Source organism: Gossypium hirsutum, chromosome D08, assembly GCF_007990345.1.
Source record: "Gossypium hirsutum isolate 1008001.06 chromosome D08, Gossypium_hirsutum_v2.1, whole genome shotgun sequence".
NCBI lineage: Eukaryota > Viridiplantae > Streptophyta > Magnoliopsida > Malvales > Malvaceae > Gossypium > Gossypium hirsutum.
The window spans coordinates 33,579,239-33,651,327 of record NC_053444.1 but is presented as its reverse complement, the minus strand read 5'-3'; the positions used below and the strand labels follow the sequence as shown (position 1 = coordinate 33,651,327).

At 33.5% G+C, this 72,089-nt stretch overlaps 2 protein-coding genes and 2 non-coding genes across 10 annotated transcripts; 2 read left to right on the top strand and 2 right to left on the bottom strand.

The window, feature by feature from the left end:
* Positions 1-17,270: 17,270 nt before the first annotated feature.
* Positions 17,271-17,376, top strand: LOC121220618 (small nucleolar RNA R71). Its single transcript, XR_005917838.1, has one exon. It is a non-coding gene; the product is annotated as a small nucleolar RNA R71 (small nucleolar RNA).
* An 18,357-nt stretch (positions 17,377-35,733) lies between these two features.
* Positions 35,734-39,175, top strand: LOC107913039 (outer envelope pore protein 37, chloroplastic). 2 transcript variants are annotated; one of them, XM_016841494.2, is made up of 7 exons: positions 35,734-36,385; positions 36,851-36,940; positions 37,264-37,431; positions 37,692-37,786; positions 37,977-38,097; positions 38,220-38,285; positions 38,604-39,175. In XM_016841494.2, exons 1-7 carry the CDS (start codon positions 35,981-35,983, stop codon positions 38,634-38,636), a joined length of 978 nt encoding a protein of 325 aa, XP_016696983.2. In that variant the 5' UTR covers positions 35,734-35,980; the 3' UTR covers positions 38,637-39,175. The 2 variants fall into 2 exon arrangements, with proteins under 2 accessions (XP_016696983.2, XP_016696967.2); XM_016841478.2 differs by having other exon boundaries at positions 35,735-36,385; positions 38,220-38,338.
* A 243-nt stretch (positions 39,176-39,418) lies between these two features.
* LOC107913018 (general transcription factor 3C polypeptide 5) lies at positions 39,419-46,504 on the bottom strand. 6 transcript variants are annotated; one of them, XR_005916678.1, is made up of 17 exons: positions 46,214-46,502; positions 45,762-46,086; positions 45,557-45,649; positions 45,373-45,463; positions 44,770-44,836; positions 44,092-44,134; positions 43,528-43,699; positions 43,345-43,443; positions 43,174-43,242; positions 42,767-42,905; positions 42,315-42,516; positions 41,574-41,677; positions 41,375-41,414; positions 40,439-40,656; positions 40,163-40,228; positions 39,893-40,043; positions 39,481-39,722 (listed from the first exon to the last, which is right to left on the bottom strand). XR_005916678.1 is itself a non-coding variant. In XM_041098119.1 (15 exons), the coding sequence occupies exons 1-14, from the start codon at positions 46,346-46,348 to the stop codon at positions 40,463-40,465; spliced, it is 1,773 nt and encodes a 590-aa protein (XP_040954053.1). In that variant the 5' UTR covers positions 46,349-46,502; the 3' UTR covers positions 39,481-40,043; positions 40,439-40,462. The 6 variants fall into 6 exon arrangements, 2 of the variants coding, with proteins under 2 accessions (XP_040954053.1, XP_040954054.1); XR_005916680.1 differs by having other exon boundaries at positions 39,419-39,722; positions 39,893-40,228; positions 45,762-46,071; positions 46,214-46,504; XR_005916677.1 differs by lacking the exon at positions 40,163-40,228 and having other exon boundaries at positions 39,893-39,932.
* Positions 46,505-60,329: 13,825 nt separating this feature from the next.
* LOC121220705 (small nucleolar RNA R71) lies at positions 60,330-60,436 on the bottom strand. The gene has a single exon (XR_005917922.1). It is a non-coding gene; the product is annotated as a small nucleolar RNA R71 (small nucleolar RNA).
* Between the last annotated feature and the right edge of the window lie 11,653 nt (positions 60,437-72,089).

Genomic DNA, 72,089 nt, shown 5'->3' with positions numbered 1-72,089 from the left:
AACTGGATTCCGAGTTTCTGAACTCAAGATATGATTTTTAAAGCGACTAGTATGCAGATTGGAAGTGTCTGGGAAATTTTTTTATAAGTGGTTTAAAGTCTGTTAACACCTCGTGTTCGACTCCGGTGACGGTCTCGGGTTCGGGGTGTTACAGAAGTAAGGAGGTTTAGAAATAGATTGAGACTCACCAAGAAAAATAGAGCCGGAAGTAGACGCCATCTTGTGTGGTTTGAATTGACGAATGTTGAGCTACCTCGAGAATCTTCTCTTGGTTGTTATACCATCTTTTAGAGACTAAATCTGATACCAATTGTTAGCTCAATAGATCAAACCGAAATTACCAAGAGGGGGTGAATTGGGTTTTACAAATTTTGTGAAAGCTAAATAGAAAGGATAGAAAAGTGAATACAAGAATTTAGAGTGGTTTGGCCCCAATTTCCTACTCCACTACCTCAGCTTTCCACAACTAAAGATTTTCTCAAATTCACTAATTTGATCAACCTTTGAGGATAAGGTTTAACCTTACAACTCCTTTAAGATTTCTACTCAAATTTTAAGACACTAACCCTCTCAAAGATATTACAAAGAACCAAAAAAATAAATAATCCTTACAAGATCTGAGTGTTTGCAAATGAAGCTCAATTACAATAAAAAACACTTGAGCAAAATAATGGAAATAAAGCTTACAACCGTATGAAAGAAAAATATGGAAGTATTTGGCACAAAGGTTGTTTGGTTGATAATTTACTTGAATATACATTATTGTTGTTGTAGGATCTTTGGAAGCTGATATTTATACCCCTAAGTTGAATTCCAACCATTGTGGTTGTTGGAGATATGAATAGTCGTTGGGCATGTGAAAACCAAAGCATTTAATTCACCTGCAACAACGGGTATTGATACCAAATAAAAAAGTATCGCTTTTTTTTTGCAATAAATGCTAAATCCAGTGATCGTTGGAGCTGAAATATCGATACCAGACAAATTTTATTGATACCATATAAAAGGTATCGATACCGGATCGATACTTAGCTGAATTAGTGAAAAATAGAATGTCACATTGGTACTATTTTTCCAAAGGGTATCGATATTTTGAAGATATTGATACTTGGCCAAAAAAGGTATCGATACTTTTTGGCCTAGAGTTGTTCTAACTTATTTGAAAAATAGTTTGACCTGTTAAAAGAATTTTTACTTGGTTAAAATCATTTTAGCTTGATTTTAAAGTTGATTCAAAATTTTTCTAAGAGTTCAAAATAAAGATTCAAAATTTTATCTCTTAGACTTTAATATGAAAAATCATTTTGTCAATTTTGCTTAATTTTTAAATTTTATTGAAAAACACTTTAATTTGTTATATCAAAATATATTGTCAAATAAAGCTTAGTTTAACAACTTCACACACACATACACTCACCAGTTATCTGAGAAGACATCAACATATGAATAAGCAATATAAATTAACAAACATGAGTCATGATAAAGACTCACCAGAAATGCAACTTTACTTCAGCTCGAAGTCCTGTTCTGATAATTCTACCCAAACCAGCAACAACAACTACTTAAAAGATTATGAAACTCATATTAAAACTCCATGTACAAATAGTTTACTAACATATCAATTTCATACAACCCCTATGCAGGGCCTCTCACTCACACTCTATTGTTCACTCACTCTATTATTCTTACGCCTTATAACATCCCTATTCTTCAGAAATCTCAACATACGAAGTTAAAGAACTTACCAGGAGATTGAAAACATTCACAGATCAAACCAAAAATCTTAGCTTCTAGTCCTAAAGAAAAAAAAATTGTTTTGGTTTAGGAAGAAGAACCAAAACGTAGAGCAGAAGGAAAGAAAGACCATTTGAAATGTTCCCTTTCTACTATACATACTTAGTTCCCTTTCAATAGATAATGACAAGTGTCAAATGCATACTCAATTTGTCCCTTAAATGCCCCACCAAAATCGAGAAAAATATAAAAGGAAATTCGGAGGCAGATACTATTTGACTAATCAAGTCCATTCAGTTGACTCTTAACCAATCACATTGCAGGACCCACTTATACGGTTTTCGATAAAATTGAGTGTACCATACCCCTGGTGGTAACTCATATGTAGTGTGGTATTAAAGACACTTTAGTCCCCTACAGCTTTTTCATATACTTAGTTGGCACTTTTACTCAGCCAAAACTATGAGGCGTACCCTTCATTTGTCGTATTCTTTCTTCAATTGAAGAATACCCCGAGATGAAATCCTTAGATACTTCCATAGGTAGTTATTTTATGGGCCAAATTAGTTAACCAAAGTTTGTAAAATGGCAGACTATGCTACCATAGTGTGCCAGAATGGTAACATGTATGCCTACTTGCCCTTTTCCTCAGATCCTGTAACACCCCTAACACATCTCCGTTGTCAGATTAGGGTTACAGAGCATTACGAAGCATATCAGATACAAATAACATCATTTAAACATACACTTATTAATTTACAAATTAATAATTCAAGTCAAACAATATTCTTATCATACAAACATTTACAAGTCTTATATTGAGTATACAAGACCTAAAAAATTACTTTGGAATTAATTAAGGATCAATCTAAATCAAACTAGAAAATATGAAAAATTTTGAAACAAAGGTCACACGGTCGTGTGGCTCAGGGACATGATCGTGTGGCCAATCGTGTAACAGACCGTGTAACATTCGAAATACCCTCATACGGTCATGTAGCAAGCTGTGTGTTAGACCGCGTAAAGTCACGCAGTCATGTCGTAGACTGTGTGCCAAAACTTGTGACATACTGACATAAAAATCACAGCTGTGTGATAGCCTATGTACCCCTAATTGAACCTTCAAATGCAATTTTACCAAATCGAACTTAGTTGAACTACAAGCAACTCATTTACCAGCAACTAAACCTACTCAAAACACACCTAAACGAGCCTAAAACATGTTAAAAACATTCAAGCTAAGTGTCTAACCAATGTGCCCTCATTGACACCACAATTTTTATACATAACAATCAAGCAATTCACCTATAACATCACATTCGTATTCATGTCCTTAAATTATCAACAAAGCCTCAAAATGCCAATTACCAAATCACATACTAAAGACACCTCAAACATGTCCATTATCACTAATTACCTACCAATTTGACCATATTTCAACATCACAAAGGAAACCAAACCAAAACAATACCAAATAACAAGTGTTCCAAACGACACCACATCCAAAATAACATCAACATAAAACATAAATTATTAATCCAAAACCATATAAGCTTAATTACAATTCAACTAACTTTTTAACCTTGACAACTTCAAACTGTATATACATGCCACAAACCAAAATGATCCAAAATCAAAAGCTACCAAAAAATGGGTTGGATAGTGTGAGCTCTGAAGTTGATCTGTCGGATCAATTCCACAAAATGATAGCTACAGAAAACTTGAAAAGGGATAGAGTAAGTTTTTAAAGCTTAGTAAGTTTATAGGTATTTAAACGAAACTCTTACGTTGATTTACAATTAAGTAAATGAATATAACTAAATTTAATACAATTTCCTGAAAAAACATTTAAAACAATTAGATGAGTGTTTCACATACCAATCGTATAATCTCTTAATCATTTAATATGACATAATTTTGTATCATTCAATAAGAAGATTCAACATGTAAAACATATTATCCATTTGATCATGTCAATTCACATACATGTTCCATTTCTTTTAAACACATAACTCTGACACTAATATCGTATTTGCATAGCCTGTGTTTCATACTTATAACTATAAACCACTTTTAAATAAATAATCATTAAATATTCAATTTCATCACTTAACATCTCCATATGATTCATGAATTCAATACCATCTTACCTGAACATATAAATTAGTATTAAAAGAGCTTTCATAACCACACCTTGACAATTGTTACAAATGTCATTTAATGTTAGTATCGAAGCATTCAATAGAATAATTCATGTGCCACAATAGTTCAAAACTAACAATTCATACTTATATATATACATAAAATTCAATAGTGATTAAATTTTGCCTCTTTTACAAATTAGTTTTTTTAATTAATTAACTATCTAAACATTGAAATTTCAAAACTGAACTCTCACATACCTAACTAGTAACTCCGTAAATATTTAATAAAAAATTTACGAACTCAGTTTACAGAAATGAGGTCCCGATACCTCATTTTTCGAAACCACTTGACTTTCAGGACAACCACTTAAACTTAACTATTTACTCAATTAGCTAAATTTTCTCCAATCAAAGTTCAATTTAAATTTTTAGTGAACTCATATAATTAAATGATAATTAATACGGACTTACTTGTCAGATTTTTGTCCCGAAAATACTATTTCTGACACCACTAGAAATGGGCTGTTACAGATCCGTCGATGTTAGGGTGTGACAATTACTCATTGAACTAGGCTCTACTAATATAGGAAAATCAAACTACGTAATCAAGCCCCTGTGTTCTTTCTATTTTGTTTGCATAATTTTTTTGCGGTGGCAATCCTTAGTGGCCATTGTAATCTGGAACCTCTATTACAATTTTACATTTCAACAAATAAACAACTTAAGATAACAACAGGTATCAACCTAGTGAATGAATCCACCATACAAACTTCTCAATAATAACTTAATCTATCCAAATTCATTAAGGATAATTGCAAACTCCAAGTTCTACAGACACTCTCCACATCACAAACCTTTTTTTTATATAAAAAGCTAGAATCGCACTTACAAAATGGTTGAAATCAAACAGTATAATACATTCTTCGATTTGATATTCTGAACGAAGCAATCCCCCTTATAAGTCGTGCGGAACCAACTATCATACCTCAATGAATATTTCAATTAAATGCTAAGATTTAAAGCATATCTGAGTCCGTTAATCAACTCCCTTTATCCATAATTAACAAATCATGATAAACATACTTATAGAATGTGTATATCCCATGGTACTTTGACTCTAGTAGAATATTTAGTGTCTTTGTGCATTGGCTCAATGGTAGAGGATAGACTTTAAGATTTTTGACGTCTCAATGTAAAATATGTAAATTCTTTTAATTTATTTATTAATTAATTATCCGGGATAAAAAAAACCAAACCATTAAACATACAAATCAAAATTATCATCAAAAGTTAATGTTTTAATCTGATACATGCAATGTCATAAGACATATTGCAATACTAGTTCTGACAATAATAACAAAATTACCCATGTTCTCCTAGACACAATATTAAAATTAAAATACTTAAAAGCACAATCCAATTAAAAGAGTTGGAAAGGGATTATATGTCTTTCTAAATACTCTATAAAAAAGAACAAATATTATAAGAACATTAATGTTAAAAATTAATGTTAATAATGGATGCCTAAAATTGTAAATAATAAATAACTTAAACATAGTATAATAGAAAAACACAAATTGCTAAATTTATTCTTCATATTTTAATAAATTAATTCCATCCTCAACTTTATTTGTCCTTTCTGTTAATGGCTTGCAATTAAGGTTCGAATTTTGAAACAAATGGGAAGGCACAAAGTGTTGGGACTTAATGATTAGCTTTATAAATTCTAAATATCCAATCAACTTTCAGAAAATGAGAATCACCATATGTGGCACGTTGATCATGACCTGTGCATTTTTACGACATCAAGGGCCTTACTCCTACTATTCTAGCACGTGCCAAGATGAAAGAAATTTTTTTTAAAAAATCCTCCATTATTAGGAAAGCGATAGCTAGTGGGAATTCCTGAATCTTAATCATGATAAAGGTTCCATATGCTAAATATGGTTTCCTTATCCTTCATCCTTGGTATTTTTGATGGAGCCTTCTACAACAGTGTAGGGAATGAAAACCTCCTTTCATTCTCCTATAAATAGGGTGAAATATAGTTGGTTTCAGGTCGTGAAATCGAGAAATCAATTAAAAAGCTCAATGAAGCAAATCTATATTATAATACTGGAGGAGTAGACATGGCGTGATATTGCTTCGGCTCATCTTCTTTCTCAGTAATCCGTCTGAAAGTTTCAAGGCGAGCCGAATCAATATCACTCTTGTATGCTTCTTTCTCATGCATGCTTGGTGTTTGATGAAGAAAGAGGAAAAGAAAGGTTTTTCTGTTATTTTGGGTACATTTGATTACTGAGGATCGGATAAGATGATGGTGCTTGAACCCAAACTCTGGTCAAGATATTGGGAAAGTAAGTACTGTGCTGCAAATTCACTGTAATTAACTATGTAAATTTTCTTCCATAAATAAATTTTCACCTTCTGTTCACCATTTTCTTAACCTGTTTTATGAACATCATGTTCCAAACTTAGCGAGCAGAAACTCACATAGCCCTTTCAATCTTTGGGATCTGTACTCTATGTGAGTTCATTATATGATTCGGTTCATATATATGATCTAGCATTCTAGATAGTTTTCAACTCTATATCTAATGGGTATTTTCTTTACTAGCCGCCCATATGTATGTTTTATGTCTTTTTTTTAAAAAGGATTTAAAAATTATCCCAAGGACCTCATGCATCTAAATTAAATGGCACACTTGCCACTATATTTATTCATTTCCTACTAGTATAATGTATTTGAAGATGGAACAATCCAAAATATAAATCTAATTAACATCAAGATCCTCTGCATTTTTAAGGTACCTATGTGTGCATATAAAGCTAATTTTCTACATGACAGACATTTACTTCTTTGCTCGGTTTTTTTATTGGCATTTTTATCAGATTAGTCTAGTTTCGTGGGATCTACTAGGGAGGAATAATATGTTTCTCTTGTCATCTAGATTAGGATATATGAGTTGTTTATTTGTTTTCAAAATTTTCATATATTTAAAGCATCTTATACTTATTATTTTATACAAACTTTAGATATATGCATTAAAAAATGAAGCAACAAATATTAAATTAATTGAATTGAGAAACTGTAAAACATTATCATTATAAGGAAAATTAAATTACCACATAAAAGAAGATTTTCTCAAGAGTAGTATTTTAGTAGCAGACAGAAATTAAGGATGCAATTTGCCGCCTTGGGCATCTGCTTTGGCCGTCCAAGCTATGGGTTTTTGGCACTCGGCGGTCCCTGGTATGTTTTAATTAATTAATTGCATTTCACTCTTCTTAATTTTAACCAAAATGACAATGATATTTCCTTATATATTAAAAGATATTCATTGCTTAATTAATAAACTTTTAAAAGCTTTTTCAATGCACTACCATGAATTGTTTTCAGTATCTCTCACCTTTGATGTTTCATATATAAGAACAGCTAGATCGAATAGCAAGTCCCGTCGCAGTTATGGCACTACGTTTCATGGTCTCTTGAGGATTTTTTTTTAAAATAAGGGATAGAAGAAAAGGTTATCCAAGTATAAACACCAGCCTGATGTGAAGAATAATATTAACGGTTTATCATTATACCAGTAATTAATTGAAATCTCTTCATGAATATTAACGAAAAAGTACTTTTATTTTCAGATTCAATGGAATTGTTTATGTTTTATTTCATAACTCATTCAAATAATCCAATTCATTAAAAATTAATATTCTCAGCGGTTTAATTTTTTAAAACTATTCAATAATAAATAAAGAATCCATTTGATTAAGAGTAAGCATTTAATCAAATCTAGTCATTTTTTAGTTGATTTTAAGAAACTATATTTTATCATCCTAATTCGATCTGAGTTTTTTTTTAATCAAGTCAAGTCAAGTCCAATAAATTTCTTCAAGTCAAATTTAAAAATTAAACAATTTATATTGAAATCTTGTTGATAATATAACTAAATTTAGATTTAGAAAACATAAATACCATACACAACTTTTTAAAATTCTTTCAAAACAAAAAAAGAAAAAAAATAATTTGTATGATAAAATTGATTTGATAATTTACTTATGTAATGGCTCAAATTTATCATCTTGAATTTTTTTTTTAAAAACTATAATGTAACATTTTTATGTATTTTTTAGATTTTTTAATAATTTTTAAGTTTTCAATTTATATATAATTTTATAAAATTTTGGAATAAAATTATTTTATAAATATTTAGAATTTTAGAATTTTTTTTTAATTTTGAGAGGGATCAATTTGCATATTTTGAAAATTTTTAGGGGCCAAAGAGGTATTTAGATCAATTTATGCTAAATTGGTGGATAGAAGTGTCATCTTCCTCCTCCATTTGTTCTTCACATCCATTGAAGAAAGAAAACCTAAAATTTTAGCTTGAACATTCTATCATTAATAAGGTGAGAAAACTAAGCCCATTTTTTTGTAATTTTTATAGATTTGTGATCATGAGAGCTTGGTTTAGCTAATTCATGTACTAATTTGATCAGTTATTAAAGTTTTATCAAGTTTTCATTGCTGATAAATTGATTAATTAGGCTTGGAATTGTTACATATTGAGCTTAGATTATGAAAAGGGCTAAATTGTGAAGTTAGTTATGCTTATTTCTTAACTTTGTAATATTAGGGACTAAATTGAGTAAATGTAAAATTTTTCATGGAATTATGTTAGAAATAGAAAGTATAATTTGAAATTGTATTTTAATCCAAAGCTAGGAATCAAAAGATATGTTTATCTCGAGTCCAGGGACTAATTGAATAAAATCCAAAATTTTTGAGAAATAAAAAGGGGTTTTTAGGATCATGCATCTCATGACATTGTATGATAATGTATGGTAATGATTTGATATATAAAATATTTGTATAGACCAAGAATTGGACCAAAGTGGAACTAATAAGGGAAAAGCAAATATTGTGGATTAGTCTTTGAAGAATCTTCCTATTTTGGGTTTTGAAAGAATATAATCTCATTTTTTTCTCTAATAATAAGGGAATAATCCTGTTATTTTTTATATATGATATCAAAAATAAAATAAAAGGAAGATATCCCATAGTGTGTTAGGGTTACCAAGAAAAAAAATAAGGTCTAGCAGCCGTCTTTGAATTCTCTCTGAAATTGTTCAAAGAGTTTTTCTATTCATGGTTGACTGGGTGGACTATGTAGAGGCTGGAACATTTTTCGTTGTGGCTTGGAATCGACATCAAATTAGCAGCATCCATTCATTATTTTTCAGTTAAGAAGGTATATATTCAACCCTATTCCAACCCATTTCGTTCCTCGTACATGGATCTATGGTTATGAATCACTGGAATAATTTTTTGTTGTGCCACGTGGCGTACCGATGGTCCCAACAGTGGTATCAGAGCTACTTGTACAATACAAATTCGAGATTAAATTTATTGGTTGATGTAACAGTATGAGATACATGTTGTATGATTTTTTTAATCAATTTGTTTTATGTATATATGATACATGAAATCTTTTTAATAAACCTGCGTGATTATATGTTCGTCCCAGTCAATGATTAAGTGTTAATCATTGATTTTAATGTCTATTGGATCTTATATTTTTGTTAAGTGTTAACAGATTTGTCCTGGGGCAATAGGGTTTTCGTTATTCAAAGTTAATAGTTAACTTCCTGGTAACATTCAAAAATAATGAACAAAATTTGTTCCATTAAGAAAGCATATGGATCGAAATTTTGAAAAATATTTTATTTTTAATAAAAATGTACATTCGGTGGTGTTTTTCCAAAAGAGATATGAGAAACCACCTTAATTTTATAGGCTATAACTATTGTATTTATTTACTGCTTTATATTATTCATGTTAGTGATGCAATGGATGATATGTTAGCAAGTATGATATAGTATATTGATATGATCAACTTTAATAAATAAATAAAATGGATTAAAGTTAAACATTAATGGTGAGATGAAATTATTAAAAATCCCCTTAATAAAATATTAAGTTAAGGTTGCATTCCAATATTTACCCTCCTTAAAGCCTTGATGGATACAACGTGGGTTCTGCTAAAATGAAGTACTTGTATCTATCTTGGTTAAACGTGAAGAATAAACAAGTAATATTCGTCGATTATCATATTAGTTAATAACTTAACTAGGTTACTCTAATAGGATTAGAAACCTAGAGGCAAGAATTTGGATGATCATGAGATGATTGGAATAAGAATTGTTCGCCTAATAAAGAATTACATAGGATGTAATTAGCAAGTGTTGCTTTCCTAAATAACCATAATCTTGAGAGAATGGATTGAACTTTAGAGAATGGATTTTCTAAAATTAATATATGAGGGTTATTAATTTTAAATAAAATAGTGGGAGCATCTTTTAATAAAGTCCTTTTAAATGTTCATAATAAACTTGGTATATTTACTCATAAGCATGTTTTATTATTGTAAATTTATTATGGAAAACAACACAAACTCTTTATCATTGTGATCTATCCTTGGGAAGGACAAGTTAAATGACTTGAACTTCCTTGACTGGTTTTGTAACTTGAGGATTGTCCTCAAGCAATAACGGAAATTATATGTCATTGAAGAACCCATTCCTTGTGAACCAGTAGCTAATGCCTCTAAAGCTGACAAGGATGCTTATAAGAAGCATCTTGATATACATAGGATATCTAATGCTATCCATCATGACTCCTAAGCTTCAAAAACAACATGAGGATATGGTTGCCTAACATATGATCTAACACCTTGACTGCGTCCGGACGTACTAACGTCCCATGTGTGAATACTACAATACGATATAAAATGACAAGGCGGTATCCACAAGTATACAGTCCAGTTGTAATATAGTTTTACAACGAAGTAGGTGAGTACTCCAAGGATCGTACCCAAGGGAGGCGAGTGCTAGATCAATTCTAACCTAAACACTAAAAGATCTAATTATTGCTTTTAATAAATTATAATACGAGAAAATGAAAGAAAAGTTTTTAAATTTTTTAGATTAATAAAATAAAATAAGATAAAATAATTAAAATTCAAGAGATAGAAGAGTAAAGTAAATCAAATTTCAGTTGTGGATGATTAGCTCACTTCGGTAATCTGCATTAACTGTTGCTTCGGGTTCCTCGTCAATCAACTAGTCGCTACCCTAGTAGGATCTTCTGATCTTCCACTAGCATAACGAGTCAGCAAAAACTACTAATCTTCCGACCTCATAGTCCAAAAAGGCTTGGGGTAAAGGTGTTCACGAATAGGCAATACCAATTTTGAGTTCCTCATGGCTTTCATTAACAACATGGAATAGATAGAAGAATTAATCATAATGAATGAATTAAAATGAAGAGTTGAAGAAAAACCTAATTGATATTGAGAATAAATGTGAATCCATAAAGGTTGATCTCCTTCATAATTTTGATCTCTTGAAATAAAACTAAGACAAATAAACTAAACTCTAGAAAACCTAAAAAAGTAAGAAAACAAAACTAAATCTACAAAAAGCATCTAGGCTAACAAAACTAAATCTACAAAAAGGATTTAGGCTAATGGAATGGTGTCCATAATATGTGCCGAATAAGCCTTTTATAGCCTTCAGGTGATTGTCGTCCTTAAACCTAGGTCAACTGACATTCTTGAGCTTTAAGTTCGATTGTGTGGACCAAAATGCCTTTGCTTTGTGTTTAATTTCCATCCTTGATTCGATGTCAAGACACGCCAGGACCTTTTTCATGACATAGAAGTCAATATGCTCCTCCTTGGGGTGTCTTCAGGGGTATGTCGCGACACCCTCAATTAGTGTCGCGACATTGAAGGCAGTTTTGTACTTTCTCCATTCAGCTCTATATGTTGTGACATCGGATCCCCCATGTTGTGACATAGCATCCAGTATTGGCCTAAAATTCCTTTTAATGGTCTCTTGTACACTCACGAAGTACGTTAGCTCTCCCTTAAGCCTCATTCAGCCTTTAAAGTAAATAAAAAACTCAATTTGAACATTTTATTAAATATAAGTAAAACTAAATAAACTTAACTAAAATATAACAAAAATTCTAGTATTCACGCTTCTTAAGTGCAAAAACTAGTTTCATCTGCTACACAGAATTACGGCAGATCAAACTCCTTCACACTTAATTCATTGCTTGTCCTCAAGCAACATAAATAAAGGCAATAAAATGACGACCCTTAAGCAAATATGATACAAGTATTGCTTTCAGAGCATATGACTTAAGCATTTCATACTTACAAACAATATTAGCATGATGAGTATTTGACTTACCACTTTTGACACAAACATCTATGTTTAGTATGTTACAAACTATACTAGTATTAAGGGTTTTACCTTTAGGAATCCATCACCAGATCATACAAGTACTTTGATTATTCGAGCAAAATACAAATAGTCATTTATGCATATATTTAGTATGATGTTCATTCATGTATAAGGATATTTTAGGTCACACGGGACTTTTCAGTTTGTAACGTTCTGAGGCTTAGGACAGGTATTAAATTCAAAAATAATAAGCATAAAAAATGGTTACAAACACGAAAATAGTTTCGCATATCATATTCGTCCCTATTCTTCCCCCTTTAGTGACCCTTACCCACTCACTACCTTATTTCTCCTTCACTCACCATCTTATTTCTCCTTCCCCCACCTTCCTTGTCTCTCTCTATATATAGGAAATCATAACAAGACATACAAACTACGGGCAGCCTTACGAGTTTTTGTGCACTAATGAACAAGTTTTTCTTTCTTTTGTGACTTTGTAACTTTTATCTTTTTTAATATATCTCACTCATGAATGCTTTTTCGCTAGTTTAAGACTTTTTCTACTCGTACTAATTCCTTTTTTCAGTTTTTCTTTTTGTTTCACACATTAGGCTAGCTTATAGTTCCTATATCACACCTATCTTTCCTATTTCACTTTATTTTTACAAACTTCATCGTGACGTATATACTTAACCCTCAATACGTATGGCCAAATGTCTATAATCGTGTAGTGTAAGACTAAAGAAAAAAGGCAGATACAAATTAACGTTTTTAGGCTCAAGGCTTGTAATAAGGTTCATCAAGAAGTGTTAACAGGTTCAAGAATCAGTACTAAAGGTGAAATATAAATTGGATAGCTCTTTAGCTCTAGATGTGTTCCAAACAATGTCTTAGGTCATCCTTAAATATCTCAACATGCACAAATTTAATCAACCAAACAAATACAGATTCAACCATTTACCATTCGTACTAGCGTGCTCGTTTCCTTGTATTTTCTATATCACTTGGTATAATTGATTGCTTACTACTTATTTACAGTGTAACATATAGAACTTAGAAGTCTAATACTAAAAAATTTAAAATCACCTATCATCATGCCAAATTTATTCGTAAACACAAGCAACACATGTACATGCTCCTAACCAATCACTTGTATTGCACACAAAAGACAAGAAAAATAAAAGAAAATGTAAAAATTTGAAGCAAACTTTCTATGTTACCCCCTACACTTTAGTTAACACATTGCCCTCAATGTGTAGCCCATAAAAAGATAATGAGAGAACTTACCCAATTGATCGTGATTTCTCTAGCTCCTATTGGTGGGTGCTTCCTCCTTTGATCGTGTAAAGCTCAAATTATTTGTGTCTCCTTCATGTTGGGTTCCAACATAGAAAACTTAAAAAAAAATACAACACACTAAAAATCTACTTATTAATCCTACTCCTACAAAGTCTTAATTAAAATTATCCAAAAATTAATACAAGTTTTCAAAAATAAAAAAAAATGTTCAATCATCCTCTTTAAAATCCATTTCATTGCCTCCATCATCTTCCTCATCCTCTTTGTTGTTATGCACTTCTTCTCCATGCTCCATATTTGCTAGCCCAAACATGTCAAGTGTATAGTTGGGGACCCAGATGTTGTTTTGCCTCACAAATTCTTTGAAAATTGGTCCCAAGTCTTACATCCACTGTATCATCCAATTAAGCTTTGGATGATTATTCTCACCGATGTCCTGTTGAGCTTGTGTCAACCTTTGTGACGAAGTCGGTGTAGCAGTCATGTCTTGTTGTCTCTTGTTCCAATCTTTATTTGTTTGGCTCACAACTTTATGTACTGTTGGAACAAGGTATCACCGATAATAATTTGGGAAGGTTTCATCAACTGTTCAATGTATGCCATAGGTACACCCGCCCTTTTGCATAAAACCGTCACTAGATAAGGAAAGAAGATGCCCACCTTCGGCCACTAATGCACCCTTTCATATTCTGGTGGATCCATTTTCCAATACAGACCAGCTTTTTCTACAAAATAGCATAGAGTAAAACTGCTCTAAAAGTATTAATGTTATAAACATTTAAAGTAGGTACTATTCATGTTCCCACAAATTGAATCCACATCTTAGCCTTAGGAAACATAATCGCTTGATGAAAGGATACTAGGATATTGGTACCTGTGCGATATTTCCATTCACCCCTCCCTTCAGTTAAAAAGTTTATAATACTATCCATATCCATGCCTCGAAAATATTCTAGATCAATTTCATCAATGAAATCATTCTCATAGTATGGAGCATTATAAAAGTCACAAATAATTTGAGGGGTAGTCACGCTTTCTTCCCCCGCACAAGTACCATATCCCACATACGACCTTCAATATTTCTATATTCTTAGTCCCGTAAAGACGCATAAAACTCTTGAATAATAGGGACCACAGCATTGTCTTTAGGAATCATCAAAAAACATTCCCACCTATGATATATGACTAAAGGCCATATTTCCTTACGCAAAACCATTAATGGGTTTTTTGTTGAAGTTCAGTAAAATACTTTTCAATATCTGGGTTTGTGAAATTAGGGGGTTTGAACCCATCGATGGTTTCGTTTCCATAGTTTGCCTAACTTTCCTAAGAGACATGATATTTCAATCCTAATGAAGTACTTAAACAAACAATTCTATGGAACAGTACAGAGTTGAGTTTATGAACCCTTAACCTTAAATGTACAACCAGAGTTAGTTTAGATTCATTGTTTTCACACGATGTTCCCATTCCTTATTGCTTTGAGGATGATTGCAGAGTTTGTGAAGAAGAAAAAGAGTGTTTAAGAGATTTAAGAGTTTAGGGTTTAGGGTTTAAGGTTTTAAGAAAGATTTTTCAAGATATGAAAGTAAACGTTGTTAGACCCAGTTTAGTAAGAGAGTTAATATGTTTTTATGTTAGAAAATAGGTGTTTTAAAGGGCTAAAATCGAGTAAATTAAGGGTTAAACCATCGAGTTGTGCGAACGGGTAAGGTTAACCCTGTAGAAAATTGTAGTGATGTCATAACATTAGGGTTCCGTATCGCAACATCCCTGACAGTTTTGCAACACAGGGGTTCTGTGTCACGACACATCTGTCAATTTGGAGATCTTGAGAAACCTGTCTGCTTCGTTGTGACACACTGAGTCCATGTCACAACACTGACTCTGTTTCGCCCCAAAATTCTATCTTAAGGATGTTTCGGTCAAGAGATAAATATGCATCAAATAAAAGTTAGAATCTAAGCTATGTGATCAGTTAAACATATAGTAATTTACAAATATAATGCAGCAATTCAAATATATTTTAAGTTTTACTGCCAGATTCATCTAGCAGTGTTGTCAGTTCATAGATGTGCACTCGTATTGTTCTATTAGTATTAGTCCACCGTTCGTCGTGCTATTCCACCTTTGCCCTCTTATCCTGTTCTTTGAACCTGTTTATCATTTATACATGTATAAAAGGAAGTGTATCCCTTGATCCGGGAACATTAGAAATAGATAAATTTTTACATTGCTCTCCTAGCTCCCTTCTGCCATCCTTTTTACTTAATTGATGACCACATTTAAACGTTTTCGTCTCACCATTAATTTTCATAGTTGACTCATCCTTTTCTAAGTCAATAGTGGACCTAGAAGTAGCCAGAAAAGGTCTTCCTAATAAGATCGGTATCTCACGATATTATTCAAAATAAAGTACCATAAAATTTATGAGGATAATGAAACTTTGCATCTTGATCAACACATCTTCCAATACCCCTTTCAGATGTACTAAAGACCTATCAGCCAACTGTAGTGTTATCTTAGTAGCTTTAAGGTCCCCTAACCTGAGTTTTTCAAAAATTGATAAAGGTATTAAATTAATACTAGCTCCTAAATCACATAGAGCTCTATTAAAGTAAATGTTCCCTATCTCTATGGGAATAGTAAAACTTCCCAAGCCTTTCATTGTTTGAGGCACTTGTCTTGAAATAATTACACTACAAGAAACACTTGAGGTAACTTTTTCTCCTAGCTTAATTTTCTTATGCCTCACCATCATTTCCTTTAAAAACTCGGTGTACTTGAGAACCTTCGCAATTAACTCAAGTAAAGGTATATTAACATTTAATGTTTTAAATAGGTTCAAGAAGCTTACAAATTCATCCTCACCCCTCTTTTTTTTCTTCAAGTCACACAAGGAATGGGATTCTTGGGATTTTGGCATCTTTAGATGTTTTTTTTTCTGATTTAGCCGATGGTGACTTTGCCTCTTCTAGCCTTGGTTCTTCTTTAGGTTATGGGAATTCCTCTCAAGTATCATCAATATTCTCCATAACTCCCTCCGGAGTAGGGTTATCTGGGCTAATCAATATTTTGCCCGATAAAAGTGTTATCACTTCTACATGTTCCTTACCTTCCCTCCATTGATTGTCTTATGTATTGCTAGGAATACCTGTGCCAATTTTTTTTCATGTCACCCATCATGCTCATTAATTGGCTCATTTGATCCTTGAGCTTCGTCGATGTTTTGGTTGATTCGGTGCACTTAGACTGCACCTGATTGAATATGTTCTCATTGACTGCATCTCTCTCTCAATTCTATCCAATTGTTGACCACATGCAGTATGGTCATTTGGGTTGACCCTATCATGGGGTTTCTGCAAATAAGAAGGTTGGTAATTAGTGTTTTTAACTTGATTTAAATTATTATTTGCTCATTGGTTTCCCCCATCTCAAATTTAGGTGATCTCTCTAGTTGGGATTATATGTATTAAAATAGTGATTTCCACCCTTATTCCCGACGTAATTTACATTCTCAGCTGGATTGTTGTTATAGTGGAAGAGCGGTTTGTCTCTCCCATATATAGATGATGTAGAAGCAGATTCAATACGGTTGAGTCTATCCACTAACTGTTGATACTTATCATCCTCTTGGATAGCTTTTACCGTAATGGGTTTCTGACCATACATGAATCGTTCAATTCGCCACTGGCAGGAGTTTAGTGTCATGTTCTCAATGATTTCATATTCATCCTCATACATTCTGTTCATAAGGTCTCCTCCTACTACTTCATCTAATCCAAATGTGCATTTGTATCCAACCCATTATAAAATATTTGTAGTCGCATCCACTTCAAAAATTCGTGGTGTGGGAATTTTTGAATCAACATTTTGAGACATCCCCATGCCTTATAGAAAATTTCTCCCTCTATTTGTCTAAAGGCAATAATCTCTCGTCTCAGCTAAACTATTTTGCTAATCAGAAAGAACTTCTGTAAGAATTTTCTAACAAGTTCATCCCATGTTTTGATATATCCTGGTGTCTGCAAGTCTAACCAAGAAAATGCGTTATCAATCAAGGAGAAGGGGAATAGTCAAAGACGAATAGCGTCATCGATGACCCTATTATATTTAAAAGTATCACAGAGTTAGAGAAACAATTTTACATGTTGATTAAGGTCTTCTGTCATAGTGCCCATAAATTGCAGATTATTCTGAATAATCTAAATCATTACCGATTTTATCTCGAAATTATTAGTTGTAATCGTCGGTCTTGCTATACTTTCCTGAACCATGTCTAGGCTTGGTAAGGCATAATTCCTTAAGGTTCTCTCATTTCGAGCCATATGTACGTTTGAGGGTAATTGTGGTGCTGGTGGGTTTCCTAAGGCGTTATCGTTAGCGTCACTGAACAATGGATTTTCTCGTGGTACGGTCTTGCTATACTACTATTTCTAATGGTGATTTTTTTAGATTATTCCCTCTGGATTTGTGGCTACTACAATAGGCAAGCCCCTACTACGAGTCATACACTAACTTAGAAAGAAGAGATTAGAAATAATAAATAAAATCGTAACTATAATTGAGAAATTTCCTAATTATTCTTTTACGTGCAAAAATTAAAATTAACCTAGTAATGTTGCCTTCCCAGCAACAGTGCCAACAATTTGACCTCCTCTAGACATACTAACGTCTAAAATGTGAATACTGCAATAAGATATAAAATCACAAGGCAGTATCCGCAAGTATATGGGTCGAGTTGTAATATAGTTTTATAAAAAAGTAGGTGAGTACCCGAGGATCGTACCCAAGGGAGGCAAGTGCTAGATCAATTCGAACCTAAACACTAAAATATCTAATTATTACATTTAATAAATTATAGTACAAGAACATAAAAGAAAAGTTTTTAAAGTTTTTAGACAAATAAAATAAAATAACATAAAATAATTAAAATTCAAGAGATAGAAAGTAGAGTAAATCAAATCTCAATTATGGATGATTAGCTTGCTTCGATAATCCCCATCAACTGTTGCTACGGGTTCCTCGTCAATCAACTAGTCTCTACCCTAGCAGGATTTTCTGATCTTCTATTAACATAATGAATCAGCAAGAACTACTTATCTTCCAACCTCATAGTCCTGACTGGCTTGGGGTAAAGGTGTTCACGAATAGGCAATACCAATTTTGGGTTAATTCCCACCTTGATGACATCTCAGGGTTGTCAGGCCCAGGGTTTGTTTCACGTTCTTCCTTTCCCAAATAATTGATCCATTGAATGACCCTACAAAATAGTTAACAGATTATACCTCCACTTGCTAATCCGCCACAGAGGGATTAGTTCCTCATGGTTTTATAAATAGCATTGAATAGATAGAGGAATTAATCATAACAAATGAATTGAAGTAAAGAGTTTAAGAAAAACCTTATTGATATTGATAATAAATATAAGGTTGATCTCCTTCACAATTTTTATCTCTTGAAATAAAACAAAGATAAATAAACTAAACTCTAGAAAACCTATGGAAGCAAGAAAACAAAACTTAATCTAGGCTAATGGAATGGTGTCCATAATATGTGCTGAAGAAGCCTATTTATAGCCTTCAGGTGGTTGTCGTCCTCAACGCTAGGTCAGTTTACGTTCCTAAGCTTTAAGTTTGATTGTATGGACCAAAATGCCCTTACTTCATGTTTAATTTCATTTCCATAGTCGATGTTGCGACACACCAGGACCTTTGTCGAAACATAGAAGTCAATATGCTCCTCCTTGGGATGTCTTCATATGTCGCAACATCGAAGGTGGTTTCATACTTTCTCCATTCTGCTCACTATGTTACGACATCGGACCTCCCGTGTTGTGGCATAGCATCCAGTGTCGGCCTAAAATGCCTTCTAATGGTCTCTTGCACACTTACGAAATATGTTAGCTCTCCCTTAGGCCTCATTCGACCCTTAATGTCAATAAAAAACTCAATTCACACATTTTATTAAATATAATTAAAACTGAAGAAACTTAACTAAAATATAAAGGAAAAGCTTGTATTCAGGCTTCTTAAGTACGAAATTTAATCTCTTACACCGAATTACAACAAATCACACATCAAGCAATTATATGAGGCACAACCACATCAAAAGAGGTATGAGACCTCTAAAGCTCTATTTCAATGTAAAATGGTGGAGGGAATTCCTATGGGAACTCACATTCTTAAAATGATAGGCGATATTGAAAGTTTTGAAAAACTAGGATTCCCTCTATGCGTGGATTTGGTAACCTATGTCATCATGCAATCGTTGCCAGATAAATTTAGCCAATTTTTCCTCAATTTCAACATGAATGACATTAATAAAACTTTTCCACAGTTACTTAGCATGTTGTGAACTACTGAAAGTAACATGAAAAAGGTTGAACCTAAGCCCGTTCTAATTGTTCGTGAGGACAAAGGCAAAAAGAAAGCTTAATGTTAAGGCAAAGCCTAAGGAAAATGGCAAGGCCAAGTCTAGCAAAGGAAAGGCTGCATTGAAACCTAAAGAAGGAATTGCTAAAGAAGGAAAATGTTTCCATTGTGGTAAGACCGGACAGCAAGGACTGCAAAGGAGTGCAAAGGAGTAGGAATTTGGCTAAAGAAGATGTGGACCTATGAGTTGAAAATAGAGCATGAGTTGTTGCATTAGCTGTAGGAACACAAATATTATCATTATCTAGTAGAATTGATTTAATTTTTGGAGGATTGTTATTTTCTACCAAGTTTGACTAGAAACATTATTTCAATTTCTTATTTAGACAAAATTGGTTTTTAGATAATTATTAAGAATAATTATTATTCATTTTATCTCGATAATGTTTTCTATAGTTCGACACAATTAGTAAATGGCCTCTCTATTTTAGATTAAGATATGTCAATTTATAACATAAATACTAAAAGATCAAAAATAAATAACTCTAATCAAACTTATCTTTAGCATTGTCGATTGGGCCATATAAGTGAGAAACGCATATCAAAGCTCCATAAAGATTGAATTTTAGACTATTTTGTTTTCTAATAATTGGATATACGAGAGTTTTGTTTGTTGGGTAAAATGACTAAAACTCCTTTTAATAGTAAAAGTGAGTGAGCTAGTGATTTATTGCTTTTAATACATAGTGATGTATGTGGACCAATGAACACACAAGCCAGAGCAGGTTTTTAATAATTCATTACTTTCACTAATGACTTTAGTAGATATAGGTATATTTATCTTATGCGCCATAAACCTGAAGCCCTTGAAAAGTTCAAGGAATTTAAAAATGAAATACAAAACCAACTAGGCAAAAGTATTAAGGCACTTTGATCAGATCGAGAAGGAGAATACTTAAGCTTAGAGTTTGATGAGTTTCTGAAAGAATGTGAGATTGTCTCACAACTTACACCTCCTGGTACTCCACAATGTAATGGAGTTTCCAAAAGAGAATTTGAACACTATTAGACACAGTTCGATTAATGATGAGTCATGCTGATCTTACTACTTCCTTTTGGGGATATGCGCTTGAAACAAATGCTTTCACACTGAATCATGTTCCATCTAAATCGGTGCAAAAGACATCATATGAGATGTGGACTAGGAAGCGTCCTAGTATGTCTTTCATAAAGATTTGGGGTTGTGAAGCTTATGTTAATCATCATAAATCTACTAAACTCGAACCCAAATCTCAAAAGTACATCTTTGTGGGATATCTAAGGGAAACTAAAGGATATTATTTCTTCAATCCTACTGGGAACAAAGCATTTGTTGTTTAGACAAGAGTCTTCCATGAAAGAGAGTTTATCTCTCGAAAAGAAAGTGGTAGAAGAATATAACTCAGAGAAATTCGAGAACAATAACAGATCACTGAATTAGAGATTGAACATTAACAAGTTCCACATGTTGTTGCGAAACAATCAACTATTTTAGAAATACAACTACCGCAAAGATATTTAAGACAACACCATGTACCTAAGAGATATGGGTTTCTCATTACAACACATGGTGATATTCTACTTATGGATCAGGATGAGCCTAGGACTTATCAAGAAGCGGTGGCGAGCCCAAATTCTGAGAAATGACTTGAGACCATGAGGTCTGAGATGGATTCCATGTCGGAAAACCAAGTATGGATCTTGGTTGATCCACCTGAAGAGGTTAAGCTTATAAGGTGCAAATGGATTTTCAAAAAGAAAATCGACATGGATGGTAATGTACAAACATACAAAAGGGGATTAGTTGCTAAAGGTTTTCTCAAAGTTCATGATATTGACTATGATGAATTCTTTTCTCCTGTTGCTATGTTTAAATCCATCTGGATCTTACTTGCAATTGTTTCATTTCATGATTATGAAATCTGGCAGATGAACATCAAAACAGCTTTCCTTAATGGGAAACTGGAAGAGGATGTGTACATGACACAACCTGAAGGTTTTTCAATCTAAAAGATGTTGGTAAGATATACAAGCTACAAAGGTCCATTTATGGATTAGAACAAGCTTCCCGAAGTTGGAATCTTCATTTTAATGATGCAATCAAAGAGTTTGGTTTTATCAAAAATGAAGATGAGTTTTGTGTTTGCAAGAAAATTAGTGGGAGCACTATCGTATTCTTGGTATTGTATGTAGATGACATACTTATCATAGAAAATGACATACCTACCCTACAGTTTATTAAGACTTGGTTAGGAAGTTGTTTTTCTATAAAAGACCGGGGCGAGGCTATATATGTAACACCCCTTACCCGTATTCAACTCCAGGATAGGGTATGAGGCATTACTAGAACACTTACACATGTGAACGTATTAAACCGAGTTACAAAATTTCATTCAAATTTAAACACTTCAAATTTTTAACATGCTTTTATAATTCTTTACAACATATCCTCAAAATATTATATTCATAACAAATAGGGCCTACGAGACCTGATACTTACTCATGTAATTCAATGCTTCATTTCCATTTCATTCAATTCACAATCTTTCATGTTCACAATTCAAATCAATTTCTCAATCCAATATATATATTTCAATACCACAATAATTCTTTTTGGAATTAACCACATGATAAACCATTTCAAGTAAGTTTACATAATTTAAACATTACCACCCTTTCCATGATCACAAGCATATTCCCATCTAGGCACTTACCATTTCAATGCATAACCTATAAATTTAACCTGGCATAATTCGACCACCACTTGGCCAAAGCCTAAGCGTGTACACCATACATGTTAGCCAAATAAACATATAGCGTAAGCATTTTAAGTATGGCCAAGTTCAACATTTATTCATGTATCAAACTTACCAACATGAGTTAATCCATAAACCATTCATGGCCTTACTTCATACCAAATCATATACCAAATATACTACACTCACATACTATGAAACTTTATTTTCCCATATGAGCTTAAACCATGATCAATAATACGCAAATGTAAGCATCATTTCTATTTTAAGGTTTATCGATTATAATCCAACATAAAACCAATTATACACAAATAATTCATATATATATATATAATTTTTCCTCCTCCTCTCAATTCCACATCCTTAATGTGTACAACACAATTAAATAACATTAACTACAATTTCACTATTCACTAACATGCATTATTCAAAACTGTCTATCCGAGTCATAGTTACTTAATTGTTTTTATCTAGAGTTACAGAGCTCCAAATTAAGCTCCATAATTTTTTCCTGAAACTAGACTCATATACCTTCTAACCATAAAATTTTCAGAATTTTTCGTTCAGCCAATTAGTACATTTTATTCCCTAAATGTTCCCCTATTTCGCTGCTCGACACTTTTGACCTCTCTTCACTAAAATTCAGTTATCTCTTAGTACAGAATTCAAATGATGTTCCCACTTTTTTTTTTCAAAATAGACTTAATAAGAAATTTAAGAATATAAATTGAAAAACATAATTATTCTTGTACAATTTTTAGTGATTTTCCAAATTCAGAATAGAGGATTTCAAAATCATTCAGACCTTGTCCCACTAAAATTCCAATAACTTAGAATATATAATTCCTTAGGCCATTCTTTCTATTTTATGTGAAAGTAGACTCATTAAGCTTTAATTTCATGTCTTATTCAACCACTAAATCAATTTCTATAATTTTTGGTGATTTTTCAAACTAACATCACTGTCACTGTCCAAATCTATTCTATTCCAACATCCCTCATTCACATAGCACTATAACCATTTATTTTATAACACAATACAAGACTTCATCACTTCAGTCACTCTTTCGCAACTTATTACATTCCAATCACATACTCATATCTCGTTGAACATGTCGGTATAACAACAAATATTTGGGGATTTTCACACAGTACTACCCATGTTACTTTTATCATTCGATACACGTAGTAGCCTTCACATAGTATTACACACGTGATCAAGTTTTATGGTTCATGTAATATCCTTCACATAGTACTACACACGTGATCAAAGCTTTTAGGTACATATAGTAGCCTTCACTTAGTACTACACATGTGGTCATCATTTATCGATACACGTTGTAGCCTTCACACAGTACTACACACGTGACTAAAACTTCTCGGTACACATAGTAGCCTTCACTTAGTACTACACATGTGACCATTATTTATCAATACACGTAGTAGCCTTCACACAGTACTACACACGTGACCATTATTTATCGATACACGTAGTAGCCTTCACACAATACTACACACGTGTTCATCGATACCTTATTCAAATCTTTACTATTTCGCCAATTCCACAAAGATTCTTACTTCCCAATAATTTACAATTTCTCCACAGCACATTATAATATCAATCTTTCCACTCAACTCCATAGCCAATTTAATAATTCAATTTGAATCACTTCAACCATTACTTACAGTTGGTATATCCATAAACCAAGCTGATTTTAAACGAATCAACTATCAATTTCAAATTTTCTAACTTTAATATAACTATTTCATATTCAACCCTTTCGCATATATTGTCACGAAATATAAAAAATAATAATTATAATAATGTATTAATTACATACAACTTACCATCATGTTTTCAAGGTCAATTCCTCATCTTTCTTGGTTTATAATAACACATTTAACTTATTTACCACTCACATTATTCAATCTAGTCCTAAAATCACACTTTAGCAAAAATTACATTTTTGCCTCTAAAATTTTACAAAATTATGATTTTACCCCAAAGCTCGTAAATTAAAATTTATCCCTTATTCTTATGTATTATGACATCCTGAACATTTTTCCCTTCTATGGCAACATCAAATTCCCTCTCCAACACTTACATATGAACATTAGGTATTTTTACCGATTATGTCATTTTACTCATTTTCACTTAAAATCGTTTAGAAAAAGTTGTTTAACATAATTTCAAGCTTCATATTCTACCATAAAACATCCAAATAAACACATTTCACCTATGGGTATTTTTCCAAATATAAACCCTAGATTAAATTATTGTTAGAATAAGCTAAATTAAGTTACCGAGACTCTAAAAACGTAAAGAACATTAAAAACGGGGCTTGGAATCACTTACTGTGGAGCTTGGAAGCTTGAAAACCCTAACAATGGCTTCCCCCCTTGTGAAATTCGGCCAAGGCTTGAAGATGATGATTTTTTGCCTATTTTGTCTTTTTAATACATTTTAATTACCGGATTACCAAAATACCCCTAACTTAAAATTTTCCTATTTCACTTATCTCATGTCCATTTTTGTCCACAATGTAACCAATGGTCTAATTACCATTTAAGGACCTCCAATTTAAAATTTCATAACAATTGGACACTTCTAACATGTAGAACTCAACTTTTGCACTTTTTACAATTTAGTTCTTTTGGCTAAATTGAGTGCCCAAACGTCAAAATTTTTGAATGAAATTTTCACGAAATCATTCCGTGAAATTGTAGACCATAAAAATATAATAAAAAATAATTTTTTCCTCGTCGGATTTGTGGTCCCAAAACCACTGTTCCGACTAGGCCCAAAATCGGGCTGTTACAATATATATATTAGGAGTCAAAATCTATAGAGATAGATCAAGATGACTCCTAGATCTAAGCCAAAGTACATACATTGATAAAGTACTAAAAAGGTTCAATATGAAAGAATCTAAGAGAGGATTCCTACCTATGAGACATGGTATTTCACTCTCGAGGGAAATGTGTCATTCAACTTCACAAAAGAGAAAACGTATCAGTAAGATTCCATATGCTTCGGCTATTGGATCTATCATGTATGTCATGCTATGTATTCATCCAAATGCATCGTATGCTTTAAGCATGATGAATTGGTACCAAGTAGATCCCAGTGAAGGTCATTGGGTCGCAGTTAAAAATATCCTTAAGTACTTGAGAATGACTAAGGATACATTCCTTATGTATGGAGGTGATGAAGAGCTGAGTGTAAAAGGTTACAATAATGCTAGCTTCCGAACCGACAAGGATGATTCACAATCGCAATCAGGTTTTGTATTTTGCCTTAATGGTGGCATTGTGAGCTGGAAAAGTTCAAAGTAATATACAATAGTTGATTCTACAACTGATGTTGGGTATGCTACAATCTATGTAGTGGGAGATGATTGATCAAGATAGAACTTACCCCTCCTACATAATGGGAGCAATATGACCCAAGCACTAATTTCTTTAAGTTTTTTTCAGCTTATTGTCAATATAGGTATTTAGCATCCAAAAAGATGCTACCATTGGGCTTAAAACTCAATACTAGGGAAATATCCAACCCTTTACCACACATTCACATCTAAAAGAACCTTGTTGTCGCATACGTCTATAGCCACACATACTATCACCAACCTGTAGCCCTTACCTTGCTCCACCGCTACTCCCAAGTAGCCACATAGTGTATCTCCCTTAACCCCTTAATTTCACAGCCCTTAATTCCCTAATCACCACTCTGAACACCTTCATTTGAAGCCACTGCACCTAAACCATCTTTAAAACCGCCACACTTTCTATCTCTAAACCCTACCGTCGACTCCTCACCCACTTGCCCAAAACTGAAACCACCTTTACCATATTTTCTAACTTTGACTCCAAGAGTCCCTTTGTCGAGCACCATTTTATGAAGTGAATAGTTTTTCAACATATGCATTGGCAGCAACAAGCTTATTGGAGATACTAAAAAATACGGGATGACTCAATAAAAGATGCATTCAAGAAAATATTTCATAACCCGTTTGTCTTTTTGCCTGAATTTTGAAACTTTATATTCGAACCATGGACTCCAATGACGAGGAAGGAAGGAGGCGATTCAAACAAAAACAAGGACGATGAAGTAAAAGATAGGTTGGATTTTGAAGGGTCTGCAAATAAATAAATAATGGGGAGTCTTGTCTTACTTTATTTTTCTTTTTAGGGTATTTTAAATTTTTTAGTTTTAAGTTCCTTTAGGATATTTCTATTTCTCGCATAATGAAAGTTTAAGTCTCTAGAATTAACTTAGTAATTTCCTGAGGTGAAATCCTAGGAGGCATGGAATATTGAAAATGATTTAGGCAAACTTTGTTTGGACCGTTTGAGTCTTTCAAGCGAATCTTAATGAATATTTATCCCTTAAAACTTAACTTTGAGACTATATGGCCTAATTTTCTTTGAACCCTAAAGTAATAAGTCATCTTCTCTCATAAATATCTTTAAGTTTTCCCAAACACTAAGCTCGATCTATTCAAGATATGCTTTGAAAATAAGTTTGGGGGAGCTAAGAAGAAGTATCAAATGCTAAAAAAAATATTGTAGTACATGTAGTAAGCTCGATCGTGTTAAAGAGAGAGAGAGAGAGAGCATAAGTACTCAAAAATAAATATACAAGGAGCATGTGTACTCAAGTTTAAAAATGGTTGGTGAATTTGAGGGTATTTATTCTTAAGGTCTGATGCAAGCCGAGTCTAGGGTTTTAGCTTAAAAATTATCTAACTTTACTACCCCTAGCTATGGCATGTTACAACATATCTGAAAGACCTATTGATTTAGATTTTTGTGCCAACTACATTAGTGGAGAGAAATTGCTAAGATTCAACATATGGAGGCATAAACTAAACTTAGGGATTGCAACTTAGTCTTAAATGAGGAAATAAAAGTTCATTGGTATGAATTTAGCATATATTTATTAAAAAATCATTTATTTTATACTTTTTCTGTCATGATAATGATTTAGAATAATTTGAGCAATATGTGTACTTAAGTTGCATAATTTCGAATTTTTTGTTCTTGAGCAAGACTACACTAAACTCATAATTGTGGGAAGAAGTGATTTTTGAAGAAATTTTTAGAAAGGCGATTTCTTAAAATTATTTTTCAATTTGTGCATTACTCAAGACAAGTAATGAATTAAGTTTGGGGTGTGGAAAAACAAAAATATGAACTTTTTCAGCACCTTTCAGCACTAATTCATGCAGTTTCTAAGTAATTTGTTTTGAATTTTATATTTTTATTATAAAATAATTAATTTTCACTCAATTTATGAAACATTTTGAATTATAGTTATTTTATAAAAATTTTTCATAATATGATCTATTTTCGACAGTTTTGCACAAAGTATGAAAAACTGGCTCGGTAATCATTTTGAAAAGATTAGACTGTTGAAGCACCTTTCAAATTAATTAAACCATGAGGAGGAATTATTATTCTCCAGCCATGGACACCCCATTTAGACTTCTTAAACCCATTGAAAAATTATTTTTGATCCAATAAAAATTGGGTTAAATCTAATGCTAGCCTAATGCAGAGAAAGGGGCCTAAATGTGCTAAGTGAAGAGGACTGATCCACTAAGTAAATGGCAGCCCAAACTGTCCCATGTTGTTGACTCAACCAACTTATTTTAGATTATTTTAACACTTTCAAATCAGCCCTTGAACTTTTTCCTAAATGTCGTTCAAACCCCTCCATTTTTCATGGATTTTATTTTTAACCACAAGCTAAAAATAGTAAATTCAATCCAACCACTCCTTCCACTTAGCATGGCTAGCCATAGAAAGAGGGATTGGTTGCTATTTTTAGTCAACTTGAGCTTCCAATCTCAAGTATAAATAGCCCCTTTCACTTCCTCATTTTTCATCCCTCACTTCACACATCTCTCTCACTCATATTTTCTCTCATCTTTCTTTTCCCTTCTAGTTGCTTTACATTTTTCTTCCTTCCTTTGTCGATTTCCCCTCTTGAAAAAAGCTAGCACACCCCTTGGTTCAGAAACAATCAAGTGTTCGTAAAGGCCTTGGATCAACAAAACGAGCAGAAAAGAGAGGAGCGCATTAATTTGGCTTCGGAAGATCATCGAGATTTATTTTTTCTAGTTCCCTTCTCTTAATCTTTACAGTTTATGTTGTTATCATGAATATGAATATTTGTTGTGCCGATGTTCTTGCTTTAATTAAAATAACTTGAATTTCGTTCGTGTTAGATTAATTACATTCTGTCCACTTGAATTATAAAAAATGTGTTTGTGTTGTTATTAGGCCTTGGTAAATTGTTTAATTAAATAAAATCATGTCTATGTTATGCTTATATTTTAATTGTAAGGTAAAAATTGAATTAATTATTAAATGGATTGAAATTATAATTAATTGACACAATATTTAATTGGTGCATGTTTAATCTTCTAAGGTAGTTGAGGGTTAAATTAGCGATGGTATTAAACAATACTTTAGCTTTGCATAACTTGTAATATTATTGTGATTAAATTGTTTCAATATAGGAATATATTGTTGCCTCACTTTATATTATATTTGCTTATAAAAAGTTGATTTATTGTTTGAATTGATATAGAAATGTGTTTAAGAGATTAATGGATTTAGTAAGTATGTGCATTAGTTAACAGGATACCAAGTTGCTGTGAAATTATTCGTAACAACATGAACATAGTTTTAATTACTCTAAGTTAAAGAATGAAATTGATCTAACACATTTACATCATATTGATTAAAACCTTTTTTTAGAAATCATGCATTAGAATTTTTATTTTAATTAAATACTTAGTTAATTTTTAGTTTTTAGATCACATTAGTTAATTTTTAGTTTTTAGATCACATTTTCAAAACAACATATTTTTCATCACAAAATTGTTTAAATTTACATTTCGTAAATATTCGCTTGTACAATCCTTGTGGGTATGATAACTCAACATACTTGTCACTTTATTACTTGATATGATTCTGTACACTTGCAGATTTTCGTCGTTCCAGGTACGATCCTCTGAATACTTTCCTGTGTTCCATTGTAACACAATACCATATTACAATTTAACATGTATACTTCTAAACACCATTGCTTTATTTTTTTTTTGTGCAGCATTTTTCAGTCAAACGTTCGCACGTTTGGCGGCAGTCATCCTCTATCTCGATAATCAATCTCAATCATATCAATTCAATTCAAACAACCATTTTCAACTCACCTCAGTATCGTACTATGAAAAAATTTATGAATATGCAATAATTAAATTCATCCAAATCATAGAAATAGAAATTGATAGCTTGCATCACTCGTCGTCGGCTCTCGCCTTTTCTTTCCATCTTAATGGCCCTACATCGTCTTTAGTTTCATTAGTGTCTGAAAGTTAGAAGAATTTTTAAGCTTTCCTTCTTTTCTTTAGCTATGATGAATGGTGGGTGAATGGAGAAGATGACAATTCTCCACTCACCTAAGCCATTTATCCTATGATTAACATTTAATTAGTTGAATTAATCTAACTTAATTTAGTTAATTATTTCATTATTAAACTGAAGTAAATATTAATTAAATATTTAGTGGAATCATCATCACTATCCACTATTCTAATTCGATTTATTTACCATTTTTTTCTTTTAGATAATTACTATTTAGGTCCTCAAGCCTTTTCTTAATTAAAAATCTATAGTGATTAAAGTTTTACAATTTAGTCTCTAGGCCTTAGTTAACCACAATTTCAGCTAAATTACTGAATTTTAATTCATCTATATACTAATTCTGTAAATACCTCTATCTAATATTTACGGACTTAGTTTACAGAAATGAGGTTCTAAAATCACATTTTCTGTTACCATTGGAAATTGGGTCATTACATGAGGATATTATTGTCTCATTACATCTTCACTTTCCCAAGTAGCATCTACAACTTTATGGTTATGCCAAAGCACTTTAACCAAAGGTATTCTCTTGTACCTAAGTACTTTGACTTCTCAAGCCAAAATCTTATTAGGCTTCTCCTAATAGGTCAAATTATAACATCCCGAAATAGGGCCTAGTCGGTACAATGGTTTCGGGACCACAAATTCGAAGAGAAAAATTTTATTTTTATTATATTTTTATGGTCTACAATTTTGCGGAATGATTTCGTGAAAATTTCGTTCAAAAATTTTGACGTTTGGGCACTCAATTTAGTCAAAAGGACTAAATTGTAAAAAGTGTAAAACTTGAGTTCTAGGAGCTAGAGGTGTCCAATTGTCATGAAATTTTAAATTGGAATCCTTAAGTGGTAATTAGACCATTGGTTAAATTGTGGACAAAAATGGACATGAGAGAAGTGAAATAGGATATTTTTAATTTAGGGTATTTTGGTAAATTGGTAATTAAATAGACTAAAAGACAAAATAAACGCCAAATTTATTGTCCATCTTCTCCATATGGCCGAATATGTCATGTAAGCCATGTCTAAGGTTTTTTTCAAGCTTCCAAGCTTCATAGTAAGTCCATCTTTGCCCCGTTTTTAATGTACTTTACATTTTTGGAGTCATTGTAACTCGATTTAGCTTATTCTACCATTAATTCATGTTAGGGTTCATATTTGGAAAAATACCCATAGGTGAAATGTGTTTATTTTGATGTTTTATGGTAGAATATGAAGCTTGACATTATGTTAAACAACTTTTGCTAGGCAATTTTAAGTGAAAACGAGTAAAACGACATAATCAGTAAAAATACCTAATGTTCATAAGTAAATGTTAGAGTGGGAATTTGATGTTTCGATAGAAGGGAAAGAGGTTCAGCATGTCATAAAACATAAGAATAAGGGATGGAGTTTAATTTCTGAGCTTTGGGACAAAAGTGTAAATATGCAAAAGTTTAGGGGTAAAATTGTAATTTTTCCAAAGTTCAAGTCAAGGACTGTTTTGATGAATTTGAGTATTAAATAAGCTAAATTTTCTATTATAGATCAAGAGGAATGAAATTCGGAGTTAAACCGGGGAAAGAAAAAAGTTGAGGAATAAGTTACTAGATTTGATCGTATTTTGTACCTAGGTAAGTTTATGGTAAATAAATGTAATATTTCAATAATTATTATTAGTGTTTTTATTTTCCAACAATTATGTACTTATTTCATGAAATTATTTAATGTTGACTCAAGTATGAGATGATAGAGAATCAGTATTTAAAAGTCTCGTTGAAACATTAGGAATGTATCGGATACAAATGTCATGACATTAAGAGGATGAGATCCCATGTAAGACCATGTCTGGGACATGGCATTGGCATTATTGAGGTTATGAGAGGTCTCACGTAAGACCATGTGTGGGACATGGCGTTGGCACTAAGATGAGAGGTTCCCCGTAAGACCATGTCTAGGACATGGCATGGGCACCGATATGAGAACTCTCATGTAAGACCATATCTGGGATATGGCATTGGCAGTACAGGAAACATCCCATGTAAGACCATGTCTGGGTCATGGCTTTGGCATGTTATTATCAGACAGGAGACCCGAGTATCCTTAGTATTCCAAGTGGTTCAACAAGCTAGCAAATAGACTATGTTACATGAAAGTTCAGGTAAAAGCATAATAAATAGATTCATGTGAGTTATAAAGGTTAAGAATATTTTAGTTATCAGTTGAGAAAGAAATTTCAGCGAGGGAGGAGAAGTTATAATCATGAGTTATTTAAATAAGCAAATAAGTAAACAAGTAAGACAGCAAGTAAAGAAGAAGTAAAGACTATGATACTTGATGATGATTTATGAGTATAATTATTTATGATAAATGTTGTTATTTATTTGCTTGTAAACTTACTAAGCTTTAATGCTTACCCCATTTATTTTCCTTCTTTATTATAGTATCGCCAAGCCAATTCAGGGATCGTAAAAACGTTGGAGATCATTTCACACTATCAACGGACCATCTCGGTATTTTGTGATCGAAACGTTTTAAGTTATGGCATGTCTAGGGACTTAGTCATTTTGTGTGTGTCCTTATGATATGGCTAATGAATAGCTATTCAAATTACTATTTAAGAAAATTTTTTGGTGTTATGTATGCCTAAATGATAGTTAATACAAAGAAATTATAAAAGAGAAAAAATTTTGAAAAATCACCAAGGATAGTAGAAATTGAATTAGAGAGTGAATGAGGTATATAATTAAATCTTATCGAGTCTATTTTTACATGAAAGAAATGCTGTAGGCAAAGAAATTATATATTATGAGATATTTGAATTTTAGTGAGACAAGGTCAGAATGGTTTTTGAAGTCCCCTATTCTGACTTTAGAAAATCATTAAAAATTATACAGAAAGAATTATGAGTCATAATTTATATTTCTAGATTCCTTAGTGAGTCTATTTTCAATAGAAACAAGCAGAAGCACCATATGAAGCCCGTACAATGAGATAATTTATTTTTAGTGAAGAGGGAGCAGAACTGTCGAGCAGTGAAACAGGGGAGACATTAAAGAATAAACTGTACTTTTGGCTAAACCAAAAATTCTGAAAATTTTATGGTAAGAAGATATATGAGTCTAGTTTTAGGAAAAATTTACAGATCTAAATTTCAAGTTTCGTAACTCGAGTTATAATTAAATTAGTGACTGTTATGCAGGTGGACAGTTTTATTGTGAGCAATGAAATAAATTATTTTGATTTGTTTAAGTATTCAGAAAATTTTTAATGTTCCCGGTTTGGACCTGAACCATTTTCGTTGCATGTTTTAGGGTCTCGAGGGTTCACTTTAGGGATATATTGAATGAATGTGAGCGAATTAATTTTAAAAGCAAATTTTTATGCTCCGAACTAGTAAGTTAAGTCAGATAACGCCTCGTGCTCGACTCCGGCAACGGTCTCGGGTAAGGGGTGTTACACAAATCAGGCTATAACTCAATCCCTTTGAGTTCTATAATGTGTAAGTGTCAACATAGCTATATGCAAGATGCAAGCAAAGAAGACTTGGCCTTCGTATAACAATTAGACCCCAAATAGGGATGTCGATTAGCCAGGATGTTGCATGGGTACGTTATTCTACCTTCGATAGAAAGAACAATTACTCTTGAACAAGATCATGCTGATACATTTTATAAAACTAAAAGTAAAATATAAAAACAAGAGACAAAATGAATATATAAGACACAATATAAGAGAAAACTTCTTCCTTTTCTTGGTTCATCTATAGTCTCTTACATGCCTTTATTTATACGCATTATAACATAGCATCCCATAAGTTATAAAAGTAATAAGACAGTAATTGCCTTTATGTATAGAATACCTTTCACTATGTTTGGATTAAAAGTAGTAAAGGAAAAGAAAGGAAAAGAGTGGAAAGCTTAACAAATGGATAATTAAAATTAATGAAAGAAAATAAATTAATTCTAACAATTTTTGTTTGGATAAACAATGAAAGGGAAGCAAAGTATTAATTATAATAAATCTTTACAATTATAACCTTTTCATAAATTTATTTATAAAAAAAGTAGACAAAAAAAAAAAATTCTACATCTTAATATTTTGTTTTACTTTTCTTTCTCTACCTTTCCCTCCAAATTAGAGTAAATAAAAAATTTAATTTTTAAATGAAAGAAAGGGATACTCAATTTTCTTTACTTTCCTTAGCTTAAATTATTAAGTCTATCTAAACAAATATATATATATATATAACGCTTTCCCTAAATAAGTTTTACTTTTATTTTAGTCAAATAAATTGTAAGAAGTTATTTGCTTATTTGAGATAACTTTAAAATAAACCTTATATTTGGATGGAAGTAACAAATGAAAGGAAAGCAAGAGAAAGTTGTTCCACTTGTTTGGATAAAAAAAATTTTAAGGTAAGGAAAGGTTAAGACTTTTGAGTATATCCCTTACTTTTTCTCAAAGTGTCAAATTTTTAATTCCCTCAAATTGGTGGGAAAGTTAGAGAAACAAAATCTATATATTTTTAAGATATTAAATATCTTTTTTACCCTCCATTTTTACATAATATATCATAAAAATGTTATAATTATAAAACTAATATTATATTCAACTATTTCTTTTCCTTTATGTGGTTTAACCAAACACTAATTTTTTCCCTTTCTTTTATTTTTATCTTTTTTTAATCTAAACATACTCTAAAGGTGTGTTTGGTTCACCAAATCTTAGATTACGGGTATGTAAGATTATCGATGGAGTATAGTATTAACTTGTTTGGTCTATTTGGTAGAATGTAATATTCATATGTTTGGTTGACGAAATATAAGATTAATGATTTTTTTATGGGTAAATTATAAAAATGGTCACCCAACTATGCATTTCGTTCTGAGTTAGGACTAAATTGGCAAATTCTATAAATTTTAAGGGCCATATTGATTTTTTAGAATTATAACTAAAATGACAAATTTTATAAACATTGAGGGCTAAATTTGTTTAATTTTTTATATTTAAGATTAAATTGATAGAATGTGCAAACATTAAAGGGCTAATTTTGTTACTGACCAATAAAAAAACCTACATTAGCTCAAAGTGACTAAAATATTTAATTTCGAAAAGTTTAGTGACTAAATAAAAAAATTTAATAGTTGAGTGATCATTTTTAATGTTTACCCGAAAAAATAATTTTAGCATGGATTTAACGTTCCACATCATCATTTAACAAAAAAAAATTAATGGATGGGTTAATTTGCACGTTTTGAAATAATGTACAAGAGATAATTTACCTATTTTTCAATAGAGGGATCAAAATGCAATTCACCCCTAAGTATAAGGGCTTCCCCGATACTTTTACATGCATTTTCCTATAGCATTCAACAAACACATTTTAAAAAAAATCCTTAACATCAATCTAATAAACCACAAAGTAATATCAAGATGAAAAGTAATATCAGGATAAAAAAAATTGTCTAAAATTTCATATTTCACTTGGAATTTTAGATAACCTAAGAAAAAATTGTACCATTACCACATCTTGTTCACGAATATAAGATTAGGAAAAGATCAAAAAATTAAAAATTCAATACTGCAATCTCATTAAAACCAAACAACCCAAGTTTTGTCTTAAAAAAATATAGGGTTAAGGGTTCAATTAGTACATACTAAAAACATATTTAGGTGAAAAGAAAATAAAAGGGGGGGAGGGTGGGTGAGGGCAAATCAGAATCAGAAAATTTAAAAAATGTAGAAATCGAAATAACCGGTGACACAAGCATGCAAAAGACGTCACTCTCTCTCTCTCTACCAAATATCAATTTCCAAACAAAGCAAAAGCGTAGGTTGACGAAGAGTAACCCTCGCCCCTCGATTTTTTCTGGTAGCCAAAGGCCAGAATTTTTAACCCTTTGAATACCATTACCACCCATATACCTTCAATTACACACCCCAAAACCCCCCTCCCAATTTGAGCCATGCTGGACGCTTCTCCTCGAATCCCCAATTACCTTGTCCCGCCCCTGTTACCGCCACCGCCACCGTCCCCTTTGGAGCCGGAGCCTGAGCCACCGCCATCTTCTCCACCACCCAGGAAGCCCTACCAGTTTCTCTCTTCGTTATCCTCCCTCAGAGTGACTTCGGAGTTCGATAGTGATAGCCGCGTGTTCTTCCACAAGCTGTCTTGTAAGCTCTTCGACAACCTTGCGAAGCTCAAACTCTCCTTCATCAACAACGCCAAACGCGAGATCACGGAGCCCCAGTTGGCGCTATCTTCTAAGTACTTGTCCATATACTACGATCCTGAGGAACAAAATGCCATCTTCCAGGGTTACTACAATGTCGGTCCTACGTGGCATTTCAAAGCTGCCATTGATGTTAAGGTTGGTTTTTCTTTCCTTCCAACTCGCGGTTTTGGCTTAGTGGGAGTCTTGGTTGCCAATGTCATTGAAAATTGTATAAAATTGAAACCTCTTTTTTATTGTGCATGGAAGATATGAAAGATTGTTTATTATTTGGTTTTCTAGAGAATTTTCGAGTACCGGGCTTTGCATTTGGTGATCGTTTTTCGAGCCTATGAAATTGATAATGGGGTTTCAGAGGATTTTTCTTTCATAAAATGGTCTAGTTGGTCGTCATACTTGAGTCTTGAAGACCTCTCTGAACATCCTTGTGTTGTTTTTTATCTTCAATCCTATTTTTCCTTGTATTTTTGGGAATGGGGAGTTTATTATTTTTGAAGCCAACTATCATAATTGTTGTTCAAGTGCTGAATAAATATTTCCTTAAAGCCACATATGCCATATCCCCTGAATCTCTCTCTCTCTCTCTCTTTTTTTTTTTCTCAGGCACAACAAGGTGAACTGGCAGCTATTGCAAAACTTGCTGATCCTAGTTATGCTGTTGAAGTGTCATCACCTGTTCCCAATGTTTCATTGGTGAGCTTTGTTTCTCCTGGTGTCTTACTAGTGAAAATCGATTGCTTGGCATTAAGTTATGGACAATTGAGAACCATTTATCATGGAATGATGTGGTAATTCAATTTCAGCAGTTTTTTGTGGTTCTAAGTTGCTTAATGTATGTGGTGTCATACTGTTGTTTTTTTCTTTATGCATTATTCAACCCATACTATACTGACTTTTGCATCGCTTAAAACACTTGATTAATGGCAGTCCACTTGTATTTTTATGCTTCCTCTCTGATGTTTTTCAACATTGGTCATAGCTGTTTTTCTCTCATCTGAACTTTCCTGTTGCTGCAGCCCAAAGCGACATTCAGATTTCCCATCGGTGAATTTTCATTAGAGGAGAGAGAAGAGGATGACGTACCAAGGTTGTCGATAAATGGAATTGTTAAAGGTCCAATTTTGTATGGTGTAGGTGCCGCACGTTACATAGATGAAGAACTGAAACTAAGATACTCATATAAGGTGGGTTTTTTCCCTCAATGTTATAGCTTTGTGTTTACAGTCTTGTTTATATACTTGTTCATTGATTGGCTACTCTGGCTTCTATGGGAGATCCATTACACCTAATGTTGAATAACTTAGATGGCTAGGTTTTCAAAATTGGCTGAGCTGGCTGATCACCTTCTTCATAGGAAAATGCTGGGTTGGAAAACATTATGGCTGTGTAAATTTTCAAGCTTTTTGAGTGCTTTAGTAGATGGTTTTGATGGTTTTCATTGCAGGATGGGACAATGTCATTTATTCCTAGCATTTCACTACCAACTAATAGGGCGTCATTTGCATTCAAGCGACGCTTCAGTCCATCGGATAAATTGAGGTTAGTTACAACTCCTTTATCTTTGTAAATATTGGAATCTGTCGTGAATGTGCTTAATAGCTAGAGGTGCCATTTCTTTTGTTTTGCATTCTATATATGCGGAAACATATTTGATTCATTAGCTATAGAGGGTTGCTTTTTCCTTGCAATGTCAATTTCGATTGAGGTGTTCTATTGCATTTATGTGCAGCTACTGGTACAATCTTGATTCAAACTATTGGAGTGTGGTGTACAAGCACACGTATGACAAAGACTTGAAATTCAAAGCTGGCTACGATTCTGAGGTTCGTCTTTGCTGGGCTTCTCTATGGGTAAGTTTATTCTGTTTTCTCTAGCATGTCGTTTGCTGAACTTGGTTGTCCTGAATTGTTTGCTTGAGATTCATTCCTATGACGACAATGACTTGATATATATCCTCTTTATTTCATTTCAGGTTGGAGATGAAAATGGCAAGGCAAATACGGCCCCCATGAAGATGAAAATCCAGTTTATGCTACAGGTACCACAGGATGATATTAAGTCAACAGTGATATTGTTCCGTGTTAAAAAGAGGTGGGATATTTTATTGTTGTCCCATGCCACACTTCTGTTTCTCCTTGCTATGGTTTTTGGACATCTTTTTATGTGATGATATATATAATTGCTAATTGCTTTATAATATAATGGCATCAGTTGGTTGTTAAAGTTATGAATTAAATTGTGATATGAATTGGAAGGCTATGGATAAGACTAAACGAACAAAGCATTCAAGTGGAACGAATAATATTAAAGGCAAAGAAAACAGAAGTAACCTAAACCTCTTTCTTTCTACTTTCAGATTTCAGTTTCCATCTCTGATAAACAGCTCTAGTGGTGCCTCAACTCAGGACTATATCTCTCCCTCTCTACTCTGATCCAAGAGTCCGATTCTGGTTCTCTTAACCAAGATCATTTTGGCAAGTCATGCAGAACATTAAGAAAACAAATGACCCCATCAAGCTATCGTTGATTTCATCATCTTGGACTCTACACTATCTAAATAACCCTAAGTGGACGATCATATTGATGTTCCTCTTAATCAAAGGTTGTTTGGTTCCTGTTAAAATCTCGGAGAGAATAGGTGATGTAGACTGCAGTTTTTGCCTTCGGTAATATGAAAGAATCAGACGTAGTGAGGCTGGTTTTACCTGGGATGGATGGATGGAACAAGTGATGTCGTCCAGTGCCATTAACACTCGGATCCACAATTTTCTCCAGGGATCACACATTTTTTTTACTCACGGAATAGTGTAATGATGCTATTCATGTAGGATTGTTTGTTTAGATTATTTAGTTTTGTTTGTATACATTATCATGTAACTAATTTTTAATTGTCGACTTAAATTGTTAAAATGATTTCAAGGTCTCCAATCAGTCTGAAAAAACATTAGGTAGATTTGGAAACTTGAATTTCAAAAATAGATAACAAACATACAAAATAAAACATTCATTATTATTTCTTAAATCCATGAATTTATTGGATGCTAAAATTCAAATTCGTAAATTCATGTCCCAAAATGCAACACTAGCCAATTCAGGAACTTTTGACTTTATTTCTAGAAGAATCAGATTCTTAAAAAACTACTCTTTGGCCATCAACAAACGCATTGAACATAAATGAACTTAAGCTCAGAAACATTTTAGAAAGTTTTAACACACACAGGCAGATTCAAAAGTAAATAAACAAGCATGAATAAAAAGATTGTTAAGACCCAATTCATTTACAGCCCTAGCAGACTAGCCATGAAGCGACATTAAGTCCACTAAGAAAAAGAACAAAAACAGAGCTAATGCTTCAACTGTGATGATTATTCCTGGAAATTCGTTGTCTCCTCTTAATTTACAAAGGACCATGTCTTTTTCATAACAGTATGTTTCCTTATCTAAAGCACAAATCAGTTTGGCTAAAAGACGTTTCCTGAAACCAGAAAAAGTTTGTTATGTTTTAATATTAGCATGGCACGACATTCTAGTACCAAAATTGTCATTTAATAAGTAGCTCTGTTCATTCACACAAGCTACATCACGTACGAGGTCAACTGAAAAATGGTATACATTACTGATACACTAAACATTATAGAAGTTTACCTGATAATTGGTAATTTAGGAACTGATATGTAAACAAGACCTGCAATGGAACATGCAGATATCTAGTCACCCTTCTCTCTAGCTAGAAAGACTTAACTGCAGTATATCTTCCCCACCCTACCACATATTGTAGCTTCAAGAATCTGAAAATCTACAGTGAAAATACCAAAAAGCAGCACAACAATTTCATGTCCAATTTATATTAAAAGGCCTAAAAGACGTAAAAAATATGAGATTCTAAAATGTAATGTTCCAATTGGATAGGTTCACCTTTTTTGAAGTCTCATTAAAATTTTTTGCTCCTGAGATGTTACGGTAGTGTACAAGTTTTGACAACTTCAAAAAGAATGTGTTTGAGATCAGAAACACAAAGCTATTATTAGTTTAAGCTGCTTTATGGAAAGTATAACTTAGAAAGATACTAGCTATATCCTCTGACCAACAAATCAATCGCATTAATTTCCATTAGAAATTTTGAACTGTTGTTGCTGTAAGTGAAGCAAGATGAATGACTAAAAGGAGCCAAAACAAAGGCAAGAAAGCTACCTGTAAACTTTGGAGTTAGGAACGTTAGCTATCATCACCACCATCATCATCATCGTCATCGTCATCAGAGTAGTTATCATCACCAAATTGTTCATATATTTCATACTCTCCATCACTAGTGTCTGCAGCCTGTATAGCATCAGTACCAGATCCAGTTGATGGAAAGCTACCAAAAAGCTCTTGCAAGTATGTCCTTGAGTTGTTCTCCATATCTAAATCTATGCAATATATAGGAAACTTAAAGCAGACAAGGAACATCCAGATGGAAACAAACCAAGTACTAAACATATACAGGTTCTTATGAAAATGTGTCTATGCATGTGCTTGGATGCTTATCTTGTGTTAGTATATCTATTCATGTATGAAAAGCTCAGATACTTTGAGGTTGAAATTGAAGGCCTGTAATAGTTTGGCATATTCTTTACTAGAAATGAAGTCACCTCCCATGGTAAAAATATTTGTATATAGTAACAAGTTAGAATATATATTCATTGCTAGCTATTTTGTAAGAGTTTTACAGAAGATGACTTAAGAGATTTGCAATCACTTTTTTTCTTAGAGCTACCACAAGAGAACCAATTTTAACATAAAGAGCATACCTTACCAATGCTGGCTCATCATTGTATACAAACACGATAGCCTAATGGTAGGCATTGCTAAAAGTAGCATGGATTTCAAGTAAAAAAGTTCCTTCTCAGGCTTACTATTAATTTCAGTAAACAGCGCTGGTTCATGTTAACTTGCATGAAATGGAAAAATTGATTACAAATCTTTAAGCCCTCAGACAAGGCAAACCTAAATCAACTTAATAGGTAGAAAATGCCCTTAGATGCTTTTCCTACACATGCACAAAAGCCTGGCTAACTCCAAACCACCATTCTATTAAAAAGACACAAACTCTCAACAAAAGCACAGACTGCCATGATTCAAGGATACATGTATCAGGTTGCAAAGAGATTTCATCATCCTCATCACCCTACGAATGAAAAAAAAAATCAATTAAGTTCCTTATTGGGGTTTCTCTTTTTCTCTGAGATCAAAAACATGAAATAAGACAAATATACAGTAAAATCATGATATGCTGAGAGTTAACAAGAAAGTTAAAACGAGAAGAAAAAACAAACATATGATTTACCAGATTAAGTGTCTCATCATACGCATCCAATTCCTCTTCATCCTCAGCTTCAACTTCATCTTCCTTATTATCAGAACTTTTGGGTCTCTCTTTATCACCATCACCTATAAACTCCAAATGTTAAGCTAGTATTTTGCAACTTATATGATTACTCTAATGAAGCTAGTAAAACCAGTCTGACATATGAACATTACAATCTAGCTTTGACTGAAAGGTCATAAGAATTCACTAAGAAAATTGAAAAATATGTATAAGAACGATTGACCAGGGAGAAAATCAGTGATAACATGGAAAACCAAAACTTGCAGCAAGGAATGTGGAAAATAAATAGATTTGAGAAAAAAGAAGCATGAATCAACAATATAGAGTTACATGAATATATTAAAATCACATTCAATAACAATAATTTCATTATTGCTTTCCTAGATTAAGGATGCTAGATTATCACCAATATTGGGAGAATGCAAAATCAAAGTAAGGCAGTTAAATGAACCACCTAATGAATGAGGATATCACTAAGGTGACCATATAAGTAAAGTCTTTTCCCAGTGCCTTGAAAATATCACTTAACTATTTACAGCTGCATTTGATACAAAAATAATATTATAAATACTATCTTAACTAACCTTAAAGAGTGCTTTTAAGGCACTCATTACCAAAACCCAATGAATTAAAGAAACAAATAAAAGATGAGATGTCAAGAAACTTTAAAAAAAAAAAAAAAGCATTTCTTATCAGAACCTTTATTAGTTTGCTGATGCTCCTCTTGATGAGAGTTGAAGACATCCTTGTATAAGCATGACCTCTTTAACTTCTCAAATTCATTAGAGCAAGATTTCAGTAAGCTTTCTGCACCAGTTTTGGGATATACTGACAAGAACCTCACTGCTACACGAAGTCTCAGGCAATCAAGCACACACTCGGAGAACCATCCAGTTTTAGGCTGCAAAGTTTCTACATAAAATAAGCCTTAACATGTTTTCTCTAGAATAGCAAAATGAATTATAAGTTATATGATGAAAAGAAAGATATCACAACAAAGAATAAACTTTTATCATCTAAGACACATATGTCCCATCTTACAAAAGAAATCCATGTGAAGACAAAAAAAAAAATTAAAAAGAAAATCCATGGATGACACCAGAGATAAACGAACCAGCACGTCTGGACAACATTGAAGATAATAGACTCACATCGCATGTTTCTAATTTCGGAGGCTTTCGTATCTCTTGTTGAATGTAATCATCATCCAGTTCAAATAGTTGTAAAATCATCTGGAATTTGTAAGGAAATACTTGGAATGAACATAAATCTCCCCACTTATGCGTCAAACTGTGTAATACAAAAATTGTTAAAAAAAATCATTTTCAACCAAACCATTAAACTCAGCACAAGCATTTTGGATAGCATGGAACATCAAGCAACTGTTGTCAATGTTAAGTAATAAATTCGCTGACCATACACCTTCCCTTTATTACAGTATATTGTGCAATAAATTGTGGTCTTAAAATTCACTAATTCTACACCTAAAGGATTCCACAAAAACAGGACTCTCAGATACTCAGATTTCATATATTCGAATATACCAGTATCAACTTACTTGTTAGCCACATTAGCATCTGCATAGTTCCGCAATGGTTCAGGTACACGAAAATCAGTTCTCTGATATCTGGTAAAAGAAAACGCAGAAGTAAGCATCCTACAATTGACTTAACGGAAGTCATTAAAGCACAAGCTATAACAAAGGAGATTATTGCAGAAAAACTCTTACATGCGAGACTCAGGATCTTTGCGAGGATCATATCCTTTTCTGATCCAGAATCTCCGAAATGGTCCATTTGAGAAGTAGTAAGCAACCCCAAGTAGAAGCCTGAAAGATAAGATCAGCAAGTGAATTCAACTGTTCCAAGAAAGAATTTGTTAATAAATATGAGTGCAAGTTTTCAGGTAAGACCTTTTAAGCACCAAATGGCTAAATTTTAGACCTTTCTGAAGCAAGCGCTCAGTTACAGATTCCTTGGGCCATATAGGCCGTTCTTCAAATAGCTTAGATACAGTCATCTGCCACTCCCACTGCTCTGAGCCCTGGGTTATATGTTCCTCCCAGTTCACATTCTTAGGAACCTGTATGAATGCTAAGTCCAACAGAAAGATGGAGTTTGGAGAATAAATCTGTACACTGTTCCATCGTAGAATCTCCTTAATTTTAATTCACTTACATAATACTAGGGAATTAATCTCATTGGTGCTATAAAATTGTCCAAAACATCAGCAATTTACAAAAATATGCCAAACTCTTAGTCAGTTATTTCCATCCATATTTGATATATATATTCATAGAGACAAAATTTTCTTACTGAATCATCATAAAAGATTTTCTTCAATGTAAAGAAAGTCAAGATTAGATGAAGAAGAATATAAAGCCAATATGATGTAAACACAAGAAGCATATTGACTTTTAGTATTGGAAAACAAAATATAAATCCAGCAGAAAGGTAAAATGAAATCAGCAGGATATCTTTAATGTTGAAATCAATTGCAAGGCCTGGCTCTAGGTCAACCTGCATGGAAGGAAACAAAATTAGCAGTTCAAACATCTCTCCTCACTAAAATAAGATGTGCTGAAAGGAAAGGAGATATTAACTGCAGCCAAGTATGCACACATCTTTTTAATGATACAGACAATGAAAAGCTTCGGTAGTATTATTAAAAAGAAAAGGCAGAGAACTGAAGTCCACCACAACTTAGATCAGCAACAGAGCTTCATTTGTTCCATATTTAGTTTAGCATCAACAAATTTATTGCTCAGGGTTATCATAACATAAGAAAGGCAAGCTGTCATAAACTTTTGGCAGGGTCGATGCATGTCACAATGTGAAAAAAAGGGGAAAAAAATACAATTATCTTATATGGTCTTGATCAAACCACCTGGTGAGACTAATGCGCCTACAAAAATGATATAGTGAAAGAAAAACCGCCTTTTCCAGTAATCATTTTCATACAAGCAGCGGCTACTAAAAATGTACTAACACCTTGATAAAATCTGTTTGTAGATATACTATCAGAGACTTAAATCATAGTATGTAAATGGTTGAGCATGCGCATGTGCATTTGTTTGCTGTGGAGGCTGGCAGACAAGTGCATGTTTACTGTTGTTCAGAAAATATGTTGTGGAGAGAAATATTTTAGTTAATACCTGAGCACTATAATGTACAGCTACCTCTTGGTTCTTTTTTGAACTTAAGATGGTTGATGGTCTTAACCTGAAATAAGAAGTACTACAAAAGTTAGTCCAAAGAGCAAAGCATTTCAAATCAACATTTCCAAGTAATCTAGAATTAGATAGCATAAATCAAACACAACGTTTCAAAGACAAGTTCTGCTCATAATTATGCCCCCCTTCTTTTCAGATTTCTAAAAAGAAGTAGAACCAAGGTCACCTTTAACTTCTTAATTACAACCTGCACGGGGATTGATAAGTCAAATACTGCAAACAACATTTAACTTTCATATAACCATTTACACAATAATGTTCTTATTTTTTTATTAAAAAAAAAAGCTTAAACATCCTGAAATATATATATACCTGGTTATTAGAAATACAAATCAAAATTGTTTATTTTAACCTTTTACACAAAAAAAAAATTCATAGTGCTTATACATCAGTACATTGAGCAATGCCCCTCACCATATTAATAGAAAAAAGAATATGAACTTAAATAAGGAATTTCCTTTTAACAAAAACAAAAAGGAAAAAGAGTATATGAGATAAAGAAAATAAAATGTCAGGATTTCTTACACTACATTCTCTGGCATATCTTTGGGTGAAAAGAGCGGAGGCAATATCATCATCACATCCTCTTGATCCACATCCATGAACCCACCTTTTTCTGTTAAACAATTAACAAAAGTAAATAAACTTATCAGACAGAGCATAATTTCGCTGCAACTACATGTTGAAGCGATAACCATAAAGGCCTCACCAAAGGATGTCTCTTCTGCTTCCACCCAATTTCCCTTTCTTTTCCTGGCAGCATTGGCATGAACAGGGAGAACATGCTGATAATCAGCCATTCCTGCACCAAAATAGGAAAATTCAAATTTCAAAGTAAGCACATATCACCTAAGCTCCATTTTTAAAACAATAATAAGCCTTAATTAAAACAAAAAAAGAAAAAGAATTTTAACCATCAAAATTGTAAGCTTCGGAGACACGACAAACAATATCAGCACAAAGGTTCGATTCCTCTTCTTCTTCTTCTTCTTCTTCTTCTTCCGGTCTCTCCACTTCAACTTGAAATGGCTGTTTCGGGTTTTCCGCATCATTTACTCCTGATGTTGAACACTCTTGTAACTTACTTGAAGCTTCGGCGGTTTGGCGATTAGAACACTTCTTTTTCGATATTTTAAGCAGCAATTTGTTACAGGGGCTAAGCTCACCGAATGCAGGATGCGAGTACGGATCCTCGGGACGGAAATGGAGCTCCAATCTGTTTGACTGCGAGATACGAGCCTGTTAAGAGGGAACGAAAATCAAATTCCCAAGCTTGCACCCGTAGAGCCAAAAAAAGAAAAAAGGTATTCTTTTCAAGCCCTGAAAATAATAAAAAATTAACAAGAAATGGTAATATCAAATTTGCCTTGAGAATCCCTTCGGTTCCTCCAAGAGTCTGGATGGCGCGAGAGGTGGTCTTAGGATAGCCCGGGTAGTGAACGGCAAACGCCTCATCTTTCGGCAACGTGCCTGAGACTCTGCCCTCTTTTATCACTCCCATTGCACCTCACTCACCAACTGGGATTTTAGGTTTTTCTTTTCCCCCTTTAATCGGGAATTTTCTTTCGGTGTTTAGTTTAAATTCTTAAAGTTTAGGGTTCTGAGTTCTCACTTCCGCCAAAATTTATATTTTCTTTGTGTTCAAGGAGTTTGTGTTTGACTCAATTTGGTATAATAATCAAATGGTACTGATTCAAAATATGTAACTTAAAACTAATATTTTCAATAATTTATTTTTTAAACAGGTTTGGTAATCCACGATTAAGCAAAATTTCCCTTTTTTCTAAAACTAAAGGAGGGAACGACATCTCCTCTTTATTTTTCACGAAAAATATCAAAAGTTTTCTCAAAATTTCCCCTAAGTTCTCTCAAGGATTTTTCAACGTCTTTTCGATTCTCTAAGCCAGATCTCAATATCGCCAAGTGTTTTCTAACACCAAATTTCGTTTTTTTTATCATTAAACATGTTTTTCAAATTATTTTCTATTTTTTAAGGTAATTTACATTTTAGGGTGAGAAGACTTCGATTTATACTTCAAAGTTATTTTTACACTTGATTACTGATGAAATTGAGTTTAGAATAGGTTGGGTTAATCAAAGAACGGTTTAGAATGAAGATTCGATATTGATTGAGCGTTCAAGCGTTTATTCATTATTGAGCGCTTGTTAATCGAGGAAGAAGATGCATTAGGTTTTGGATTTTAAATGAATTTTGGATAGATTAGGATCCTTAAAACATATTTCTATTAAAAAATTTGATTTCAGTCAAGTAGATTTTAAGTTATGTAAATTTTGATTCATATGGCTTTAAGTAGTTGGGTACTAGGATAAGTGCATATCATGTTTAATTCTAATGACTTTGTTGTTCAATTGCATGTTTCTGATTTAGTTTTGATGCTCGAGTATGTATTTAGCCAAGGATATACCTGAATCATCCAAGGCTAAAGGAAAGAAGAATGTTGTTAAGTAGTAGTTTTTGGTTTGTGCTAGCTTTATTGCTTTCATTAAGGGTGAGCAAAATCTGATTCAATTTGAAAATCTTGATAAAAAGTTCAAATTTTAAATTAAATAGTTTGAGTTATTTGAGTTAACCAAGTTATTTGAATAAACTCGAATAAATAATTAAGTTTTTCGGTTTAATTCGAATATGAATTACACAATTCAAGTTATCCGAAAATCCAAATAAGAAAAGGTAAAACTATGTCGTTTTGATAAATGTTTAGCTTTCTAAAGTTAAAAGTCAAAACCATTAAGTTAAAACGCAAAATTACGTCATTTTGATAAATGTTTACTCATTAAATTAAAAGGCAAAACTATTATATTGTTTATGTAGTTAAATAATCTTGTACTTCGTCTACTAGTTAAATAATCGTTCCATGTAAACGCAACATTGAGTATAAATAATAGGATTCGTTAACTCAACTCGACTTGACTTGAAATTTTTTGACTCGATTGGAAAAAATTCAAATTGAATTTGGTTGCTAAAATATGATTTGTCAACTCGATTAACTCAAAATTTTTTTACTCAACTCGATTGAATACTCACCACTAGCTTTCATAACATATATTTATTACAAATTTTACCTTGTTAACATGTTTTTGAATGTGTTAAGTTATGTTGTTTGGTTATTTCTCTCATCGGTTGGTAAAGGTAAGTGTTATGTCAAATGCATGAACTAGAATAACTTTTACTTGAATGTGTTGTATGCATCTTGTTTTGTAAATAAGCATGTTGTCTTGATGATGAATTATGTTTTGTAATACCTTTTAAAGCCTTATTAAAAAATACTCGATAAAGTTTAAGTACAGATGGCATGTCATAAGATGTGTTGTGCATTAGTGGAATTTTTTGCACTTGTGTGCACTATATTCAAGTGTTAGGGGTATACGTGTTCACATGTATTCAGCTTTCATGCTCATCAGGGTTTGTATGTGATAATGTGAAGTGTTAGAGGTTCTATCCGTGTGACACCCCACACCCAACGCAATGTCAGATCGAAATGTGTAACACCATTTATGTTGCAGAAGCAACTTAAGTTATTATAACACAAATACATTCAATAAAATCATCCAAAGCATTTGTATACATGCATTTGAACACACATTTATTTCATTTCATCCAATTAAGGGGTTATATAAGGTCAATTTCAAAGTTAGGACTTGAAACCAAACTCAATTTTCAAAATTTATATGTTATGTCTCTAGACATTCTGCCTTAAGACAAAGAATACTCTATCTCAAGACATTCATCCAGTTGTTTCAAGACACAAAAGGATAGTCTGAAGAGATAGGCTATTTTAACAACCCAAATAACAATTTCACATTCTTATAGTCTCGAGATATGTTTTTCTTGTCTCGAGACTAAACGGTAAAATAACCCTAAATGCTTAATTTCAAACATTCGAAACATACTAATAGAACTTTGAACATAATTAAACTTTATATCAAGGCTAAACCATCAAATTGACATATATATATGTAAACACAATTAAACACCACAAATTCATAGCAATTCATGTATCAATACCCAAACAACTAGCTTGTATATTCAAACACATATGAACTAGCACAATTAACTACTAATCAAATAATGAAATTCAACTTTATAAAGCATTTAGACCAAGTTACCAACTATACCAAAATGCAAACTGATTGCCACTAGATGTGCGAATGTCTAGACTAAAAATACTGCAACAAAATAAATAATCAATTAAACAGTGGTGTCCGCAAGTATACGAGTCAAATTGTAATATAGAAGAATGTTATAATAAAACACTCCGAGAAGTATTCCAAGAATCGTACCTGTTAAGTATGACTCGTATTTCAGTCAAATTTGAAAAATAATCTTCTAGTTAAACTCTATTTATTTGTTTCAATCAAACTCTAATTAGTCTAGATTATTTTATTATTATTTGACCTATGAATTTAGCCTATAAATAGACTCTTTTACAACCTTAGAAAATACACCCATTAGAGATTAGAACTCATAACACTTTTAGAGAATTTTGTGTTTACGTTCAAAGGGTTCTTTGTTTTCGGATTTTTGAGGTTTAGTTTTTATCTCCATCTTTTGTCCTCTTCCTTCTTTTACAATTATAGTAAAATTATCTTTGCCAGTGGTTTTTATTCTCTTTGGAGGGGTTTTTCCATGTTAAATTTGTGTGTTCAATTTCTCAATTTCTTCCGCTATTTTTTATTTGTTACTTAATCGAGTCGATCTCCAACAAATGATATAAGAGCAAAATCATTTTTTCGTAGATCAGTCTATTCAGATATGGTATCAACAAGGTTTGAAATTGAGAAGTTCGATGGTGTCACAAATTTCAATTTATGGCAAGTTCAGATGATGGCAATTCTAGTTCAAATCGGCCAGACAAAGGTTGTTATTGGGAAAAAGTCTGTGAATCTAAATCAAATAGAATGGGAAGAGCTTGATGAAAATGCATTGTCTGCAATCCAGTTGTACCTCGCGAATACGGTATTGCAGGAGGTATTGATAGAGAATACCTCATCCGCCTTGTGGAAAAGGTTAGAAACTCCTTATGCGACTAAGTCTCTGCCTAACTGTTTAGTGTTGAAACAACGTCTATTTATGTTTCGCATGAACAAAAGTGAGCTTCTTAGAGATCACATCACTCAATTCATTAATCTTTTAAATGATTTAAAGAACATTGAGGTTCAGATTGACGATGAAGACCAGACTGTGTTATTATTGTGCTTTTTACCCCCTTCATATAAGTCTTTTAGGGATACCTTGATTTATTGCAGAGACAAACTCTTGTTTGAAGATGTGAAGGGTCATTTGTTGAGTAGAGACAAACTCGATAATGATTTTGGTTCGGATAGCAAGACAGTTAAACAAGCTTCTATTTTTGTAACGTCAAAGAAGTGAGACAAAATGTGTCGCTACTGTAAAAAGTTAGGTCACGTCAAAGTAGATTGTTATAAACTGCGAAGTAAAAAAGCTGCTGAGAGTAACGACGAAGATGTAGCTGGAGCTAATTTGGCCGATGAAAGCGGTGATGATTTCTTGTTAGTGTCAACAAGTGATAACTCTAAGCTTACGTCCGAGCAGATCCTAGATTCGGGATGTTCTTTCCACATGTGTCTTAATAAAGAATGGTTCTCCCCATACAGTTCAGTTGAAGGTGGAGTTGTGCGCATAGGAAACGATTCATCCAGTAAGGTAATTGGTATTGGTACTGTTAAAATTAGGATACATAATCGGATGATTAGGACATTTTTAGATGTCAGGTATGAACCTGATTTATGAAAGAATCTCATCTCCTTGAGTATTTTAGACTTGAAAGGATGAAGAATCAACATCGAGTCAAGCAGCATTAAAGTATCTTGTGGAGCTCTCGTTTTGTTAAAAGGTAAAAGAACCGATAATCTTTATATTCTGGAAGTTTGTACAGTGACCAATGAAATCAGACGCCCTTCACCCGTTATGAAGTCGAAGTCAACTCGTTTGGAGCAGAGGCATCTTGGCCATAGAAGGGGAAAATGCATGACTGTTTCATTGAAGAGAGGTTCTCTTTTGGATGCAGGTTTTGAAAAGTTAGGGGACTGTGTTTGTGAAAATCAGACCCTTGTTAGTTTTGATTTGGCAGTGTACAAGTTGAAGGCTAGAAGTCTTCCAGTTTCTAAGCACAAATTAGACCCAATTAATTCTCTACATAGTTCAAGATAGGCTCGTGGCAGACTTTGCAAAGATGGCGTTGTTGAAATATGAGTCAAGGTGGAGATTTATTAAGTATGACTCCTATTTCAGTCAAATTTAAGAAATAATCTTCTAGTTAAACTTTATTTATTTGTTTCAATCAAACTCTAATTAGTTTAGATTATTTTATTATTATTTGACCTATGAATTTAGCCTATAAATAGGCTCTTTTACAACCTTAGAAAATACACCCATTAGTGATTAGAACTCATAACACTTTCAGAGAATTTTGTGTTTACGTTTTAAGGGTTTTTTATTTTTGGGTTTTCGGGGTTTAGTTTTTATCTCCATCTTTTGTACTTTTCCTTTTTTTGCTATTATAGTAAAATTATCTTTTCTTGTGGTTTTTTATCCTCTTTGGAGGGGTTTTTCCATGTTAAATTTGTGTGTTTAATTTCTCAATTTCTTCTGCTATTTTTTACTTGTTGCTTAATCGAGTCGATCCCCAACAAATGGTATCAAAGTAAATTTAATTTTTTTTATAGATTAATGTGTCCAAATATGGCAGCAACAAGGTTTGAAATTAATAAGTTCGATGGTGTCACAAATTTCAATCTGTGGCAAGTTGAGATGATGACAATTCTAGTTCAAATCGGCCTGAAAAAGGTTGTTATCAGGAAAAAAGTCTGAGAACCTAAATCAAACAGAATGAGAAGAGCTTGATGAAAAGGCCTTGTCTGCAATCCAGTTGTGCCTCGCGAATATGGTATTGCGAGAGGTATTGATGGAGAATACCTCATCCGCCTTGTGGAAAAGGTTCGAAACTCTTTATGCGACTAAGTCTTTGGCTAACTATTTAGTGTTGAAATAATGTCTATTTACGTTTCGCATGAACGAAAGTAAGCTTTTTAGAGATCACATCACTCAATTCATTACTCTTTTAAATGATTTAAAAAACGTTGAGGTTCAGATTGATGATGACGATCAGACTATGCGATTATTGTGCTCTTTACCCCTTCATACAAGTCTTTTAGGGAGACTTTGATTTATTGTAGAGACAAACTCTCGTTCGAAGATGTGAAGGGTCATTTGTTGAGTAGAGACAAACTCGATAATGATTTTTGTTTGGATAGTAAGGTAGATAGGCAAGCTTCCATTTTGGTAGCATCAAAAAAGCGAGACAAAATGTGTTGCTATTGTAAAAAGTTAGGTCACGTTAAAGCATATTGTTATAAACTGCGAAATAAAAGAGCTGTTGAGAGTAACGAGGAAGATGTAGCTGGTGCTAATTTGGCCGATGAAAGCGATGATGATTTCATTTTAGTGTCAACAAGTGATAACTCCAAGCTTACGTCCGAGTGAATTCTAGATTCAGGATGTTCTTTCCATATGTGTCCCAATAAAGAATAGTTCTCCCCATATAGAAGGTAGATTTGTGTGCATAGGAAACGATTCATCTAGTAAGGTAATTGGTATTGGTACTGTTAAAATTAGGATGTACAATGGAACGATTAGGACATTTTCAGAAGTCAGGTATGTACCTAATTTATGAAAGAATCTCATCTCTTTGAGTATTTTAGACTTAAAAGGATGAAAAATTAACATCTAGTTGAGTAGCATTAAAGTATCTTGTGGAGCTCTCATTTTGTTAAAAGGTAAATAAGTTGACAATCTTTATATTCTGAAAGGTTCTACAGTGATCGGTGAAATCAGATGTCCCTCGTCCGTTATGGAGTCGAAGTCAACTCGTTTGGAGCGGAGGCATCTTGATCATAGGAGGGAAAAAGTATGACCGTTTCGTTGAAGAGAGGTTCTCTTTTGGATACAGGTTTTGAAAAGTTAGGGCATTGTGTTTGTAAAAATCAAACTCAGGTTAGTTTTGATTTAGCAGTGTACAAGTCGAATGATAGAAGTCTTCTAATTTCTAAGCGCAAATTCGACTAAGTTAATTCCCTACATAGTTCAAGATAGCTCTGTGGCGGGCTTTGCAAAGATGGTGTTGTTGAAATATGAGTCAAGGTGGAGATTTGTTAAGTATGACTCCTATTTCAGTCAAATTTGAGAAATAATCTTCTAGTTAAACTATGTTTATTTGTTTCAATCAAATTCTAATTAGTGTAGATTATTTTATTATTATTTGACCTGTGAATTTAGCCTATAAATAGGCTCTTTTACAACCTTAGAAAATACACACAGTAGAGATTAGAACTCATAACACTTTTAGAGAATTTCGTGTTTACGTTTTAAGGGTTCTTTGTTTTCGAGTTTTCGAGTTTTCGGGGTTTTTGGGGTTTAGTTTTTATCTCCATCTTTTGTACTCTTCCTTCTTTTGCCATTATAGTAAAATTATCTTTGCCTATAGTTTTTTATCCTCTTTGGAAGGGTTTTTGACGTTAAATTTGTGTGTTTAATTTCTCAACTTCTTCTGCTATTTTTTACTTGTTGCTTAATCGGGTCAATCCCTAACAGTATCCAAGGGAGGTTGAATTAAATTGAAATTAATTCTTTACACTACTAAGTCTAAATAGTACTGATTTAATATTATATTACAAAAAATAAAATAAACATAAATTAATCTAATTAACCTAAAAATTAATTAAATTAAAAATAAACCAATTACTAATCGAAAATAATCCAATAAAACAAATAGGAGCTTAACTCACTTCAGTGATCCTAATTAACTTCAAAACTTGGGTTTTAACAAGTTAGTTATAAATTAACTAGTTATTATCTCTCAACCTCTAACTAATTAACTAATTGACCAATACATGCTTACCTCTTGGCCTTACTTTCTGGACCGGGATAAATTCTGAGATACTCGGTAAACGTATCTCTCGATCTCATTTATCCTAAATTACTTCCTAGGGGTGTCACTCCCTAGGGTTTGATCACACATAATTTGTAACAACTTAAAAGTCATGTAACACCCCTTACCCGAGACCATTGCCGGAGTCGAGCATGAGACGTTATCTGATTTAACTTACCAGTTCAAAGCATAAAAATTTGCTTTTAAAATTTATTTCACTGTTCACCATAATGTGGTGCACCTGCGCAACAGTCACTAATTTAATTATAACTCGAGTTATGAAACTTGAAATTTAGATCCATAAATTTTCCCTAAAACTAGACTCATATATTATCTTACCATAAAATTTTCAAAATTTTTTGGATTATCAAATTCGTACAGTTTATTCATTAAAGTCTCCCCTATTTCATTTCTTGATGGTTTTGATCTTTATTCACTAAAAATCAATTTTCTCATCGTATGATTTTCATATGATGTTATCACTTATTTCTATAGAAAATAGACTCACTAAGGAATCTATACATATAAATTATATTCATAATTATTTTTTTACAATTTTTAATGATTTTCTAAAGTTAGAACAGGGGACTCCAAAAACCATTCTGATCCTGTCTAACCAAAATTCAAATATCTCAGAATATAGAATTCCTTTACCCACACGGTTATTTTTCTTTGAAAATAGACTCGATAAGCTTTAATTCTATATATCATTCACTCTATAATTCATTTTATACTATCCTTGGTGATTTTTCAAAGTCACGTCACTACTACTGTCCTAAAACTGTTTCATTGCAAATTTTTTACTCTTTCATAATTTCTAGGTATAAACTATCACCTAGGCATTCATAATACCAAACATATACTTACTTAGCCATTTTAATAGCTAAAAATTATCACATATTTACACATCATCCTTTAGTAATGTCATAAGGACATACATTCAAAATGATTAAGTCCTATACATGCCATAGCTCAAACATTGATCATCATAAAATACCGAGTTGTTGTTGTTGATAGTGTGAGCGCTCTCCGACGTCTTTAACATCCCTGAATTAGCTTTGCAATACTATAAAAGAAGGAAAATAAAATAAGTAAGCATAAAGCTTAGTAAGTTTACAAGCAAATAAATAACAACCTTTAACACAAATAAATATACTCAAGTGTCATGATCTCTAATTTCCTCTTTACTTAATCTCTTACTTGTTCACTTTCTTGTTTACTTAGATAACTCATGATTATAACTTACTCTTCTCTTACTGAAATGTTGGTTCTCAATTGATAACATAATATGTTCTTAACTCTTATAACTCACCTGAATTTGCTATTTATGCTTTTACCTGAACTTTCATGGAACATAATTTGTTTACTAGCCCGTTGAGCCACATTGGAATAATAAGGATACTTGGGTCTCTTTTATGATAATAACATGCCAAAGCCATGTCCCAGACATGGTCTTACATGGGATGTTTCTTGTACTGCCAATGCCATATCCCATATATAGTCTTACATGGGAGTTCTCATATCGGTGCCCATGCCATGTCCCAGACATGGTCTTACGAGGGACCTCTCATCTCGGTGCCAATGCCATGTCCTAGACATGGTCTTACATGAGACCTCTTATCTCGGTGCCAATGCCATGTCCCAGACATGGTCTTACATGAGACCTCTTATCTCGGTGCCAACGCCATGTCCCAGACATGGTCTTACATGGGACCTCTTATCTCGGTGCCAATGTCATGTCCCAAACATGGTCTTACATGGGACCTCTCATAATCTCAATGATGCCAATGCCATGTCCCAGACATGGTCTTACATGGGATCTCATTCCCTTAATGTCATGACATTTGTATCCGATACATTCCCAATGTTTCAACGGGGCTTTTATCACTGATTCTCTGTCACCTCATACTTAAGTCAACATTAGATATTTTCATGAAATAAATACGTAATTGCTGAAAAATAACAGTATTAATAATAATTATCAAAATATTGCATTTATTTACCGTAAACTTACCTTGGTACAAAATATGATCAAATCTAGCACTTTAGTCTTCAACCTTTTTCTTTCCCCGGTCTAACTTTGGATTTTGTTCTTCTTGATCTATAATAGCAAATTTATCTTATTTAATACCTACATTCATCAAAACAATCCTTGACTCGAACTTTAGAAAAATTACAATTTTCCCCTAAACTTTTACATAATTACACTTTTGCCCTAAAGCTCGGAAATTAAACTTCATCCCTTATTCTTATGTTTTATGACATGCTGAACATTTTTCCCTTCTATGGAAACATCAAATTCCCACTCTAACACTTATGAACATTAGGTATTTTTACCGATTATGTCGTTTTACTCGTTTTCACTTAAAATCGTTTAGCAAAAGTTGTTTAACATAATTCTAAGCTTCATATTATACCATAAAACATCAAAATAAACACATTTCACCTATGGGTATTTTTCCAAATATGAATCCTAGGTTAAATTATTGCTAGAATAAGCTAAATCAAGTTATCGGGGCTCCAAAAACGTAAAGAACATTAAAAACGGGGCTTGGGATCACTTACTATGAAGTTTGGAAGCTTGAAAATCCTAACTATGGCTTCCTCCCTTGCTAATTTCGGCCAAATGAAGAAGATGAGCACAAGTTTCCATCTTTTTCCCTTTTAATTCATTTTAATTACCAAATCACCAAAATGCCCCTAACTTAAAAATTTCCTATTTCACTTATCTCATGTCCATTTTTGCCCATAACTTAACCAATAGTCTAATTATCATATAAATACCTCCAATTTAAAATTTCATAACAATTGGACACCTCTAACATGTAGAACTCAACTTTTGCACTTTTTACAATTTAGTCCTTTTGACTAAATTGAGTGCCCAAACGTCGAAATTTTTTAACGAAATTTTCACAAAATCATTCTGTGAAATTGTAGGCCATAAAAATATAGTAAAAATAAATTTTTCCTCATCAAATTTGTGGTCCCAAAACCACTGTTCCAACTAGGCCCAAAATCGAGATGTTACATAGTCAATAGTGTCGAAAACGGTAGTTTTGAAATCCCATTTTCGATATTTGAGCCGTAAATATTAATTATTTAATACTTACAAGGTTAGTATAAAGTTCAATTAAAGTTTGGTCCTCTACTTTTGTCAACCTGATAGTTAATTAAAGTACAAGTGTTTCAATCCTAAACTTAGTGGTATTAGAAAATGTAGTTTTGGGACCTCGTTTCCATAAAATGAGGCAATAAATAGTTAATAAAAATATTTATGGAGTTAGTTTAGAGGTAAATTGAATTTTGGATAAGTAAATTTATTGAATTAATGATTAATTAAGGTATAGTGACTAAATTGTAAAACTAGTAAAAGTACAATTGCTAGAGTAATCTCTAATTAAAACATGGACAAGGGACTTAAGTGGAAATTAAATCAATATGTCATTGATAGTGGACGGTAATGGATAGTTTACTGATTATTAATTGATAAATTTTCATTAAATTAAATAAAACATTATAATAAAATAATTATAACATAAATTATACAAGATGGTGGAATGAAATAGAGGACTATTTTCTTCTCCATTAAGCCAAAACCGAGAGCCTAGAAGGGGGAAAGAAGAATGTCGACTTTAGGGGTTTTTAGTTTTAAAGCTTTAATTGGTTAGTGCAATTTAATCATTTTCTCGTAATTTTTATGTTTTTTTAAGATCATAGAAATCTAATTTATTCAGTCTATGTATTAATTTGTATAATTGTTAAAGTTTTGAAAATTACCATAGTTGAGAATTTAAAGTTTTAGGTGTTAAATTGATAGATTTAAGCATAAAAGTGAAAAATGATTAAATTATAAATTTAATTGATAGTTTTGTATAACAGGGACTAAAATGCACAAATTTTGAAATTTGTGGTAGAAATGAGGAATAGGAGGTCTGGAAACACGAAAATATACACACTTTTTCATGCCCTTTCAAATTCAAATTCATGCAGTTTCGGTAAAAATCTTGTCGAAAAATATATAATTATTATAAAATAATTATTTTGTACTTAAATTATTAACATGCTGAATTTTAATTAATTTTATAATTAATTTTGATTATTTTTTATTATTTTCGACAGATTTGCACAAAGGGTGAAAAACGGCTCGACAAACACTACTAGAAACACAAAACCGAGAAGCAATTTTGAGGCATGAAGGTGAAACAATTTTTCAACATAAGACGGTCCGAATTTTGTGTATTAATTCATAACATAATTAATTTTAATTTTAATCTATTTAATTTGGGTTAAATAAATTATTATTAATTAATTATGAAAATGGGCCTAGTTGAGCTGAACCGAGAAAACCGATCCAACCGAGCACTGGGCAGCCAAAAACCGTCCCACATGCTGACCCAATCAGCTTGTTTGGCTGATTATTTGGCTTGCAAAATAGCCCTTGAAGATTCCTTCAAATTTCATTCAAACCCCTCTACTATTTATGCCTTTCTAGATTTGCCCCTACCTTAAAATAGCAAGTTTGAAACCTTCAAACTTGCCACATGTGTGGCCAGTCATGGGGGGACTCTATGGCTGCTGATTTTTGCTAATTTTGGTGGCCATCTCAACCTATAAATACCCCAATGGCTGCTCACTTCAAACACATCTCAACTCTTCTCATTTCTTCACTTTTCTCTCGTTTTTCTCACTTCATTTCCCTTCCATTATTCTTCATTCCCTTGCCGATTTAACCTCTTGAAAAAGAGTCATTCATCCACCATTTGGAGCAGTATTCAAGTGTTCGTAGAAGCCTTGGTTCGACAAGATCAAGTGGAGAAGGAGAAGTGGAGCAAACTAGTCAAGCCACGGAGAGAACACCAGATTTGATTGTTGTCCCCTATCCTTTTAATTTTGTTGTGGTTATGATGAACTTGTCTATGAATATTTATGATGTTGAAATGTTTAATTTAATTAATATGGCTTAAATTTAATTCGTGTTAGGTTGATTGCATTTCGTCTACTTAATTTATTAAAATTGTTTTTGTGTTGTTATAGGCCTCAATAAGATGTTTGATTAAGTAAAACCATGACTAAGTTATTCTTGCATTACAATTGTAAGGTAACTAATGAATTAATTATTTAAACGGATTGAAATTGTAATTAATTGACACGATACTTAACCAGTGCATGTTTAACCATCTAAGGTAGCTGAGGATTAAATTAGCAACGGTATCTAACGATACATTAGCCTTGCATAACTTGCAAGATTATTGTGATTAAACTGTTTTAAGGTAGAAATACATTGTTACATCACGTAATCTTTTATGTGCTTATGAGATTGAATTAATTGTTTGAATTGGCATAGAGCTATGTACAATAGATTATTTTAATTTCATAATTATGTATGTACATTAACACATTTGCTTATTAAAATTTGTTTAATCGGTTGAATTGACATAGAGATATAGTCAAGAGATAAATGGATTTTGGTAGGTAAGTATGTTCATAAGTTAGCAAATTACCGAGTTGCCGTGAATTTATTCGTAACAACATGAACATGAGTTTAATAATATTAAGTTAATAAATGTAATTAATCTACCACAATTATGTCATCTTGATTAAAATCATATTTTAAAATCATGCATTGGAACTTTTATTTTATTTTATTTATTTTACTTAGTTAAAATTCTAGTTTTTAATCACCTCCTCAAATCAAAATATTTTTCTTCACCAAAGTGTTTTTAAAATGTCATTCATAAATAATTCTTTTCATAGTCCCTGTGGTTACGATAACTCGACATTTACGTGTCACTTTATTAATTGTTGCGATTGTGTACACTTGCACATTTCCGTCATTTCATGTTTTTGGTGCCGTTGCTGGGGACTGTTTAAGAAGTCATTATTTGTGAATTTGTTAGTTTTGCATTTTGGTTTATCATTTTGTTCAATTTTAATTTAATTAATTTTTCTGTGATTATTTCAGGTGTTCATGAGTATTGACTGAATTGTCGATTTACTCCCTGTAGACCCTGAGATTGGATGAACTTTTCGACAGCGAAGAAGACAAGGAAGTCAAAGAAGGACTGAAGAGATGAACCTCGAAAATTTAAATTAAGGAAACGGAGCAGACCCTGCTCAAAATCCTATCCTTATTGCTGATGATAGAGATAGAGCTTAAGACAGTATGCTGCGCCAGTGTTTCATGATCTTAATCTGGGTATTAGGACACCTGGAATCGAGGCACAATAGTTCAAGCTAAAGCCAGTCATGTTCTAGATGCTTCAGATAGTGGGCCAATTCAGTGGAATGCCTACCGAAGATCCTCATCTTCACTTAAGAATATTTATGGAGGTGAGCGATTCTTTCAAGTTAGCCGGAGTACTCGAAGATGTATTATGAGTGAAGCTGTTCCCAAATTTGCTAAGGGACACAGCTCGAGCTTGGTTGAACTCATTTCTACCAAATTCAATTACCACATGGCAAGAGTTAGTAGAAAGATTCCTCATGAAGTATTTCCCGCCTAGCAAGAATGCTAAGTTGAGGAACGAGATCACTGCTTTCTAACAAATGGATGATGAGTCTGTGTATGAGGCATGGGAAAGGTACAAAGAATTATTACGGAAGTGCCCTCATCATCGAATCCCACATTGCATCCAACTTGAGACGTTTTATAATGGTCTCAATGCACACACGAGGATGGTAGTGGATGCTTGTGCTAATGGTGCTCTCCTTTTTAAGTCTTATAATGAGGCTTATGAAATCATTGAGAGGATTACCAGTAACAATTATCAATGGCCAACCAATAGAGCAGCGTCAAGTAGACGAGTCACTGGAATATATGAAGTAGACGCTCTTACTTTACTTGCATATCAAGTATTCTCAATATTCTTAATGATTAAAAATTTTACCACTAATGGGTTTAATAGTTTTGCAGCATAGCCATCAAATCAATTTGAAAATGTAGCCTATGTCTATTGTGGGGAAGGACATTTGTTCGAAGAATGTCCATCGAACCCAGAATCCGTGTGTTACATGGGTAACCAAAACCAAAATCGTGGAAGGTAAGGAATGTAGTCCAATTTCTATAACCCATCATGGCGAAACCACCTGAATTTTTCCTTGAGTAGCCAAGGGGCTGGAACCAGTAACACTTATGCCCAACCTAGACTGACCCAGCCACCTGGTTTCCCCCAACAAGTTCAGAAACCAACCCAAGCTGAACCGTCCAATAGCTTAGAGAACCTATTGAAGGCATACATAGCAAAAAATGATGCCACTCTAAGGAATTTGGAGAATCAAATGGGCCAGCTTGCAACTGAACTCAGAAACCAACCACAAGGTGCTTTACCTAGTGATACAGAGAATCCGAGGAATCCTGTGAAAGAGCATTGTAAAGCGTTGACATTGAGGAGCGGAAAGACATTAGATCCCAACACCGTTGAAGTTGAAAATGAGCCAGTCGATGCTTAAGACTCAGAGGAAGTTCAATTGAGTGTTGAAATTCCAGTTTCACCGGAATTAGAATCTGTAAAATCTGACAAGGTAACTTCAAGACCAACTAATTCTGATCAACTAACAACTTCATTAGATGTAGAATTGCCACAGAAGACAAATCAACCAGTTCCAGTAAAAAATCCTCCATCACCCTACCCTTAAAGACTTTAGAAGCAAAAGCAGGAAATTCAATTTAAGAAGTTCCTAGACGTACTCAAGCAACTTCATATCAACATTCCGTTGGTTGAAGCACTTGAAGAAATGCCCAACTATGTCAAATTCATGAAGGATATCCTGTCAAAAAAATGAAGACTTGGGGAATTTGAGACGGTAGCCCTGACGAAGGAATGTAGTGCATATCTTCAAGACAAACTACCCCTAAAGTTGAAGGATCCTAGATGTTTTACCATACCTTGCAACATTGGAGCAACATATTGTGGTAAGACATTATGTAACTTGGATGCGAATATAAACTTGATGCCTATGTCAATATTTAGGAAGTTAGGGATAGGTGAAGTTAGACCTACTATGGTTACACTTCAATTAACAGATCGATCCTTAGCACATCCAGAAGGAAAAATCGAGGACGTATTGGTACGTGTAGACAAATTTATTTTTCCTACTGACTTTGTGGTTCTAGACTTTGAAGTAGACAAAAAAGTGCCAATCATCTTAGGAAGGCCTTTCCTAGCAACCGGAAGGACCCTTATTGATGTACAGAAGGGCGAGCTTACTATGCATGTTCAAGATGATCAGGTAACATTTAATGTTTTTAAGTCTATGCGATTTCCTGACACAATTGATGATTGTTTTGCAGTGTCCGATTTAGAGGAATTAATTATGGAAAAGGAACTCAACTATGTTGAAGGCCCATTGGAACAAATTTTGACATCAGACCCTCTAAATGATGAAGAGGAGGATGAATACTTAGCTTTGCTAGAAGCTAATCAAAGGGGAATTAATTTGAAATTTTGTTTTGAATATTTGGAGTTAGAGAATAGGGATTATGCCCAACCAAAAGCGTCACTCGAGGAGCCACCTAAATTAGAACTGAAGGTAATTCCCTCACATTTAAAATATGTTTATTTAGGTAACGCTTCTACTTTGCCTATATTATTGCATTAGAATTAACCGTTGAGCAAGAAGAGAAACTCATCCTAGTATTGAAACAATTCAAGAAGGCTATCGGATAGACCATAGCCGATATTTGCGGTATTAGTCTGTCTGTATGCATGCACAAGATCATCCTAGAAGATGGTGAAAAAGGGACGATTGATGGACAACGAAGACTGAACCCCATCATGAAGGACGTGGTGAAAAAAGAAATCATCAATGGTTAGATACGAGTATAATTTACCCCATCTTAGACAGTTCATGGGTGAGTCCGGTCCAGTACGTGCCAAAGAAAGGATGTATTACGGTCATTGAAAACAAGAATAACAAGTTGATACCAACTAGAACAGTTACGGGATAGAGAATTTGCATCGATTACCGGAAGTTGAACAAGGCGACTAGGAAAGATCACTTTCCTTTGCCGTTTTTGGATAGATGCTGGATAGACACACGGGGCGAGACTATTACTATTTTCTAGATGGATATTTCGCGTATAATCAGATTACAGTAGCACCGGAAGATCAACACAAGATAACATTCACCTGCCTGTATGGTACATTTGCATTCAGACGCATGTCATTTGGTTTATGCAATGCACCTGCTACATTTCAAAGATGTATGATGTCTATTTTTACTGATATGGTTGAGAAATACTTGGAAGTCTTTATGGATTATTTTTCAGTATTCGAAGATACATATGATGATTGCCTGGCCAATCTAGCCAAGGTACTAAGGCGATGCGAAGAAACAAACCTTGTATTCAACTGGGAAAAGTGCCATTTCATGGTACGAGAAGGTATTGTTCTAGGGCATTGGATAACAAGACATGGAATTGAGGTAGATTTTATTGAGAAAATTCCACCTCCAATATCTGTAAAGAGTGTTAGGAGTTTCTTGGGCCAGGCCGATTTTTATCGAAGATTTATTAAGGACTTCTCCAAAATTGCTAAACCCTTATGCAAATTATTGGAGAAGTTCAAATTTGATGAAGAGTACGTAAGAGTTTTCAAAGATTTGAAGAGTCAATTAGTTTTGACACCCATAATCGTCATACCAGGCTGGGATTTGCCATTTGAATTGATGTGTGACGCAAGTGACTTCGCGATAGGAGCTGTCATGAGTCAACAATGGAACAAAGTTTTTCATCCCATCTACTACGCAAGTCGGACTCTGATAGGAGCTCAACTGAATTACATAGTAAAAGAGAAAGAGTTACTTACTATTGTGTTTGCTTTTGACAAGTTTCGATCCTATCTTGTAGGTACCAAAGTGACTGTTTATATGGACCATTCGATAATTAAGTATCTACTTGCCGAGAAAGACGCTAAGCTGAGACTGATTTGATGGGTACTTTTACTTCAAGAATTCGATCTAGAAATTCAAGATCGAAAGGGAGTAGAAAACCAAGTAGCAGACCACTTGTCTAGCTTGGAGCTGCAAGAAGGGAACTCTCTTCTTATAGCAATTCGAGAGACGTTTCAAGTTGAACACATACTGAAGGTAAATCATGTCTATAATACCCCTTGGTTTGTTGATATTGCTAACTTTTTAGTTTGTGGTTTGATGCCGATTGATAAGATGTATCATCAAAAGAAAAATTTTCTTCACAATGTGAAGTACTATTTCTGGGAAGAGCTATACTTGTTTAAAAAGTTGCAGATCAAATGATCAGGAGATGCGTGGCAGAATATGAGGTACATAAGATTCTATATCATTGCCATTGAGCTTCGAGTGGGGGACACTTCGGAGGTACACGTACTGCGGCCAAAGTATTGCAAGCCTGATTCTTTTGGCTAAAACTATTCAAAGAAGCATATGCTTACATAAAAATTTGTGATCGATTTCAAAGGGTTGGAAACGTCACCAACAGAAATGATATGCCCCGTACAAACATTATTGAGGTAGAATTATTTGATGTTTGGGGTATGGACTTTCTTGGTCCTTTCCCTCCATCTTTTTGTTACAAGTACATATTGGTAGCAGTATACTACGTGTCTAAATGGGTTGAGGCCAAGGCATATCTGACAAACGATGCTAAGGTTGTGATGAAGTTTTTGTAGAAGCATGTGTTCACAAGGTTTGGAACCCCGAGAGTTACCATTAGTGATGAAGGGTCCCATTTTGTGAACAAATGGTTGAAATGGTTACTCAACAAACATAGAGTAAAGCACAAGGTTGCCACAACTTACCATCCACAGACGAATGGGCAAGCTAAACTGGCAAACAAAGAGATTAAAGGCATACTTGAGAAGGTAGTTTGCCCGAATCGATGAGATTGGTCCAAAAGACTGGATGATGCTTTATGGGCCTACAGGATAGCATACAAGACACCTTTAGGAATGTCACCTATAGGTTGGTCTTTGGGAAAACCTGTCATCTACCCTTGCAGTTAGAGCACAAATCTTACTGGGCTCTCCAACAACTCAACTTGGATTTTAATATTGCTAAAGAGAAACAGATGCTCCAACTCAACTAGTTAGAAGAATTTCGAATGTTATCATACAAGAATGCCAAATTACTCAATGAAAGACTTAAGAGATGGCATGACAAGCACATTTGGGTTCGAGAATTTGAAGTAGGTCAACAAGTCTTGTTATTCAATTCTAGATTAAGGTTCTTTCCAGGTAAGTTAAAATCACGTTGGTCCGGTCCATTTACAATTCACCGAGTTTATCGATGCAGAGTTGTCAAACTTTAACATAAGGGAGGTAATTTTTGAGTCAATGCTCAGTGCTTAAAACATTACTGGGGGGATAAAATTGAACGGGATCAAATCTCAATCATTTTATTAGATATTTAATTTTTATTTTTTTAAATAAATGATTTAGGGTATATTTTCGGGATTAGTATGTTTAAATAAATTCTGTCTAGGAGATTGGAACTTAAGCAAGACCGTTTGTGACCCCTCCAATCTTTCCTAGGAATTGATTTTAACATAATCTTACAAGAAATTATCCCCTAAATGGCAAAATAAATTTTTAGTTTACAAATAAAAGGGTCAATTTTGATCCAAGTTTTAAATTGCAACTCAATTTCAAATTTTCCTTAAGTCTAGGTACTTAATTGAATTATTTTCAAATTTTGGTTGCTCTTTTTGTAAATATTAAAAAATTAGATGTCTCTTTTTGTAAATATTTTCAAAAGGCATCTAGAATAAATGTTTTTAATTTAATAAATAAGATGATACTTATTAATATATAATTATATCCATTATAATATATATGAATTATTATCAACTTTGCATAGAATTAGGATTAGTTTAAATTTGATTATATTTTATTTAATAAGTTTTTTAATAAATTAATAGCAAATAATAATTTAATATACATCATATTAATTATTAGTTGTTGTTAACTTTAAGTAGAATTAGAACATAGAATATTTTAATTATTAATTTGTTCTAAGAATTCTAATTAAACTCCTACTCCTTCCACTATAAATTTGAACCACATTTTCCATTTTTTTAACTCATCACCCATTAAACCAACCTCCATCCCACCAAGTACCGAATCGGCTAATACCACAACTCCCTAGCCGCAACACTGCCCGACAGCCCCATTCGGCAAGCAGCTCACCCCGAACGCACCAGCCCCCATCGCCCGCTACACGTCTTGCTCCGCGCGCATCGTGCTACTCCTAGCTCTAGCTCGTGCGTGCCCACGCTGCTGCCCACTCAAAGTTGCTGCCTGCGGCCCCCATAGCTGCTCACGCCAAGCCTTACTACTTCCTCGCACATCTACCCGCACGCCCTAAACCTTCCTAGCATCTGTGTGGCACACCAGCCTTGCTACTCGCACCAATATCCCGCACCTAGTCGATAACCCTCCAATCATCCCTAAATTGACCTCTTTTGATTTATAATTATTTTTCTTGGAGTTTTTAATTTTTATAAAAAAATGGTAAGACAAATTTTCTCTTAAATTTTAATTTTATTTAATTATTTAATTTTTCAATTTATTGAATTATTAATATTTTATACTAATTAAATTTTTTGAGAAAATATTTGTTTCCATCTTATGTTCAGGTTAATCATGAATATTTGTTTCCATCTTATGTTTAGGTTAATCATGCCTCGCAAAAGAACTTGTGCTTTTGCTTAAATTGATGAATCACAAAATAAATTCCATTGTAAGGAAGCCAAAGCAAGATATAAAAGCATTTTCAAGAATCAATAGATGCATCCCAAGAAAGGCTTTACACTAAAAGAAAGCAATTATATTGATTTCATGGCGCGCATTCGTCAGGTTGCCGAAGCTCTCAATTAGGAGTTGTTTTGTGAGAAAAGACCTAGCGTGAATGAGGAGTTAGTTCATGAATTTTATGCGAATTTAATATCAAGAGAGCTGACGGAAGTTTCTGTTTGCAGAATCAAGGTACCAATAACCTTAAACGCTATTAATGAATTCTTTGAATTACCTGATTTTGAAAATGATGAATATTCTTCCTTGATGAGCAATATTGAGTCTGAAAATTCACAAGAAATTCTCGAGGAACTTACAGTTCCAGATTCTAAGTGGACTGTGTCAAAGTAAGGAATTCACACTTATTGCAGAGAATATTTACACCACTAGCGAAGGTATGTGTAACACCCCAAACCCGGCCTAGAAGTTAGGCCCGAATCTGGCGTTTCACATTGAACTGTTTTTCGAAAACCATGTTTTCATTAAAAACACTTCTTGAAATTTCAAACTTCTTGCCATTTAAAACTTGTATAAAACCTCAGTTTGTGTTTGTTTATTTTCAATCGAGGTTTATTAAAAAGTTATCACCTTTAAAACCTTATTGTTGCGGAAGCTTAAGTTAAAGCAAATGATTTATGAAAACGTGATATTTTAAAAATTAAGTTGCGGAAACGTAGTGTTAGAAAACAGTTATTGTTTTGGAAAATCGTGTTCTACTTCTAGCAAATATAAATCACAATCTCATCAAATCCCAAATTTAGAATCCAGAAATTATAGAGGCCTTATTACAACTCGAATCAAAATCAAAGTGCTTTAGTAAATGAGCAAAAACAAAATAAAACATGTGCAGTTGTGTGGCCCTCTTCGAGTCCCTCATAGCTTCGAACTGTCTAACGTTGGGTATTACCTGAAAGGTTAAAAATAGGGTGAGTTTACGAAAACTCAGTGTGTAATCCCCTTATTAAAGAAACATAATCATTATAGGCCTGAGCCATTAATAGTAACAGTATCAGTATGGGCTTTAGCCCATTACGGTAACGGTGGCAAATGGCCTTAGCCCCTATCAGCCTCGGTTGGGCTTGAGCCCATATCAAAAGGCACATATCAGATACATCTGGGCCTAATCCCATCTTAATATCAGAATCAGTATATGCAATGCATAAATACCCAAACCCACCCTGCACTTCATCTCCTGTCCAACCCTACACTCTTGTGGGGATTAAATCAACCCACCCATTCCTCCACTCCTTATGTAGCACCGGTTGCGGCACTAACCAATATTGCAGTAGAGCTGCCAATCACATAATCGGCTAAAAGCCATCGGTGGGTCCACAGTCGCCTCATGCGACCCGTGCGACCCTCACATATCAATCACTTCCTCTAATACAAGATCCCAACCCCATGCAGTATGTCGTGTACGCAGTATGCCATGCTCAGAATCAGTCATATCGTTAACAGTTAAGTCAATCAAACCATAGCACAATTCACTCATTTACCTTCGAGGGGTAAAATAGTCATTTACTCTTAGGGGCATTACGGTCATTTTACCCTATGGGGGGGTTTTGGTCATTTTAGCCTACAGGGGTATTATGGTTATTTTATAAATATTAAGGTCTCGGTACTTATTACAACCTCCTAAAAGGTCTATCATCGCTTCGAGCGACCCAGATAACCTACACGGCCAAAATAGTGTATATGGGCCCAAAACCCGCTCTTGGGCCTAAGTGGGCCCACATGTTCGTGTGGCCCATTTAGTCCAGATTCACATACGGCATCGCGAGCCTCGTAAACCAACGTATCAATGATCACTTACCGAGGTTTTTGCTTGTGTGGGCCCACGTGGCCCATTTCGACCGATCGAGGCCTATAACGGCCCTAGCTATGCAAACGTCATAGTCCATCAACATTTACCACATCACATACATTTTATCCGTATGGCCCACACAGCCTATTCAACCCAACAAGGCCCAGAATAGCCTAAGACCACGAAAACGCTCGTGATGGCCTTTACAGACTAACGCCTATGCTCGTGGGCTCGGTTCACCACACGCACGGTCGTACACTCGTGTGGCATCAAAGCCATATTTTTGACTTTTCAGTATTTTGCCGATCTACAGTTATAGCAATGTAACAACACATACTTTCGACTTTTCAGCCGATCATCGAATACCACATACAAATACACACCTGATTGTGAAAAGTGTGAATGACCCACGAGAACGCTAACCTACATTCAATCAAGGCAATCCATTAAACACTATCAATCGGGTTAATCGAATCCCAATAAAATTATCAAAAACAGTCTCTACCAGAAAAATACTTTGTCCAACAAATTACCTCTCCTTTGACTAGATCAGTCGGTTGTGGTTGCCCACTTGATCCAGAGATTGGTGTAGCCACCCTGCCGCACCCTGGCAGAAAATCCCGAATAGTTGACACTTTACGCTACTTAAATTTGGGGGCAGGGGCTACATGCCCATTCTCAGCTGGAACCATTCCTGATCCTCCATCAGAAAGGCTACTACACAAAAGAGCCTTGAAGAAAAATGGTTGGGATGGGGAGAGAGAGGGAAGCAGAGAAGAAGAAGAGGGAGAGAAACGCAATAGCCCACGAGTGTAGAACCTTGACTGAATCAGCTTATACTTCCCAAGCCGTTTGATTATGAATCGATATCACCCTCTTGTGGCTGGAGAAATGATTCGTCAGAACACTTGTGGGTCGAAACGTTCGATTGATAGAGAAGGGGAAAAGAATGAAGGCAAAGAAATAAAAGTTGAATTCAGCTCAATTAAGAAAAAAAAAAGAAATAGGGAGAAAAGAATAAAGAAAACCAAAATGGAAAAAACACCTAAAATGGTCTATGGCAGTATTTGGCATTATCGATAGCAGAAAGAAAATAAAACAAATCGGCATAAAAAAAGCAATTGCCGAAAATGCACCAAATAGGTTCCCCTAGCCGAATTTGCACATAGAAGTTGGCACATAGAGTTTCAGTCTAACTCCACTTCTCATGCTACAGGGAAATAAAATAAATACTCTTTGCGTGCTAAGGGATTCGAACCCAAGCTCTCACATCAGCCAATTCACGCCACCACCACTAGTTTACAAGCTCATTTGTGCCACATTTTATCTTTAATTAATTAAAAGGTCTAAAGGCCAAAGTTTAGGTTCCTTTAAAAGAAAAACCAAACTAAATTGCAAGAGCCAAGACTTGAACCCTGGCTCATTTGCAACCTTAATGATGCCACAACGACTAGACCACATGCTTCACTATGTCATTTTTTAACACAATAATTTAAAAGGCCTACATCCAAGCATCTAGGGTTTTATCCACTTGAAAACAAAATTTTTGCTAAAGCCCAGGTTTGAACCTAGGACTTTTCCAACTCCTTTCAGGACCCTAACCACTAAAGCAGACATACTTTTGTGCACAGTTTCCTAACCGTTCCCTTGCTCAAGGCCTAATACTTCTAGGCCCAAATTCTGGGGCGTTACAGTATGATTCTATTTCATTTGATTCAGCCTTATGCTCATTTCACATGGGACTACAATTTCATTAGAGCCAATCGTCTTATTATACTCGATTTTAACTAGAAAGACCATTGATGTGGGAAAAATCATCCTAAGAGAAATGTGGAATTGTGTCGCTAGACGTTCTGGCCCAGCTTGCTTTCCCTTTATGATAACAATTTTGTGCTTGAAAGCTAAAATTCTTGCAAACATAAAGAAGACAGGTTATAGCCAGGGCACAATCACAGATTGGGACCTCTACCGAATAGTCGAAGACTCTGTTCTACAGTAATGAGTTGAAGAAAGTGAGGATCCTAAAGAAGAAGAAGATTTCATAGAGATCGAATCGATGCAATAAGCTGAAATCCCTGATAAGGCAAAACCAATGGAACCAGAAATTGAACCTGATGTAGCAACTTCAATGTTCAGAACTCAATCGCCTTGCCCAAATCTTCGAGATGAGCTATCAAAGTTGATGGACATAATGCAACATATGCAATGACAGCAACAAGCTTACTGGAGATATTCAAAAATAAGGGATGACTCAAAGAGAAATGCTCTTATGAAAATATACAATGACCAATTTATTTTTGTGCCTGAGTTTCCAAATTTCATATTTGAACCATGGAGTCCACTATCGAAGAGGGAGCGAAGCGATTCATGCAAAAACAAAGACGATGTAGCAAAAGATGAGCTGAATTCAGAGGGATCTGCAAATAAATAAAAATGGAGGATCTTGACTTTATTTTATTTCAGTTCTTAGGTTATTTAATAGGATTATGTTTTATTAGGAATTTTTATTTTTTTCATAATAAAACAAGAGGTGGAAATCATTAATAAAAGTGAACAAGTTGCAAAGTATAAAGTGTGACAATAGATATATACATGTCTAGGATTGGATCTAGAGAGAGCTTGGTACTTAAGCAGTCAAATTGACTCACCTCCTCTTTTCTCGAATCCTACCTGGTGTATAGTATCTATTCACTTTTAACAATGAGGACATTGTTCATCTTAAGTAGGGGGACCGAAAAATTGAAATTATTTATTCTTAAAATAAAAGTTTCTTTTAATTACGATTAGGATATATTTTATTCAAAATTTTGAAATTTTGTCAAGTATGCTAAACTTCAGTATAAATAAAGTTCAATTATTTCATTAATTTTTATGTTAGCTGAAATATGATATAACTGTATTTTTAATAAAGCATGCAAATCATACCATAAAAGTTTTTAGTTCCTTAGGAAAGTTAGGCATGCATGAAAGCTTAAGTCTCTAGAATTGACTTAGTAGTTTCTTGAGGCGAAATCCTAGAAAGCATGGAATGTTGAAAATGATTTAGGAAACTTTTGTTTTGACCGTTTGAGCCTTTCAAGCCGACCTTGATGAAATTTTATCCTTTGAAACCCAACTTTGAGACTACATGGCCTAATTTTATTTGAACCATTGCAATATTTAGCCATCACTTCTCTCTTAATTATCTTCAAATTGTCCCAAACACTAGACTCAGTGCTATTTAGAATATTCTTTGAAAATAAGTTTAGGGGAGTTGAAAAGAAGTATCAAATTCTCATAAAAAAAGAAAAGAGAGCATATGTACTCGAAAGAAATAGATGTACAAAATAGCATGTGAAAATAAAAAAAGTTGGTATATTGAAGGTAATTATTTCGAAGGTCCGATTTAAGCTGAGTCTAGGTTTTTTTTAGCCTAAATTTATCTATCTTTTTTACATATCCCTAGCGTAGCCATGTTACAATTTTGTTAAAGACCTATTGATTCAAGTTTCTATGCTACCTACATTAGTGGAGAGAAATTGCTATGTTCAACATATGAAGGCATAAGTTAAACTTAATGATTGTAGCTGAATCTTGAATAATAGAATAAAATCAAATTGGTAGGGACTTAACATATCTTTATTAGGAAGCATTTAGTCTATTTTTCTATCATAAGAATGATTGAGATTAATTTGAATGATATGTATACATAAGTAGCATAAA

Excerpts from the sequence above, each read along its gene's own strand:
- LOC107913039 (XM_016841478.2), top strand. The coding sequence starts at position 35,981 with ATGCTGGACGCTTCTCCTCGAATCCCCAATTACCTTGTCCCGCCCCTG. Across the intron at positions 37,787-37,976 it reads AGTCCATCGGATAAATTGAG|CTACTGGTACAATCTTGATT; the intron begins GTTAGTTACAAC and ends ATTTATGTGCAG. Across the intron at positions 38,098-38,219 it reads TTTGCTGGGCTTCTCTATGG|GTTGGAGATGAAAATGGCAA; the intron begins GTAAGTTTATTC and ends ATTTCATTTCAG.
- LOC107913018 (XM_041098119.1), bottom strand. The coding sequence starts at position 46,348 with ATGGGAGTGATAAAAGAGGGCAGAGTCTCAGGCACGTTGCCGAAAGAT. Across the intron at positions 42,517-42,766 it reads CGAAATTAGAAACATGCGAT|CCTAAAACTGGATGGTTCTC; the intron begins GTGAGTCTATTA and ends GAAACTTTGCAG. Across the intron at positions 41,678-42,314 it reads GCATCAGCAAACTAATAAAG|GTGATGGTGATAAAGAGAGA; the intron begins GTTCTGATAAGA and ends TGGAGTTTATAG.